This window comes from Sarcophilus harrisii, chromosome 2, assembly GCF_902635505.1.
Source record: "Sarcophilus harrisii chromosome 2, mSarHar1.11, whole genome shotgun sequence".
NCBI classification, from domain to species: Eukaryota; Metazoa; Chordata; class Mammalia; order Dasyuromorphia; family Dasyuridae; genus Sarcophilus; species Sarcophilus harrisii.
The window spans coordinates 250,392,922-250,465,010 of NC_045427.1; the positions used below are offsets into that span (position 1 = coordinate 250,392,922).

Below are 72,089 nucleotides of genomic sequence, written 5' to 3' on the forward strand. Positions count from 1 at the left end.
CTATTCTCATTCTAATCAGAATCAAGGTTCTTTTTATTCATTGTCATATCTATTCTCCCCATTTTAGTCAGAATCAGTCTGAGTGACTGATGTCTTTCTTTTAAACTTCTTAGGGAAGAGAGATCACTAAACCAAGACCATATTTATGACAGATAAAAGTCCTTAACCACTTGTTCAATTTGAAGTTACCTTGAAGGAAAACATATATATATATATATATAAAACTTCAAAGAGTTCAACCTTTAGAGTTTCACTAAAGGGAATGTTAAGTCTGAAGGCTCTTTGTAAGCCTTCCTCACAATCTCAGCAGGATATTTACTTAGTAACAAAAGACAAGTGAAGAGAAGCCATTTTATGTTTTTTTAAACTTAACTATTAAAATGTTTTAAAACTTAAGTTTTACTCATTTCTATTTGTAACTCAAGCTTTTTTGTGTAAAGCAGTTTCTTTGTAATTAATATTAAGTCAGAATTGGTAGGAAAGGGGACAGCTATATATAAAAGACAAGGCAAATTTCAAAAAAGTCTCAAGACTGAGAAGATTTCATTTTTTGAGGTAAAAGGGAAAAAAATTTTTTTTGATGGGAATAAGACAGTCATAGAGATTCATGATACTGTTGTACAAACATTGCATGTCCATAACTTTTTCTCTCTTTTGTTTATATTTTAAAATTAATTATTATTATTATTTTTTGGTGAGGCAGTTTGGGTTAAATGACTTACTCAGAATCATACCAACTAGCTAAGTATCTGAGGCTAGATATGAACTCAGGTCCTCCTGATTCAAGGACCGTGTTCTATCCACAGTACTACTTAATATTCCCTTTTTTTTTTTTTTTTTTTTTTGTCTTCTGACTTCTTCCAAGTCATGTGAAGGAATAAAGAGCTTTGAAGGGCAGGTAACTGAAAACTTTTGAGGAATTATTTTAGGAGTTAAAAGATGCCAAGATCGGCAAATATCTATTATTGTCTAAAAGCTGCAAAGGCTTTTAATTCTAAGAGCCAGAAAATGGTGTTAGCTGTGGGAAGAATGACACCAATGTTAGATGAGTAAAAGAATTAAAGATTCCTTTTTTTAAAGTCATGGGACAAAGAAGGGAAGAATTAAGATGAGTAATATTTAAGCATTAATAAGAATAGTACATAATTGTACTTAAATGTTTATATTTTTTGAAAATTGTGTTTTATATTTAAATTTTTTCTTTTTTAATTACATAATGATAGAATTATATATTTAGAACTGGAAAAAACTTGGGATTTTAAAAATCTTCATTCTCTAACATTCTCATTTTATTTTTTTAAGTATACTAATTGTATTTAGTTTATTTTTTTCTTTAAATTAATATTTTGTTATAGCTTTTTATTTACAAAATATATGCATAGGTAATTTTTTTTAGCATTGACAGTTGCAAATCCTTTTGTTCCAACTTTTTCCCTCCTTCCTCCCACCCCTTCCCACAGATGGCAGGTTGACCAATACATGTTAAATATGTTAAAGTATAAGTTAAATACAATATATGTATACATGTCCAAACAGTTAATTTGCTGTATAAAAAGAGTTGGACTTTGGAATAGTGTACAATTAGCCTGTGAAGGAAATAAAAAATGCAGGCGGACAAAAATAGAGGGATTGGGAATTCTATGTAGTGGTTCATAGTCATTTCCCAGAGTTCTTTCCCTGGGTGTAGCTGGTTCAGTTCATTACTGCTCTATTGGAACTGATTTGGTTTATCTCATTGTTGAAGAGGGCTACGCCCATCAGAATTGATCATCATATAGTATTGTTGTTGAAGTATATAATGATCTTCTGGTTCTGCTCATTTCATTCAGCATCAGTTCATGTAAGTCTCTCCAGGCCTTTCTGAAATCATCCTGCTGGTCATTTCTTACAGAACAATAATATTCCATAACATTCATATACCACAATTTATTCAGCCGTTCTCCAATTGATGGGTGTCCACTCAGTTTCCAGTTTCTGGCCACTACAAAGAGGGCTGCCACAAACATTCTTGCACATACAGGCCCCTTTCCCTTCTTTAAAATCTCTTTGGTATATAAACCCAATAGTAACACTGCTGGGTGGACACACACATACACACATTATGCATGCATGTGTATGTGTGCACATCTATATATACATATACACATATAGCTACACATATACACACAAATGTTCAGCTTTTATTACCAAATTATGAAAAACAGAAAATACTATACTTTCTTTTGGGCGGTTGAAACTTAGAATTAAAGAGTTAGAAATCTGAATAAGCTCCTGAAAAAGCAAAAGATCACAAAGTTTGTGGTATAATGTGCTATTTATTTAGATGCCTTCAAAACAATCTCAAATATATGGAGATTTCACAATAGGATTCCACAACAGTATTAAAATTGGTTATCATAAAGACCTGTATATTATTAATTATTATATGTTTTTTAATGAACACTACAATTTTTGCAGGGAATATCTTACTTTCCATTTCTACCTTACTACAAAACCTATAATATTATTTAATCTGGAAAATATAAACATAGGAAAAACAAAAGTCAATTTTGGAATCTTCATTGTTGCCTCAAATTGAAAAGGATAATTAAACCAGAACAAAATTCCAAGTGTGCTTCTCAAGGCCACAAGGCCTAACGGTCCCATTCTGCTTTTGCCCAGCTTTAATTTTTAGGAAATGAGTGTTTCCTTTTACCAGTCTAAATTTACCTCTTTGCTACTTCTTAGTTCTTCCTTCCAGAATCAAACAAGTTTAATCCCCTCTTCTTATGTTGTCCCTTCAAATGCTTGAAGATCATTGTCATATTTTCTAAATGTTTTCTTTTAGCTATATATTTCCAGCTTTTTAAATTGACCCTTTTTTGGCATGAACTCAAAGTTCTTTACCATTTTGACTCTTCTCCATCTTGTCAATGAATTTAGAAATTTGACATCCCAAACTGAACGTAATATTCCAGGGGTGGTCTGATCAAAGCAGAATATGGCAAGGTGATCATCACCTTACATCTAGGTACTCTAACTATAGCCCAAAAGCACATTAGCTTTCTAAGCTACTTTAATATACTATTGTCTCATATTCAACTTGTGGTCCATTAAATTCTCAGGTTTTTTTCAGAAAAAAACAAAACGAAAACAAAAACAAAAAAAAAGTATCACCTTTCAATGATTCTATCATCTTATTCTTAAAAATTAATTTTTTTGAATGTACGTGAGCAAATTTAATTATTATTAAATTTCCTTTCAATTGGTTTGAACCAATTCCTAACTTAATCCTAACATGTTGTTCCCTCTCTCTACCTTTTCTTCTTCCTTATACCTGTTTAAATACTATCAGTTGTTTGGGATTTAGCTCAAATCTCAACTCCTCCTAGAGGTTTTTACTGATGATTTTTGTCTTCATTAATATTCTATTTTCTTGAATTTCTATAGAACCTGATGTCTATAGTATTCTCATTGACCATGTAGTGTCATTTAACTAGTGCTTATGTTTTCTTTACATTTCTAGATGATAAATTCCTGGAAGGTAGGTAGCATATATGTATATATTTTTAATAAGAAGTATTGCTAATTCAAACATTTGATGAATATCCCAATTAAATGGATAGTATTATAGGATAGACCTTTGTTCAAAGAGCACCACCTTTGCTGACGTATTTTCCAGCTTCTTGCTAGGGAGAACACAGAAACTTTGATTTGTTCCCAGTGACTTATAGGATGATTGGCAACTTATATGACGAGAGACATGTTCCTCTTAGAAGATCTGCTTTTTTCCAGAAGTCTAGAAAAGTGTGCTGTAAAACAGTTCACCCTTTTCCCCTTTTCTTACTGTAGATAGACAGCATTGACTTTCTAGATCTGAGTATAGTTAATTGTGTGGAAAAGGAGATCTCTCTTTGTGTCTCTAGGTAATTTATTAGAGAAGCACAGGATGAACCTGGGAGACCGGTGGGGGGAGGGAGGGAATTTCTGAACCTCTGGGTCTTGGCTGTCTTCTGTTTGTTTGTTTTTCTCCTGAATATAGGTTAGAGGCAGGAATACCACAGAATGGATTTTCATGGATTTTCCATTTAAATTTGATTAATTCCAAAAAAAGAACCCAAGTTTGACTATTAGGAAACCAGCCTTCTCACAGTGTGCTTCTTGAAGAAAGAGGAGAATCCCCCACAGAAGATGACTATAGCTGAAGATCTAGAGCCATGTTATCTATAGTTGGAGAGATTTGGATCTTATCATCCTTGAAAAATTAGCTGAGTTGCTTGGATGGGTCTGTGTAGCAGCTGCTCTGAGGACAATGGGCACCATTTTTTCAGCAATCCCTTACATAGTATCTGTTTCCTTGAGGAGTCCAATGTATTATTTCATTATTTGCCCAACATGTAATTCATGATCTTTTCCCCAACTTTCTGCTCTTTCTAATTTCTCTATTATTGTTGAGAGTAATATCATCCTCAGTCACCCAGATTTTCAAACTATGTATAATACTTAGATCTCATTCTTATCCTTATATCTACTCTATTAAAATTTTCTGTTATCTACCTTTGTAATGTCTCTTTTTCTTTTTTTCTCTTTTTCTTTTTCTCCTGTGACACTGTAACCACATAAATTAGTCCTTTTGGTTAATCTTTTGGTTAGTTTCTTTGCTTAAGTCTTTTTCCACTCTGGTCCCCCCCACCTCTACTCAGCTGTCAGATTGATCTTTCTAAAGTACTGGGCTAATCATATGACATCTTCCTTTCATTCAATAAATCCCTATCATCCCCAGGATCAGATATAAAATTTTCTGTTTGGCTTTTGATATCTTTTATAACCTGGTCTCTTTCGGACTCTTAAGACTTCTTACTCCATATACCCCACTGTAACTCTTCAATCCATATGACTCTGACTTCCTTGCTAATTTCTCATACAAGAAATTCTATTTCCCAACTCTGGACATTCTTACTTGATGTCCCTCATGCCCAGATCTCTTTTCCGCCTCATCTCACCGAGTCTTATTTCGAATCCTACCTTTGTTTCTTATGAACTTTGTTTGTGATGGGAGAAATAAAAGCTTTCCGATATCTACAATACATACTCAGTGTTTGTGTGAGTCTTTGGGACCTATCATCTTAATTTCAGGAAACCTGGACATCAACTATACCTAGGAGATTTTTCCTAGAGTAAAAATTCTATTGTTGAGGAAAGAATCAAAGAGAAAAAAAAATAACCATTTGAGGTCAGCTTCCATTATTTCTTTTCTATCTTTCATGGCACTGTCCAGGATTATGCATGTAAAAAATGAATACTCAAACAAATGTTGTGAATGTATGAAATTATGTCATATTCACTTTACTCTTCTAGGTGGTTTGTTGGAATCTTTACAAATTGTTAAGTCATTAGAGTTGATAGAGACAATAATTATCTAATTTAGCATGGCTCAGTATGATTGATTTGATCTTAGGGGATGTTATGGGCCAGAACTTGAAACAAGGTACTAAGTATAACTGATAGAAACAATGCTTGTGTTCACACCTTTAGAGAGCTCATATAAGCAAGAAAGAAGTATTTAAGTACTCATTGGAGTTCACACGTTTGGGAGATTTCAAGGTTTAGTATGAGATATCTGAATTCACACCTCCCTTGAAGTTCTTAGGGCCAGAGAGCACTCTGGGAGATAACCCATAATCCCAGTCTCTCAGAGGAGGAGTTAACCTTTGGGAGATCATATATATATAGAAGAAGCTCTCAGAGCTTCAAGAGAGTTAGTTGGGAACATTCCCAGGGATTGGAGAGGAGCACTCTGGGAGGAAGCCCACAAGCCCTCTCTTCAAGGCAAAAGAGATTCATTGCATCTTCCACCTTGGTGCTGGCTGGAGTCTGAAGGACAAACTTTTGGATTTGGAGACATTCGGAAGGAGCTCTTGGAACCAAGTAGAGAGATAGGCCTCTGCGCTAACTGGGCCCAAGGAAAGAGACTTGGAAGGAGAAAATAAATGTTTGCATTTTATCAGCTGGTTGCAATTTGAGTGATTATTTACTTGTAACTGAAACTAAGGCTGCCTCCAGAAAACCTCCCCGAGAAACCTTCTCCCAGAGAGAACTATTATTATTATAAAGAAGAAAAATGCCACAGTGGTTAACCAGAAAATTAAGATAAAAAGAACATTCCATTTCAAATGGCACTTGAGTTAGTTGAAATTTGTATCATGGTACAAAAATACAAAAATGAAATACAGTTAAGAGTACTATGACCACTAGAGGGCAGAAGACTATAAGGGAAAGGAATAGTTATTTGAATATAGAGATTATATGCATCCAAGAATGCTGAAAGCAGAAGAGGATAAGAAAATTGGTGGAATGGGTAAACACAGATAGGGATACTTGCCCTTATAGTTATGGATTTTTCCTATTTTACACATGGAATTTCCACTTCAAGAAGCTGGTCACCTAGTATCCAGTAGTGAATCTAGACTGTCACAAATGTAAATTAGCAAGTTTTATTTCTGAACACATAAGTTGCTCCTTCTGGACTTTCATTCTTCACAATCCTCAGCAGTAATATCACTTACCCCTCTCTGCCCAGAAGTTTTGGCAAAAGCTTTTTAATATTGTACCAGAATAATGTTGGTAATGTTGTTGAACTGCAGTAGGGGTTACATATAGTAATGTGCTGGTAAATGTTTAGCAAGAAACTCTTCTTGGGGAAAAATGTTTTCAGGACACATTTTAAAATTAAATTCTCTTAACAGACTCTGACTCTATTGGAGGCTATGAATTTGAGCATTTGAGAATTGTATTTTATTTCAAGGATCCCCTTTTGCTTGTTCCTAGGGAAGAAGTAGCCACTGCGTTTAAACAATTGAAATGTGAATTTTTTATAACTTTTGGGTTCAGAGCATCACTATAAACTATCTCCATTTGGCCTGGTACTGGTGGCAGCTCTGGGGTACAGCTGCATGATTGTGTTTAAATATATTGTGCTTTTATTCCTTTTCATGGATGCTTTTCTTATAAATATAAGTATTTTTATATTCAAATATAAGTATCTTGTAGCATTTGTATTTTTAAAATTCTTATGCTTCAATTGTATTTGATTTTATTTTTTAAATAATAGCTTTTTACTTTCAAAATATATGTAAAGATATTTTCAATATTCACCCTTGCAAAATCTTGTGTTCCAGATTTTTCTCCCTCCTTTTCCTCCATCCCTCCTCTAGACATCAAGTAATCCAATATATATTAAACATGTGATATTTTAAATACATATTTCCATATTTATTTTGCTGCACAAGAAAAATCAGATCAAAAAGGAAAGAAAATGGAAAAAAAAAGGAAGCAAACAACAAGAAAAAGGTGAAAATAATAAGTTGTGACCCACATTTAGTCCCCACAATCCTCTTTTTGGATGCAGATGGCTCTCTCCATCACAAGTCTATAAGAATTGCCCCAAATCATCTCATTGTTGAAAAGAGCCAAGTCTATGAGAATTGATCATCACATAATCTTGTTGCCACTGTGTACAATGTTCTCTTGGTTCTACTCACTTCAGTTAGCATCAGTTCATGTAAGTTTTTTCAGGCATTTAAAAAAGCATCCTGCTGATTGTTTCTTTCTTTTTTTATTATAGCTTTTTATTTACAAGATATATGCAGAGGTAATTTTTCAGCACTGACAGTTGCAAATCCTTTTATTCCAACTTTTTCCCTCCTTCCCTCCATCCCTTCCCACAAATGGCAGGTTGACCAATACACGTTAAATATGTTAAAGTATAAGTTAAATACGATATATGTATACATGTCCAAATAGTTATTTTGCTGTGCAAAAAGTCGGACTTTGGAATAGTGTACAATTAGCTTGTGAAGGAAATAAAAAATGCAGGTGGACAAAAAATAGAGGGATTGGGAATTCTATGTAGTGGTTCATAGTCATCTCCTAGAGTTCTTTTCCTGGGTGTAGCTGGTTCAGTTCATTACTGCTCTATTGGAACTGATTTGGTTCATCTCATTCTTGAAAAGAGCCACATCGATCAGAATTGATCATCATATAGTATTGTTGTTGAAGCATATAATGATTTCCTGGTCCTGCTCATTTCACTCAGCATCAGTTCATGTAAGTCTCTCCAGGCCTTTCTGAAATCATCCTGCTGGTCGTTTCTTACAGAACAATAATATTCCATAATATTCATATACCACAATTTACCCAGCCATTCTCCAATTGATGGGCATCCACTCAGTTTCCAGTTTCTGGCCACTACAAAAAGAGCTGCCACAAACATTTTGGCACATACAGGTCCCTTTCCCTTCTTTAAAATTTCTTTGGGATATAAGCCCAATAGTAACACTGCTGGGTCAAAGGGTATGCACAGTTTGATCTGCTGATTGTTTCTTAAAGAACAATAATATTCTGTAACATTCATATACCATAATTTATTCAGCCATTCCCCAATTGATGGGCATCCACTTAACTTCCACTACAAAAAAAGGCTGCTACAAATATTTTTGCACATGTGGGTCCTTTCCCCTTTTTTATAGTCTCTTTGGGATACAGACCCAGTGGAGACATTGCTGGATCAAAGGGTATGCACAATTTGATAGCCCTTTGGGCATGATTCCAAACTGATCTCCAGATTGGTTAATTCAGTTCACAACTCCACCAACAATGTATTATTATCCTAGTTTTCCCACATCCCCTGCAACATTTATATTATCTTTTTCTGTCAATCTGACAGATATAGTGATCAAGACTCATTGAAATCCAGCAGTTCCATGGATGGAGTAGGGTTTTCCCACTAGGTATGGATTAGATAAATTCACATTGCTTAGGTATAAATGGATAATTTTCAAAGGAAGAGATCCAATCTATTTATGATCATATAAAATGCCTTAAATTACTAATAACTGGAGAAATACAAATTAAACCTTGAGGCTGTATCTTATACTTACAATGATAAAAGTGACAAAAAAGGAAAATTACAAATATTGAAGGGGCTGTGAAAAAACAGTTCCTAAATCCATTGTTGGTAGACTATGACTTAGTGCAGCCATTCTGTAAAACAATTTACATTGCATAATCTTTGATCCATATATAAATAGACTATATAAACTATATATAGAAATACTATTTTTATACCCCCAAGGAAATAAAAGGAAAAAGGATCTATATGCACATAACTATTTATGGCACTCTTTTCATGGTAGTCAAAAATTAACAACTAAAGGGGTGCCTTCCTGTTAAGAAATGGTTAAGTAAATTGTTGCCTGTGAATGTAATAGAATATTATCAGGGCCATAAGAAATGGTGAAATGAACAATTTCAAACAAAATTGTGAATAGTTCTATAAACTGATGTATAATGGAGTGAGCAGAACTGGAATAATTTTTGTGATATCATTATAGGAAAAAACAACTTTCAAAAACTTTGGAACTCTGATCAATGAAATAATAAATCATGAGTCCAAAAGAATTTTTACTTCCTGAAAAAAGAGGTGATGAACTACAGAGACATAAGTTTTGGGGCATGATTAATATGTAAATTTGTTTTGCTGGATTACATAGTAATGTACTGAGAGATTTTACTTAATGAGGTAGAATAATAAGAGAGACAATAAAAAAAATATATTTCTCAAAAGGAAAAAGACTGATTTGGAATTCTAGTTCCTTGGAAACCAAAGTGAGCTTGACACTCAAGTTTCCTCTGTTGTGTATATTGCATAAGTGTCGCTATGATCCTGGGACATTTAAGTGCTTGCCTTTATTTATCTATTTAATTTTTGGGAATGGGATCAGGTTTGATGGCTAAAACTGTATTAGAGAAAGTGGCAATTTTAGAGAAGGCAAAAGAGTTGCAGAATATGGGGGGAAGGTCATTCCATCTCCTAGTGTTTCTACATCTGTGTGCTACAGACTGTGTGCTCAATCACTTCTTTGTGCTGTTTCTTCTTTCCGATTGCTTCACTATAGTTCTTTTTTCTATAAATTATTTTTGCCCCATGTAGAAAAATTCGTAACCACAGATTATATTCATCTTATATTTCTCACAGGATTTAGTACAGTGAAGGCTACAAAGTTCAATAAATGATAAATGATAAAAATTTGGGCTCCATCACTAGTTTTGTGAACATGTTACTTCATTTTTCTAGATCTTTGTTTCTCATCTAAAAATTAATAATTTGGATGATATTCCTTTTATGTATTACATTCTATAATATTTATTAAATGGCTGATTCATTTGAGGAGTACAGAATTGCTTATTCCAGAAAAATGTGCCCTTTTATTGTTGGTTGATTTTTTTTCTTTATTTTGAAAATTATATATTCCAATAAACAACCTTTGAGGACAAATGATATCCAAATACCTTTGGATTCATGTCATACAGAAAGTGATCTATGATGTTGGAACTGTAGTAGGACAGTTGGGAGATTAAGAATATGAGAACTGTATATACGAAAGTAATAAAGATTCATAGCTATCAATCAACAAGCATTTATTAAGGCAATACATTAGTTCTCTTCTATTTCTCATGTATGTCATTCATATTTGAAGAACAATCTTGACACTGGATGTTGAAAGTCAATAAGTTGAGGTTCAATTAGATTAAGGTAGGAGAGAATTTAAATGTGAGAGAAAAGTCCTTATCTTTATTTCCTTAAAGTGAAAATTGGAGCATTATTAGAAAAAGTGACAATTCTCCTAAAGTGACTAATTAGAAGAATTGAGGTATGGAATCTTTTAGTCAAATAAAGGCAACTCATGAAAATTGTCTACTTCTCATACTACACAAGACTGCTTTTAGGGCACATTTCATGTCCTTATTGCGCAGACTATAGATTAAAGGGTTTAAGAATGGAGTCATTACTGAGTATACCAAAGTGACAATTTTTTGCATCAGAGTTGGGATACCATATGTTGGGCTCACATACATCACCATGACTGTCCCATAGAAAAGAGACACTACCATCAAATGAGATCCACACGTAGAGAAGGCTTTACACCGGCCAGCAGCTGAAGGCACCTGAAATACAGCTTTAAGCACCAGTGTATACGATGTGAAAATGTACATAATGGAGAGAAAAAGGACAAGGGAGCTCTGGGTATAGAAGATTAGTTCAGTGATAGGGTCTGGAGCACAGGAGAGGGCCATCAGTGGATCCATGTCACACAGAAAATGATCTATGATGTTGGAACTGCAGTAGGGCAGTTGGGAGATTAAGAAAATGAGAACTGGGTAGCCAAGAAAGCCAACCAACCAACAGAGAGACACTAGGGTGGCACAATGTCTCCCAGTCATGATGGTTGGGTAGTGTAGTGGGCAGCAGATAGCCAGATATCTGTCATAAGCCATCACTGCTAGGAAAAGACATTCAGTTGTACCAAGGGAAAAGAAGAAATAAAATTGCAAGAAGCATCCAGAGAATGAAATTGTTTTGGTTTTGGAGATAAAGTTGGTTAACATATTGGGAACAGTGGAAGAAACATACCAAATTTCAAGGAAGGAAAAGTTGCTTAGGAGAATGTACATGGGAGTATGAAGTCTCTGATCCCATATTACTGCACAAATGATAGCTCCATTACCAAGAAGAGTCAGGATGTAGATGACCAAAAGCAGTGAGAAGAGGGTAACTTGTGTCTCCCAGGACCCAGGAAAGCCTAGGAGGACAAACTCAGTCACAGTGGTTGTTATTGACCTGTTCATGGGTCTTAGAACTGTGGAGAAGACAAAGACAAAAATCATGATGTAAGAGTACTTTTCTTGAGATTCTGAAGCTTCTCTAGGAAAAATGAGCTTTCCTCAAAGAGTTTGAAGGAGGCAATGTGGCACAGTGGAAAGAGTACTGAATTTTAAGGACTGAACTTGGAATTAGTGAACCTAAATTTCAATCACAGCTCTACCATTTCCTACCTGTGTGAATTTGGACAAGTTGATCAATCTTTCTGTGACTCATTTTCCTCATTTGTAAAAGGAAGGAGTTGTACTAAATGTCTTCTAAAACCAATTCTGGATGATTTCCAACTCTAGATCTATGATTCATTGCTTGATGCAGGGGAAACACACATCATTCTGAGACTACTTTGGATGCCAACCTTATGTTATTCTAAATGAACTCTGGAATCCTGAGATTCAATGTGACTTGATTCATAACACTAGGTTCCTTGAATTTCCTAGAGCATTAGAATTAACCAATAAAATTTATTTATTCTTTGAAACTAGTGACAATTAAATCAATGATGCCTACAGTTTAACTTTTTTCTTGAGCTTTCAGTGGATGGATGGAAATGGAAATCACTTTCATCATTTTTGCATATTAAAGACAAATATAGGTATAGAGTTCATTTCTCTCAAATTGTCCTTTTTCTGAAATCTGATTAAAACTATAAAGATCTGCTCTGTAACTTTTATTTTATCCTTGATCAGCATTCGCTTATTTCTTTATAGAATGCCCATCAACATAATTACCCACAATATGATTTTTCTTTTGAGATATCTCCTACACGGTTGGACTGGGAAGAGAAGTAACATTAGTATTTATAGGCTCAGAATATTCTCTAGGATTTATCATTTTATGAGGTATATTATAAATAGAAACAATATATCTAGAAACCAACTTTCTTTCCATGAATTTCAATGCCATCTTAAAATGCATATAGGACTTGTTTTAGTAAGATGTATAACAGATGTGTTGTAATTTAAAGGGGTGCAGGATGCAGCTTCCATCTCTCAAATAATGACATGATTTCATCATTAATAATTTCATCATTATAGTTTTATTCCTAGGGTTTTATGCTCTTTTTCAACTTTGAGGTTGTTTTTTAAATACAAATATTTTGGAAAGTAGAGGCATTGCTTTCATTTTGAGTTATTAGTAAATATGTTAACACATTAATAAGTTCATTAAATATTTTGCCTGAAATTAGTTCATTCACTAAGCTTTAGGAGAAGAGAAAGTAGAAGAACTAGGATGGACTTAGGGAAAATGTGAACTCTGTTAACTTCACAATTTTGATTTAGTCTTATTTGATATATATATGTGGATATATTGACTCAATCACTCTTGATTGATTATTTTGAATTGTTTTACCAGCAGTGGCAACAGGTCCATGGTAACCTTATCCAATGATTTTATATTCTCTTATGCAGTCTGCTCTGTGTCCAAATGAATGTTTTTGGAGAACAGTTTTAGGAATAAAGGGTCAATTTATAACTACAGATAGAATCGAATCAACTAGCTCATATGACAATAGCATCTATATCATAACCTTGGATTCATGATGATAACATTTTATAACCTTGTAAAAAAGTTGGGCAGCTATTATTAGTTCTATTTTAGAGATGAGTAAACTGACACTCATGACTAGTAAGTGGCAAGGTTATAATTTGGGCACAGAGATTCTGACAAATCCAGTATTCAAATTTCACTACATCACAATCTCTCAAATTAACTGAGATGACCAACTCCCCACAATCAACATAGTGTTGATTCTTCTTTGAAAGTTTCATTTCAAATCCCACTCTTGTTTCTTCTGTTGAATTTCACCTTATATTTTGAAAAATAGTTGCATATTTATTCCTGTTCTAGAAAAAACAAAAACAAACATAAAATCAAGATATTTGGAGGTATGGTTTCAAGTGTCATTGGTCTGCTACTTACCAGTATTAATTTCTGTGTTGTTCACAAACCTATAGAGAGAAGCTCCTTCAGGTTCAGATTTTTCCCTACAGAAAATATACAATAAGGTTTATTTAAATATTAAAGTAGAATTAATTTAATACCCCATTTTGAACAATGAAAACAAATCTAATTTTGTCTACAACAATATTCTGTAAGAATCCATTATTTTATGACAAATTATGGACAGGGACAAATATAGCTGGAAACCTAATTTTCTTTCCTTGAATTTCTAGACCATCAAAACTTGGCTTTTGTCAATAGGTATATATTCTTTGAGAATATGAATGACTGAAAATTTGAACCATAAGGATGAAATTTATTCCTTGAAAATAAAGCTACATTAGATATTTAAATGGTTGACTGGGCTGACTGGACACTTTATACTTTCATGAAAAAAGTTAGTTAAAAAAAGTGATAGAATTCATTACAGAATCAGAGCCTATAAACTAAGGCTGGAAGGTGAAATGTATCAGATTGAGTTTTGCAAATTCACTTTGTTAATCAAGGAAGAAAAAAAAAGGAATTTGAAAAGGGAATAATGATATCTAGGAAGGAAGATGTAGACTCTTCCATGAGAACCATGTTGATGGGGATGAGGAATGTGATGAGAAATCTTAAAGAGAAAAAATTAATTTCTAAGTATCTTATATCTAAGCAATATGTAGTTTCCTAAACAAAAACTAGTTTACAGATTACAAAGTAGGTATCAATGACCCAGAGACAAGATTCTTCTTGTGATGCTTCCAGGAACAGAGACCAAGAGTCTAGTCTCAGAATTTGTCTGGAAATAACAACGCTGAAGGGTGAGCAATGAAATGCTTTTTGTTGACAAGAATATTAGTACATGAAAAATCTGATTGTCCATAGAGGCATGGAAAAAGATAAATGCATTGTACTTGAAATTTCAAATCAAAATATAAACTTCTACTGACCCCTGTGTAATATTTGTCAGTATTCAGGTTGATTGATTTAAGTTTTTCCATTATCATCTCTCTTATTTTTAAATGGAGATAAAAATGAGAAATAAACTAGACAAAAGATGTACAGCTGTAGGGGAGAAGAGCCAGGTCTAATATTCTGCAGGAATTGCTGGAATGTTGACACTTTCTGGGAATATAGTTAGGTGTTTAAGTGTAGTATTTCCTCCTCTTACACTCCCACTAACTTTGGTCATAAGAACATCTTTTCTCAAGCTCTCAGGGTCCAGAAATCACTTCTGTAAAGCAAAAAGACCATGCCCTCCACCTGTTTCTACTTTTGACTACAAGTAAATGAAAAATACACTACCCCAAGATAAACTAAGAGTGAATGTTTGAGTAGTTTATCTATCACTGTTCCTCTCCAGTTAAACCATAAACTGGATGTATGTGTTTAGCAAGTGACTTAAGAAAAAGAATTCTTGATTAGTGCCAAAAAGTGAACTGATTTCTCAGGAGAAAAGGGTATGCTATTCATAATCATAGCATGTTAGGAATAAAATAGGCTTTAGAAATCATCCAGTCTTACTTCTTGTTTTTATAGATGAGGAAAATAAGAAAGAAAATCATTTGCCAAAATAAATCTTACAAAGTTGGCAGCAAAGCTAGGATTAGAACTAGATCTTCTATCTTCTGAGCTGTCAATCTTTCCAAATCACCATAATGCTTCTCTGAGTTCTCTTCAGACAATTCATAGTGAACAATTGGAGCAGGTATGTGGAAGTAGTCATTGTATTGAAACTTAGCACCTCTCTCTTACACCTGGTAATGGTGGTACAGATTCACCTATGGAAAAGAATGAATATTTAGTGAAATCTCAGCTGCAGGGATTCTATCCTCGATGACTAAAGAAAAAGCACTGTTGGAAAAGCATTATATATACATCATTTATTTTATTCCTTCTGCACTTGGATAGCCCAAAGACTTGTTTCCTAGGAGTATCTTTAGCCTCTATAAATATTTAAAGCACCCAAACTATATTTAACTCCAGTGATCACTGTGAAATTTCAGACTTCTCCTTGGTGGGTTCAGTGTTTTTATCTTTTTCTCCTCCAGGGGCCATCTTTTCCCATGCCCATGGGTCTTCTCATAGTCTGTATAGATTGGCACCTGGAGTTGGGCTTGAATGAATGAGAAATAGAAGAAAAGCCAGAACAAATCCTAGGTAGATTTCAGGAAATCTGCCCTCTATAAAGAGATTGTATTGTTCTTAGAAGTCATCTCCAATGCACCTGATTCTTCTTTTTTTAAAATCTATATCACTATCACCATCACTGTCTATATCCCACTGTGGTTCACAGCCTCATATGGGGTCTTGTACCTGTAATATAAGAATCACAAAATTATGTTTTATTATCAGTAAATGTTCGATTTGTATATCTACTTTGTATACCTATGTACCAATGATCATGTAAAAATGTAAACATTTCTCTGGATTTAAAAGTGTTTATGAGTGAAAAAAATTTAAGAAGCCTTGGTTTACATCTACATTTCTCTCTCTCTCTCTCTCTCTCTCTCTCTCTCTCTCTCTCTCTCTCTCTCTCTCATCTTTCTAATATATAATAATTATAAAAATATCCAGCACTTATATAATACTATATGCTAGGTACTTGTGCTAAACATTTTGTAAATATTATTTCATATTTTAACTTTTGATAACACCTCTGGAAGGTAGGTTCTACTATTATCCCCATTTATAGGTAAGGAAACTGAGACAAATAGGGATGAAGTGATTGCTCAAGATTATACAGCTAGGATGCATCTGAGGCTGGATTTGAATTTAGGTATTGCTTCAATGACAACACTCTATTCATTTTTCCACTGAGCTGTCATCTATATCACCTGTACCAAGCTTTTTAAACTTTTTCTACTCATAACCTTTTTCACTTAAGAAATTTTTATATGACCCTGGATATATGTATACCAAAGAATTTATTTTAAAACAATTCTTCAGTGTACATATAATTTTATTATTTAAGACAATTGGATACTAATAAGATGGATGTGTTTGCTTTTTCATATAAAGAATTAAATTTTGGTGTAATATTTCATACCTTTTCTTGTTGCTAAATTTTTCATGAACTCCCATTCAGTTATTCAGTCCCATATGGGGTTATGAGTCACAGTTTAAGAAGCTTTGATCTAAATTTATACTTATGAAGATGTCTAGATCAATACTTACCTCTATATTAACCATATAATTTATATCTATATTTAGATCTTGACTATATCTAAACTTATTTCCAAAACTATTTTTTTCTTTCTTTTCCTCTTTCCTCACATCCTTCAATACTTCTCTCTGTCCCTTTTTCTCTTCCCCTCACCCTTGATCTGAACCTAGGATTTCATCAGAAAAGGAAACTTCCAGTTAAGGAATTTGAGGGGAGTAAAATTGTTCTACAAATAATTATTTTTATTGTTTAGTAATTTTTCAGTCATTTCTGACTCTTCCTGATCAAACTTTAAGAAAATTAAGGCAAACATGGTTACATGACTTACCTAGGGTAATAAAACTACAAAGTGTCTGAGGTCTGATTGGAATTACCAAAATGAGTCTGGCACTGTATCAATTGCACCACTTAGATGACCCAACTGATAATAATAGCTAGTATTTATATAGTCTTTTAAAAGTTTGCAAAGCACTTAACAAATATTACTTTTATCCTACCAACAACCTTGGGAGATAAATGCTGTCATCCTCAGTCCTATAGATGAGGAAACTCAGGTAGACAGAAGTTGAGTGAATTGTCCAGTCATATCATGACTGTGTCTGAGATCTGATTTCAATTCAGGTCTTCCTGTCTTCAGATTTAGCGCTCTGTCCACTGGGTCACACAGTTGTATTGTCTTTGAGAGTTGCCTGAGAGTACTGAAAGGTTAAATAATTTGCCTAAAAGACTATTTTATGAAGAACTCACATAAGGCAAGCACTTTCTGGATAGTTTTCAAACACTGGTCATCTCTACCCCAACACATAATAGGTGGTTAATAAATGCTTTTTTTCTAATTTCCTTCCGTAGTCTATCCACTATGCCAATTTGCATCCTTGGTCAATATTGCAAAGAGTAAAGTGTTTGATTGTGGTTCAGAAAATATCTAAATAACAATAACAATGAAAAATTTTTTGCAGCTTATATGAACATTCAATTTGACCAATTAATTCAGTCAAATAACCATTATGTTCATTGGATTTGAAGTCCAGTGGGAGCATAACTTGAAGTTGAGAAGATGGGGAAAGGGAAGGAAGGAAAGGGATTGTCTGGCACACACACTGTGTTAAGAGCTTCTTATATTTTTTAATATTTTTTCATTTAATTCTCATAACAATCATTCAAGGTAGGTGTTATCCCCATTTTATCAATAAAGAATCTGAGACTGCTAAGAGGAAGATATTTAGAATTTTCCTATCTAAATAATCACTCTTTTTATTGTAATCTCCTTGAGGGCTGGACTGTTTTTGCCTCTCTTAGTATTTCCAGGATTTAGCACAGTGTTATGTACTTAACTGCTATTTAATAAATGCTTGTTGATTTGTTGTTGAATAAACAAATTGATTCTTAGAAGGAAAGCTGTGGGAAATCTGCAGAGCACACTAAAATTTTGCTATGATTTTTCACAAACCTTCATGATTGACAGTATCAAAGGCCTTAATCAGGTGGATGAATGTTGTATAAAGACCTCTGTTTTTCTCCTGGGCTTTCTTATAGAATTGCTAGCCAGCAAACATCATATCAACCATTCTTCCACCTTTTCTTTTTTTTATGCTAGTTACAAATATTCAACTAATTTTTGATTGTTTTTTAAAAATAACAATAATTTTTTATTTTTCAAAATACACGCAAAGATAGTTTTCAACATTCACCCTTGAAAAACTCTGTGTTCCAATTTTTTCTTGCTTTTTCTCCAGCTTTCTCCTCCCCTTGACAGAAAATAATCCAATATAGGTTAAATGTGTTCAATTCTTCTAAACGTTTTCCCACATTTATCATATTGAACAAGAAAAATCATAACAAAAGAAAAAAAAAGAAATAATAAAACAAGCAAGCAAATAACAACAAAGACAAAAGATAAAAATACTATGTTGTGATCCACATTCAGTCTTCATAGTCCTCTTTCTGGATGAGAATGGCTCTCTCCATCACAAGACTATTGGAACTGTCCTGAATCAAGTTATCATTGAAAAGAGCCAGTCCATTACAGTTGATCATCACATAATCTTGTAGTTGCTGTGAACAATGTTCACCTGGTTCTATTCACTTCACTTAGCATCAGTTCATGTAAGTCTCTTCAGGCCTTTCTGACAGTAGTGGACTCATCATTTCTTATAGAACAATAATGTTCCTTTAAATTCATATACCATAACTTATCCAGTCATTTCCTGACTGATGGGCATCCACTCTGTTTCCAATTCCTTGTCACTACAAAAAGGGCTTCTACATTTTTTTTTGCATGTGGATCTTTTTATTTTTTTATGATCTCTTTGGGATACAGTAGAGACACTGCTGAATCAAAGGGTATAAACAGTTTTATAGCCCTTTGGGTATAGTTTCATGTTTTTCTCCATAATGGTTGGATTAGTTCACAACTCTACAATGTATTAGTGTCTCAGTTTTCCTATATCTCCTCCAACATTTAGTGTTATTTTTTCCTGGCATTTTAGCTAATCTGAGAGGTGTGAAGTCTCACCCCTTTCTGAAGCTATAATAGCTCTCAGGTAGATGATTATCTTCCAGGTGACAGATCAGGTTATTAAGGAGGACTCTGGCAAGAATCTTGCCAGCAATGATTAAAGAGAGATGCCTCTATCATTGCCACAGGACAATGTTTCCATTTCCTTTACAGGTATAGGCAATGGAGGCATCCTTGATATCTTGGGGGAGAACCTCCTCTTGCATATGTCAGTTGCTGTACAAGCAGTGGACCCCATGCCTTGTGGATCTATGCTGGGATGAAAACAGTGACAGAATCATTACTACAAAACAGGAGCCTAATGGCATTGAGTTTCTCTTATTCAGTTTGAAGTTTATTTAGGGAGGGAATGACTTTAACCTGAAGTATATGATCAATGGCTAAAGCATTGGTTGATGACTGTTGAGAACATAGTGAAAATGTTCAGCTCATTTCTCTGGGATCATGTACTTATCATTGATCATTGTGACTCCATTAGCCACATCAGCTGAGTACCAGAGGTCTTTGGCCTATAGTCTTCAGATTACTGTAAAAGCACTTGGGATTATTGCTATTGCTGTAAAACTGAATCTCATCTACCTTCTTTTTGAACTAAAATCTTGCATCACTCTAAGTTTAACTTGTACTTTTTTATTTGATATTTTATTTTTCCCAGTTACACATAAAACAAATTTTAGACATTTTTTTTAAAAGGTTGAGTTCCAGATTCTCTTCTTCCCTCCCCCACTCATTGAGAGGGCACATAAGAAGTTATTCAAAACATTTTTAATAAAAGTCACATAAAAGAAAATATAAATTCCCTCCTCTAAAAACCACAAGAAAAATGAATTTTAAAAAAGTAAGCTTCAATATGTATTCAAACATAATTAGTTCTTTTTCTGGGTATGGATAGCATTTTTCATTCTAAGTTCTTCAGAATAATCTTGGATTATTGTATTACTGAGAATAGCAAAGTCATTCACAGCTGATCATCCCAGAACACTGCTATTACTTTATACCCAGTACATTCCACTTTGCATGAGCTCATGAAAGACTTTCCAGGTTTTCCTGAGAGCATTCTGCTCATCAGTTCTCATAGAACAATTGTATATCATCATAATCACACATCACAATTTATTTAGCCATTCCCCAATTGATAGATATTCTCTCAATTTCCAACTCTTTGCACTTAGAAATGAGATGTTATAAATATTTTTGGACAAATAAGTGTTTTTCCTTTTAAAATTTTTTTGGGACACTTGCCTAGTTGTGGTACCTTGTTAGGTCAAAAGGTATTGCACTTTACTTCTGATGGAGTTAAGTAATAATCTTTTAGAAATGAATGAGTTGTCCTGATGACAAATTCTATGGAGTTTTCATTTTTCATTTAGCAGCTGCTGAATTTCCTCATTGTATTTGTCAAATTAATCCAAATGTTTATGTGTTCTGGTCCAGATGAACAAATATGGTATTATAATCTAGTCCTTGAAAGTTACTCTCTACTTTTCTGCTCCCCTGTTGCTATGTGATGACTCCTTTTTTTCTGTGGTTTTCTGTGGTTCAGCAATACATTGTTCACAGATGGAGAAGTGCTCTAATCTGTTGATGTTGAGTTTCCCCAATAGTTGTTTTGCCTTGGGGTTAACTGCCAATGGTTAGCTTGGAGAAGATAAGTCTGTGATTGGTCCAGCATATTGCCTTTATCTCTTTCACATCTTGCCTGTTCTTCTCTTTAAAATGATGTAATCTATTAAATGCTAGTGCTTGTTATGAGGGTGCATCCATGACATATTTTGGATTAAGTAAGCAGAAGACAGTGTTGGTGATGAGAAGGCCATGAGACATAAAAATCTTCAATGGTAAGTGACTATTGCTGTTGCTGTTCTTCACAAGGACAACCAACCATGTCTGATAGTCTGTGCATACATTGGCATTAAAGTCACCCACAATTACAAGCTTGTTCTCTTTCAGTACATTGATGATGAAGATCTTCAGGTCTTCATGAAATTTTTTTTTTTTTTGACTTCTTCAGGATTTGTCATGGTGGAGCATACACAATGATGATGGTGGCATGGCACTTTCCTGCAAATAGCATTTGCATTATCATGAAACTGTCATTCATTTCATTTAGGAGGCATATGAACTTGCTGGCTAAATTAGATCTGGTTTTGAAACTTGCACTAATTTCATGAACCTCCTCATTACACTAGCCACTTCAGAAAATCATATATCCAGCTTTGATGTCACTAAGTTGGCTTTCATTTGCTAGTCTTGTTTCATTCAGGGATGCTATTTGGATGCTGAGGTCTTTCTCAAAAAAAGCAGTTCATCTTTCAGGTCTGCTGGATTTAATTTTGTCCATGAGCATATGTACTCACTGTTGATGGGTCTGATCTGGAAGAAGATCCAGCAAAGGAATATGAGAAAGAGTGGTCAGACAGAGGAGAAATAACATAGAGTATTATTATTGAAATCATGAGAAAAAGGATTGATCATTAATGTCAAAACTACAAAGAGTTCAAGAGAGATGAAGATTTAGAAAAGGTTATTAGTTTTGGAAATGGAGGCATTGACGGTAGACAGTCATCTTAAGGAGTTTAGCTATAAAAAGGAAAAAAGATATGGAATGGATAAATTAAGTAAGAGATTTTTGAAGATAGGAAAGATTGGAGCATGCATGAATATAGTAAATAAGAAGCAGATAGGGAAAGGTTGAAGATAAATGAGAGACTAAGGATGACAGCATGGGCATTCTTTTGGAGAAGATGGGACAAAATGGAATTACTTGTTAGCCTTGTCAAGGAGAAGGACTACCTCATAAAGTGAGATGGGTGATAAATGAGACAGATAGTAGCAGAAGGCACATGAGTTATCTGGATTGAGAAAGAAGGTAGACAAAAGAGTGCTTCGTTAATGGTCTCAATATTTTTAGTGAAATATGAGACAAGATTTTTAGCTGAGAGAGTCAGAGGAAGGATAAGCTATGAGAGGTTTGAGAAAGGATGGAAAATTAATTGTGGATAGTAATATATATATGTATATATATAGTGGTATGAATATATTAGGAGGATCACACCCATTTTTTAAAACAAGGTTTAGTTTAAAACAAGATGCCATACCATCAGATTAGGGAATCTAAGGGATTTGCATAAGAGAATTTACATAAGAGATTGCAATGTCCTCATATAATGGAAGGTTACTTCTTTATGCATGTTTTGACATTCCAGAAGCTATCAATGTCCTCAGAGGATTCAATAAGTTAGTCATGAAGTTCTCCCCATTAGATTACAACAGTTTTGATTTGATTAGTTTCAGTCAGCTATTTTATTTTTTTTTTTAATTTTTAACAAAAATTCTTTGTGAATCATGCTGGGAGGGAAAAATCAGAGCAAAAAACAAACAAACAAACAAAAAAAAAACCATAGGAGAGATAAAAAAAAACCCCAACAAAAAAGAAGTGAACACAGCATGTGTTAATTTACATTCAGTTTCCTTAGTTCTTTTTCTGGATACAGAGGGTACTTTCTGTAAAGTCTATTGGGATTGCTTTGAATACCTGAACCACTGAGAAGAACAAGTCTTTCATAGTTAATCCTTGCATATTCTTGCTATTATTGTGTACAATATATTCTGGTTTCGCTTGTTTTACTTAGTATCAGTTCATCTAAATCTTTTTCGGCCTTTCTAAAGTCAGCTTGTTCATCATTTTTTATAGAACAATAATATTCCACATTACCTTCAAATACACAACTTGTTCAACCATTATCCAATTGATGGGCATCTACTCATTTTCTAATTCTTTGCTATCACAAAAAGAGCTGCTACAAACATTCTTGCACATGTGGGTCCTTTCCTTTCCTTTCCTTTGTCATTTCCTTGGGATACAGACCCAGTAATGGCACTGGTGGGTCAAAAAGTATGCATAGTTTATTAGTCCAAATTGCACTTCAGAATTAGCCAGTTATTTTCAATTAGTTTAAGCAGTTATTTTATGTTGAATGAATGAATAATGACAGCAACAACAAATTTGTCCAATAATTCCTATATGTCAGGACTGTGCTAAGTTCTGGGAATAAAAATACAAAAAAGCTTATCTACTGTCAAAAAACTTATATTTTAAAAAGGGAAGTTAAGATTTATAGGGGAATATTGTCTGTGGAGTATAGAAACAAAATAGTAGGAAAATTGATTGACATATCCTTCTTAAGAATAACAGTATTGATTTCATTACAAAATTAGAGATGGAAAAGGGGAGCACATAAGTCTATACTGACTGCATTTGAGACAAAGAGATAAGTGTGCAAACTAATTTCCAGTGTGTTCAATAAGCAATATAACATTAAATCTAGGAAAAATAAATGTATTGTTTCATGATGAATATTTGAATTTAATTTCAAATAATGTGATTTAGTTATTACATTTATAAATCTGGGTAAAAGAAGTGTCTTATTTTAGGGAATCATTCGCAAGACATCCAATACAAAGAGAATTTCTAAGTATCAGAAGTCTCAATGATTTTAATGAGATATGAATTTTTTTGAATGATGAAAGGAAAATTATGCTAAAACCAGAAGATTTAATTAAATTCCCTAAAATAGCACTTCAAAAATAAAAAAATGCTAATTTAGAACTAAATAACACAAATCCTTAAAAAAATGCAGGAATACTACTATCTATATTCCCAAAACATCAAAAAAAAAAAAAAAAAAAAAAAAAAAAAGGAAAAGGACTTACTCATACAAGAATATTTATAGCAGCCCATAAATTGGGGAATGGCTAAACAATCTATGGTATATGATTATGATAGAATATTATTATAGTATAAGAAATGACAAGCAGGATGATTTCAGAAAAACCTGGAAAGATGAACGATACAAAGTGAAGCGGGCAAACTAGGAGAATGAACACGTAATATTAACAGTGTAGAGTGATCAACTGTGAATAACAGCTATCAGCTATACAATGATCCAAGACAATCCCATAGGACTAATATCCTTGAGAGAGAGAACTTATATTGTCTGAATATAAACTGAAGCATGCTGCTTTCCTGCTTCCCTTTCTCTCTCCTTCCCTCCCTCCTTCCCTTTCAGTTCCTTCCTTTCTCCCTCCCTTCTTCCTTCTTTCTTTCCTCCCTCCCTCCCTTCCTGCCTCCCTCCCTCCCTCCCTCCTCCCTTCCCTCCTTCCTTCCTTCCTTCCTTCTCTCCTTCCCTCCTTCTCTCCTTTCCTCCTTCCTTCCTTCTCTTTTTCCCTTCCTCCCTTCCTTTCCTCCCTTCCTCCCCTCCTCTCCTCCTTCCCTTCCTCCTTTCCTCCACTGCTCTCCTCCTTCCCTTCCTCCTTTCCTCCACTGCTCTCCTCCTTCCCTTCCTTTCTCCCTCCTTCCCTCCCTTCTTCCTTCCTTTCTCCCTCCTTCCCTCCCTTCTTCCTTCCTTTCTTCTTCCCTCCCTTCTTCCCTTCTTCCTCCATTCCTTCCCTCCCTTCTTCCTTCCCTTTCTTCTTCCCTCCCTTCTTCCCGTCTTCCCTCCATTCCTTCCTCTCTTCCTCCCTTCCCTCCTTTCTTCTCTCCTCCCTCCCTTCTCTCTGTCTCTCCTGTTATAGGCCAGAACTATGAACTTGAAAAAAGGATTCTTCCAAGGTGCTAATTCAGTGGAATTGATGATACAATGGTTATCTAGTTTAGCATGGTGATGAATAGTTCTCTAAGTTCAGTATGATTGATTTAATCTTACAACAAATAATGGTTTCCTAGTGATATAATGATTGGTTTCTACTCAGTGTAGAGCATATAAACTGGGAGCCTCAGCCAGATTCAGAGCTAGAGAAGACAAAAGGATTCGAGTCAGGAGCTCAAGCTCTCGGAGCCAAGGAGAGAGATTCATTTCCATCTTCATCAGCACTGTGGTGGCAGGCCTGTCCTTCTTAGATTCTCCACTGAAATCAAGACTCTGGAAGGCCTCTAAGAAAGCTAGCTGAAGTCCCAGGCAAGGAGACAAAACTTTGAAGGAGATAATAAAAGGATTTGGATTTTAACACCTGGCTATTCTTGTGGTGATTAATCTGCCGAAAAGAAGGCTGCCCCAAAGATCACCAGAAAATTCAATAAGAACATTACACCCTCCCTCTCTCCTCCTTCCTTCTTTCCTTCCTTCCTTCCCTTCTTCCTTCCTTCCTTCCTTCCTTCCTTCCTTCCTTCCTTCCTTCCCTCCTTCCTTCCCTCCTTCCTTCCTTCCTTCCTTCCTTCCTTCCTTCCTTCCTTCCTTCCCTCCTTCCTTCCCTCCTTCCTTCCTTCCTTCCTTCCTTCCTCCTTCCTTCCCTCCTTCCTTCCTTCCTTCCTTCCCTCCTTCCTTCCCTCCTTCCTTCCTTCCTTTCTTCCCTCCTTCCTTCTTTTCTTCCCTCTTTCCTCCCTTCCTTCCCTCTTTCCTCCCTCCCTCCTTCCTTCCTTCCTTCCTTCCTTCCTTCCTTCCTTCCTTCCTTCCTTCCTTCCTTCCTTCTTTCCTTCTTTCCTTTCTTCCTTTTTCATCTTTTCTTCCTTTCTTTTTCTTTCATTCATTTTTAGAAATTTGAGTCTTCTTGTACTAATGACTAAGATGGAAATGTTTTACATGATTCCACATGTATAAACTATATTGGATTAATTATTATCTCAGGGAGGAAGTGAGGGATGGAATGAAGAATGAACTTTGGAACTAAAAACCTAAAAAAATCCAAGTGTTAAAAATTTGTTTTAACATGTTATTGAAAAAATATAAATAAAATGATGGAACAATCATAAATAAATAAAATAAATAGATAAAGTAATAGATAAAAAATCCAAAGTGGGTCAAAACCTTATCTATCAAGAGAATCTAGTTGTTGAGTTGGGTATAACAAAGAAACAAATGGGTCAAGGACTTTTTTCAGTTAAGGCAAAGAAAAAACTGAAAGAATTATTTTAAATATTTCCTATTTGGACTATAAATTCCTTGAGAACAAGAATCATCCCTTATATAAATTTTGTATTTCCTCCAATGCCTAGCACAATACTCTGTACTCAAGTAGGAGGATAGTTATTAGACCTATGATTTCACTGGCTTAGGGAGCTTGAGGGTAAGGCAAACCCCTTTAACTAATACAGTTCCCATAGAGAAGATTTTATTTGCAATTTATGTTCTGAGTTATTGAGAGCATTGAAATATTAATTCTTTTGCTCAATGTCACACAACCATGTTACATTAGTAGAAGCAATACTTGAACTCAGGTCATATTAGCTTCAAGGTTGGCTTTCTGTCCCCTGTTACATTGCCTCTGCACAGAAGTAAATGTTTTAGTAAATGGGGGTGGTGGTACAACGGGGGAAGAGAACAAGCATGTTTTAATCACCTACTATGTAACAAGCCCTGTTCTAAGCCCTTTATGAATATTATCTCAGATTTTAATAAACCCATGAGATAGGTGCTTCTGTTGTTCAAGAATTCAGTCATATCCAGCTCTTTGTGAACCTGTGAACCAGTAAGTTCATAGGATTTTCTTGGCAAAGACACTGTAGTAGTTTTCTCTCTTCTTCTTTTGTGGATTAAGAGAAAAAAGGTCAAGTGACTTGTCCAGGATCACACAGCTAGTTAAATGAGGCCAAATTTGAACTCAGATTTTCTTGACTTTAGGTCTAGCACTCTATCTTCTGTGCCAACAGCTGCCCTTGTTGAATAAAAGAAAGGGAGAACAAAAGGAAAAAAGCAAAAAACAAAAGCAAGCAAGTTAGAAAGAATAAGTCAACTAGTGTGGTACTAAGAAATGAAGATCTTTGGTTCATTGTCACTACTGGTTGTCAGTGTAATGAAGAATCATGAAAAGAAAAATAGTTTCTAAGCATCTCAGACCCAAATGTTATTGTTCATCTTTCTAAGCAATAATTCTTTTGTACTTTTTAATCTAGAAAACAGTCAGGGGTGCTTAGCTCAATCTGAGGGCTGCCAATTAAGAAGCAGAAATAAAAACCAAAGTCCAGGTTCACAGACCTTGATTTGGAATCAGAATCCAGAAGCCTGGCATCATTTCTCTCTTTTCTTTTGGATAATGTACCACATCTAGTTGATGTGATTAACAGTTTTTAGGGAATAATTATCCTTTGGATTAAGAGCTAAAGATAAAATGAAATCTGTTATTTCTCTTTGTAAACCTTAAAAAACTATTTAAATGTAAACTATTGTAATGAACGTATTAATAAAAAGATAGCTATAAGGTGATTGCTTGGAGGGAGGAAGAGAGATGACTCTTGGAAATTCACTTGCTAGATATCAGTTTTGAAGGATGAAGGATGTGCTTCACAACATTCTGTAGGAAACCATGGCATCTTTCTGGCACCTCTCATTCATTATTTAGCAGAAGAAGAATCTACATTGTTGTGCTGAATGCACCTGAGTATTCTCAGAGAGCTAATATATAGTCCTGAGCCCTCACAGTGTGTTATCAGTTCCCAAATAGATAAGAACCCCAATCATGCTTTAGTTATCTCTAAAGGGGTAAATAATAAATAGCTTTACAGAAGAACAGGCACCTTTGAAGGTCTGGCTCACAGCAGTTGCACAGAAATAGTAATTATACTGGCTTGCATGAGTTGCCTGTTCTCTCCTGCATCACCCTTCCCCACTTCCTCATATTTCCCTTTCCACTCATATTATGATGATATTCCTTGACTGAGCCTGGAGACAAGGTCATGTGGCAAATGTAAGCTACAAGATTCTCTCCTCTCCTAGATCTTGATAGGAATGTGCTATTTTACATGGGATCCAATTTATGTGTCATATTAGTGAATACTATTAATTCTTAGATTCTCTTCAATAAGCTTAGTGGCTATGCTGCATTTCCCTTGGGACTGTATCCTTTCTTTCTTTTTTCAAATTTATTATTCATTTAAAATAGTTTTTTCTTCTTAAACTTTTGAGTTTCACATTCTCTCTCTCCTTCCCATTTCTTCCCCCACTTAGTGAAAAGGCAAGAAATATGATATTAACTATATGTGTAAAATCAAACAACACATTTCCATATTAGCCATATTACAAAAAAGTAAGAGAAATAAAATGAGAAATTATAGTTCAATTTTCACTGAGAATTATCAATTCTCTCTCTGGAGATGGATAGCATTTTTCCTCTATCATGACCCCTTTGGAACAGTCTTGAATCATTGTATTGAACAGAGTAGCAAAATCTTTTACAATTGATAATCAGCACAAACACTGCTCTTATGACACAATGATCTACTGGTTTTTTTTCACATCATTTTGCTTCAGTTCATATAGTTCTTATCATGGTTTTCTAAAACTACTCTCCTTATCTTTTCAATTTTTCTTTCAATTAACTGTGAGATCATGGGATGCAATATGACATGCTTGGTAGCAAGACACATTTTTACATTTAATTTTTATTTTTCTCAATTACATGTAAACAAAACATTTTTGTAACATTAAAAAAAGTTTGAATTATGTATTCTTTCTCTCCCCCCTCCTTAAGAAAGCAAGCAATTTGATATGTATGTGCAATAATGCAAAACTTTTCCATATCAGCTATGTTGCAAAATAAAATGCAGTGCCCAACCCCCCCCCCAAATAATAAATAAATAAAAAGAATATGCTTTAATGTGTTTTCAGATTCCATCAGTTCTTTCTCTGGAGATGAATAGCATTTTTTATCTTAAGTCTTTTGGAATTGACTTGGATCATTGTATTGCAGAGAAGAGCTAAGTCATGCACAGTTGATCTTGGTACAATATTGTTATTACTGTATACAATGTTCTCCTGGTTCTGCTCATTTCACTTTATGAACACATGAACTAATGTTCATGTAATCCTTTTCTGGTTTTTATGAAAGAATCCTGCTCATCATTTCTTTTAGCATAATAGTATTCCATCCTAATCATATGCCACTTGTTCAGTCATCCCTACCTAATGAGTATCCCCTTGATTTCCAATTTTTTCCCTCCACAAAAAGAGCTATTATAAATATTATAAACAAATAAATATTATAAACACATAGGAATTTTTCCTTTTTTAAAGTCTCTATTGAGACTGTGGAAACATGAAATTTAAAAAAAAATTACATAGGATGAAAAGACATGGGTGGATTGTGATCTGCAATAGTAGATGAATTATGAGATTTTAGTTCCTTCAAAGTATTGAAGCAGAGTCAAAGAGTAATATAATAGTCATCTTACCTTTCAAATAACTCTCATGAAATCTGGTTAATTTTCAATTTTTCTAGGACTTTCCTCAGGGCATTTTTCATGTCTTTGTTGCGTAGACTGTAGATTAGAGGGTTTAAGAGTGGAGTTATTACTGAGTACACCAGCGTGACAATCTTCTGCATTCCAGCTGGATTTCCAGATGTTGGGCTTACATACATTACCATGAGGGTGCCATAGAACAGAGACACGACCACCAGATGGGATCCACATGTGGAGAAGGCTTTACGTCGTCCAGCACCAGAGGGAACACGTAGCACAGCTCGGAGAACTAGGGTGTAGGATCCAAGGATGGAGAGGAAGGGTCCAAAAATAATCATGGAGTTAAAAGTATAGCAGATGAGCTTAATAGCAGGAGCAGGGACACAGGTGAGTGCAAATAATGGGCCTGGGTCACAGACAAAGTGATCGATGATGTTAGGGCCACAGAAAGGCAGTTGAGATATAAGAATAATGGGAACTGGATAACAAAGAAATCCACTCACCCAACAGGCAGCTATCAGGGTGACACAGAACTTCCCTGTCATGATGGTGGGGTAGTGTAGTGGTCTGCAGATGGCTAGGTACCGATCATATGCCATGACTGATAGAAAGAAACACTCAGTAGTACCCAGGGAGAAAAAGAAGTAGAACTGGAAGAAGCATCCAGAGAAAGAGATGGTCTTGGTCTCAGATAGAAAGTTGGCCAACATGTTGGGAACAGTAGAAGAAACATACCATATTTCAAGGAAAGCAAAGTTCCCCAAGAGGATGTACATGGGTGTGTGGAGTTGCTTGTCCCATTTCACTGCGGAGACAATGGCTCCATTTCCCAACAAAGTCAGAATGTAAATCACTAAGATCAAGGAGAAGAGGAGATTCTGCATTTCCCTGTGACCAGAAAAACCCAGGAGGACAAACTCAGTCACAGTGTGTGTGATTGACCTGTTAGGTTCCAAAACTGTAGAAAAGACAGACAAAAATGACACAAACTATCTTGTTGCCAAGTAAGAAATCTAAGAAAGTTTAAATTTCATGGGAAAGCACAATGGTCCATTCTGAAACTAGATGTCCTGTGCTTAGCAGTTATAGGACATACCCTAGTGGAGGGAATAGCATCAGAATTAAATAGGTTTCTGCTTAATCTGAAGGCAAACAGGTATCAATCCAGATTTATTCCCAAATAGTGCCACTTGTACCTGAATTCTGGGGGGACACATACAATACTCACCTCTTGGCTGTCTTTACACAATTTTGTTAGGTGCACTAGCAGAACACATTTCGTGTGCATATAGGACATATACACAGGAATCTAAGACCATCAGAGTTCATAGTATCATAGATTTAAAGCTATAAGGGACCTTTGAAGTCATCTTGTGCAATGATCTCATTTTTCAACTAAGGAAACTGGGGAATGACGTAGGGGTTTAAGTGACTTGTCCAAGGATAGATGAGTAATAGGTTGCTTAGCAGGTATTCAAATCTAGGTCTTTTGATTCCCCCATCCAGGACTCTTTTCATGGTCATGCTCCCTCAAGAGTCTTAGCTGTTTATTTTGCATGGAAATAATCTATACTCACATCTTGGTAAGAGTTACTCTCAGTAACACTAGGCCTTTTATTACTGTTTCTGCTGCTTAAATATTCTGACTGAATGAAGCTTCAGTGCAGAAGAAAATACTTGTGCCTTCATCTAATGAAACAGTTCTATCTGCTCACTTTCCATCTCTGAAAACTTGCTTCAGTGCTTAGTATACTGTGGGGGCATTATTTTGAAACAAAGACTATTTCATTCTTTATGACTCCTGTTTCTTTAAATTTTAATAGATTTGTTCTTTAGTGTCAATATTCCTTATAAATGGATAATAATGTATCAAATTTCTTTTAGTTTGAAACAAGACAGATCTTGAAGTTGAAATCACAATGACGTTTGTTTTTCCTGATATTTGTAGCCAGTATTACCTACAGAGATTCCTTCCACTATCACCACATTTGAATATGAAGGAAGAACATCAATGTTAGCACCTTCAGATGAATCTATATATGATATTTTGTTAAAACTAGAGATAACCATACTGCAACTCCTGTTTCAGCCATTAAAACTAATCACGTCTTTTCATTTTTCTTAAGACATTCATTCCTATTTTGTTGTTAGTCCTTCATTTTTAAAGATCAAAAGAATGATGTCTAAGTTGAGTGTGAATTGGATTTAAGCAAGGCAGAGTTTTGCTAAGTTATATGTCTTGCTTTCTCTTCCAGAATTATTAAAGTCCAATGTTAGGACAAAGGTCAGAATTCTAGATCATGGCCTAGAATGCAGTGGATGATCTTGGTGTATTTGGACCAAACTAAGCATTTCACAGTACCTGCTTTAGCTGACTTCATGGCTGTTGGAATAGATTGTTTGCATCCCAATGCTTGGGGAAAACATCCATTTAATTATTGACAGGTTTAAGGCCTGTCAGTTACACTCAGCATGGTTTAGGCCATCTGTTGAAATAATTTACTGGGCATAGCCTCTGTGCCTGCTAGTTTCTTGGTGCTATAGGTGAGAAGTGAGTGAAGGTGGGCATTCTTAAAAGGGCTTGGCAAGCTCTCACACCAGAGGTGCTAATCTCTCTGAACATCCCATATACTGCCACTCTTATTTTACTTGAATAATGAAAAAGGAGAAATAAGTTTTTTTTTTTTTTTTAGAATAAACTCAAAAAAGTAGGTTACATTTGTCTATGTTAGAAACATGGACATTCCAAAGTCTATATGAATATACTTACCATTCATTTATCAAACATTTATTAAGAACCTACAGTGTGTAAAGCACTATAGCATTGAGGAATATATATATATTTATATACCCCCTCCATCCCCTCCCACCCATTCTCTCCCCCGCCCCAAACACAACTTAGCTAAGACTTGGTCCCAGTCTCCATGAAGGTTACAAAAATAGAAATGACCAGATCTGGAAAGGTGAGAAGTACAATATAAAAATATCTGAGAAAATTTTCATTAAATAATGGAAAGACAGAAATCAGAACCTATGGGACAAAATACATATCAATAACAAACATGTAAAATATGGGTTTACAATACTGAATGTTATCACAGAATCACAAAATTGAGAGTTGGAAGAGACTTCAGTATGCAACTAGTAAAATCCATGCAAAAAAGGAATCTCTACTATAACCTACCTAGCAACTAATCAGTCAGAATCTGCTTGAAGACCTCTAAGAAAGGGAAAAGAAAAATTGTTTGGATATCAGAGGCAATGGCGGCTACGTTATTTCAGACATTTTATATGTTCAAACTTAATTTATTCCAGTATAATCATAAAAGCAAATTTAGTTGTTTGTAGTATTTAATATTGTTTACAACAAAGCAATAAAACATATTGTTTAATCTTACATTAATCCTCAGACAAAATAACAGAATGTTTTGTGTAACATGCTCACTTACCAAAATTCATCCTTTTGTCTTCCATAAAATCTGTAGAGATGAAGAGTGGTGCTATTTTGTACTTGTTTCAATCTGGAGCAAACATAGAAGAATAGTATTTTCAAGATGAGTATACTTTTGAAATTATGTTAAATATTAGTTTTTTTTTCAATGAGAAGAGTACATGGCTCAGTTGATATGATTTTTCATAATAGTGGAAAAATTTTCAAATAGATTTAATTCAAATCTGTATAACATGCAAAAAAAATACTGTGTTTAAATAGGTAGTATTATGTTAGTGGAATGGGCTTTGGACTTAAAGTTGAATGATGTGGGTTTAAGTCAGTTTTCTCTTTTGCAAAATGAAAATAAAAATAGCTATGCTTCATTACTTCATAGGATTGTGAGAAAAATAAATTATAAAGCATATGTAAATATGAAGTTTTATTTAAATAATGGGGCTTTACTAACAAATTCTAAATTCCAAAAAAGTCATTCAATTATCTTAGAAATTAGACATGCATTTAACCTAGTACAGTATTAAAATGTAGAAAAAGAACTTTTCATACTTTTCAAGATAAGATTCAGGTAAGAAAGAACACTATGCTTTCATGATTAAATCTCAGTTAGAAAAGTAAATAGTTTTTGTGACTCTGAGTTATTTTTTATCTCTGAGTTATTTTCCTTAACTATCTAATGGGGATAAAAATATCTGTTTTGCTTCTCTTGCAAGGTCCTTCAGAGAACAAGATGTATAAGCATATAGTTAAGAAATTTCACTTTTCTATCCCTTACCTTTCCCACTTTGTTTATTCAGGGAACTGAGACAGTTCTTTAAATCTACAATTAGATCCCAGGAGTTGTTATTTTCCCCAGTTATGCCAGTTTGAATGTGAACAAGTTCTTTTTCCAATTAGATAAATTAACCCAGGGTAGGAAGTTTTCAAAATGAACTTTGTTGGGAAACCAGTAAAACATAAGCTACTCTAGTAGGGTGTAAGCTTTATTAGAATAGGAACAATGAAATTTTTATCATTTCTGGTGGAGTTCAAAGTCAATAAGCATTTATCAAATACCCATTATATGGGAATTTTGCTAAGAGATGGAGGGACACAAAGAAATGGAAAAAAATACAATAGTCCTTTCTCTCAAGAACTCATAATCTAACAGGAAATACAAAATACAAATAACTATGTGCAAATTATATATATATATATATATATATATATATATATGGACAATTAGAAGTAATCTCAGAGGGAAAGTATTAAGATTAAGGAAGACTGGGAAAGGTTTCTTGAAGAAAGTAGTTTAAGCTGAGACTTGAAGTCAGGGAAGCCAAGAAGTAGAGATGAATTGGCTCCTTCTTAAGAATGGAGTACCAGAACTCTGCTGGGGCAGTCGTTGAAGATCAGTTCAGTCTCTGTTATGCTTTTATAGGCAAGGCCATGCATATAGTTGGCACTTCATAGCATTCATTATTGAATATAATTATTTAAGCATGGAAACATATGAGTTTACAGAACAAAGATATCAGCTTGCTGGCTCATCTTATGGGACCCCCAGCTTGTTTCCTTGTCTGGAGACATTGCATCAAACATCTTTCTTTTCTTTTCTTTTTTTTTTTTTTTTGCTTTTCTTAGCTAGCTTTATTTTTTAATGGTATTTTATTTTTTTCCAAATACATGTAACGATAGTTTTCAACATTCATTTCGTAAAATTTTGTGTTCTAAAATTTTCTCCCTTCCTCCCTTCCCTCCCCCCTCCTCAAGACAGTAAGCAATTTGATAAAGGTTTAAATATTTACAATTCTTTTAAACATATTATCATGTTGAGCAAGAAAAATCAGGCCAAAAGAAAAAAATACCATGAGAAACAAACAAACAGACAAAAAGGTGAAAATATTACAAACATCCCTTTTAATTCTTTGGTGCTTAACCTCTCTGACTCTCTCCTTTGGCTGTTCTATATTCTAAGGAAGGACTGGGAATGAGAGGCCCAGTAAACAGAGAATTTTTTTAAACAAAATTTTATTAATGCATTTTTCTATAACATTTCATTTCTTCATCTACCTCTTTATCCCTCCCAAAGGCAAATAATAAAAAAGAAAAATAACCCATTTGGCAACACTACCAATATATTAAACAAGAGTGACATACTATATGATTTTGCTACCCTCAGTCCTCCATCTTTCAAAGGTATGTGTATGTTTGTGCGCTCTCTCTCTCTCTGTATGAGACACACACACACACACACACACACACACACAGATAGAGAGAGACATAGAGACAGATACAGAGACAGAGAGAAAGAGAGAATTAATGGGCTAATAGAACATTTCCAGGTGAAGAAAGAAACCTTTTCTAGGACTGTTTTAGTATAACATTATATTCAAAATGTATTGGGGTACCTGCCTCCTCAATTGGTGAAGGGTCATCATAGGACTGTCATCCCTGGAACCAGGAAGAGAAACAGCTTTCTTGCCCCCAAATTGGAGCTTGTAAGTCTGAGTATCTTGTTTTCTGACATTATTATGAGAGAATCACAGAAAATTGGAGCTGGGAGGGAAACTTAGATAAGTGAACTAAATGAATATTGATAGTTTCAATCCTAAAATTTAACTGTATGTGAATTTCATTCACAAGCAAATTTAATTATATTTGGCCCACTTATGGTGAAGATAAAAATAAGTAGAGGGGAGTAGAAACAATGAACTGAGCAAATTCATCTTCTGAATTCTAGTAGTTGGTTCCAAACTATTTGATAGGAATGATCAACAGACTCCAACTTTTCCTGTCTCCTTGATGGGAATAGTTAAGTACTTAGAGAGAACTACTTGTTGAATCCATGGAGGTGAATCTTTGAGATCCAATGTATAACATTCAGTCATTAACACCTAGCCACTAGGAATGTTTTTTCTTCAGCACTCAGGCACAGTAAAAGCAGATTCAAATCCTCCTAAGGTATTTCCATTCCTAGACAGAGGAGAACCCCTGGGTTCCTTTGGTTCTCTCTAGAAGAACAAAGAGTGAGCAACTGTAACAAGAAGAAACATCCTTCTTTTACAATAGCAGAACATACATAAAAGGAGTGATTTGTTCTGGTTATAATACAAACCTTCTTTTAATAGGTATGTCAATAATAATAGATAGAATTTATGTGATGCTTTAAGGTTTTTCTCTTTATCCTCACAACAAACATGGAAGGTAGATGCTATTATTTATCCTCCCCAGTTATAGAAGAGGGTAAATGGGAAAAGAAAGGGAAGTTAAATGACTTCCCTTCAGATCACAATACTGAGGCTAAATTAGAACACAGAGAGTTTCTTATTTCAAGTTCAAAATTCTATCTGTTGCACTATTAATTTGCTGGCTCACCCAAGTGATTATAGGATCATAGATTTAAAATAGAAAGAGATCTCAGAGGCCATCTAGTTCAATTCCAGTATCATATAAATAAAGAACTGAGGCCCAAAGAAGTTATGTGAGTTGTTTTGAGGTTATAGAGATAGTAAGTGCCAGAGCCAGGAGGGCAAGGAGGAATCAGTTACAAGGAGCTCTTTCTCAAGCATTCTAATCTGGAAATGGTTTGGTGAATATAAAGGAAAGGAGGGGAATAAAACCCCCTCAATTATTTGTATTTCATTTGACTTTTCCCCTACCTGACAATTCTGGGAACCTATTCTCTTGTAATGATTTGAACTGTGTATGTCTGATTCAATTTATGTTTTCTATCAGCAATTATCATTAATAGCCAGGTTCCTATGATACACAGCTTTCCCATTTCTGTTATTCAGTCTCCTCTCCTTGCATTTCACAAGATTTTGGCTAGGTTCTCTCTGGGGTCTGACTAATGAGACGCAGGATCAACGTAGCTACCTGGGAAATCTCAGAAAGTTTCCTTTGTGTGAAGATAATTTTTTACTGAGGAAATTTCTCTTCTCTGCTGGGAAATGAGTATATGATCTTCATTTGTTGTATATACACTTCTTCCTTCCTAAGAAGGCTGATTTTACATAACTGCAATCATTCAATTGACATTTTTGATTTGATTTTTTTTCAATCATTCAATTGGCATTTTTGATTTGATTTTTCAAAGTGTAATGAATACCAGCTATTTAGTTTATTTCATTCAGTTTTAATTTTGATGAATACTTATTCTTCCTAATTACTAGTACATAGTAGTTAGAGTACTTGACTTGAGCCAAGAAGATCTATTTTTTGAATCCTGTCTCTGACTTTTGGGAAAGTCTCTAAAATCAATCAGTAAGCACTTACTAAGCATCCACCATGTGCTGAGCATAATGGGAATTAGGCAATGGGAATCCATTTTCAGAGGATGCTTGGGTACTGTGCTCTGCCTAATGCCAAATCTATCTTTGGAATGACAAGATTATATATAATAAAAAGTCTCTTTTCCCCAATTCAAAGAAGGTTCTCAGACCATTTTCTGTGTGCCTTTTGATTGGCTACTAAAACAACACAAATAATGCATACCAAAGACCCTTCAGGGGTCATTGAGGTCCCCCTTATCTCTTTTTCTGTTAACTGGTCAGGAGGAAAAAACTGTTATTGAGCTCATATTGGGAGATCTGGAGTCAGAATGAAACCCTCAGGTTGATGAAAGAGGTATGACCAGTGCTATCAGCCTCTCTGATCTCATTCAGGAACTATACAAAGTCCTGGGTATGCAAAAAGGCAAAAAAAATATAGCCAAGCTTCCATTCAATGGGTTGACATTATCTATCTATCTATCTATCTATTGATCATATGCTAAGTATTACAATAAAACTAACATTGTCCAGGGAAAATTGGGGTTATTCCCCTTTCCCTTTACTACCCAAGGGGCTCTCTTTCTGCTCTGCCTTAGCACTTTGGCCCTTAATTAGTGACTCAAAGAAAAAGAAAATCAAGTTTCTTTGAGAAGAAAAACCTGGACCTTAAAGAAATATTAGAGCATATAGATTTCAGACTTTTAGTTCTCTGAATCAGCACGGAGTTGGGGAAGTTTGGGTGAGTATACTGAGTAGATTGTCTGATACTTTGGGTTTACCCACTCTAGTAACCTTCCCCTAAATTATATATGCCTGGGCAGAATCAATGTCAACATCTTGTAGTAAAGGAATATGGGGAAGGGCAGGGGCAGAGTTCTGAGACTGAAGGAGTGGGTTGCAAAGCACATAACTCTGGGTCTATTTGTATATGTTGGCAGAGTGTGTAAATTAGTGGGAGATGGGTGCTGAGTGATTATATTGAGGATTAGCATTCTCAAATGTCAATTCATAAAGTTGTAATCTTATTGGGCTTCTTACTTTTTGATCCTATGCAATTAGCTGTAATTGCTCTACCCCTGGTTCATAATTCTTCTCAAGCTTTTTTTTGAAGAGTTGGTAAGGACTGGAGAAAATGTATATATAGTCTTCCATCTTGTTGGTCATGTGATTGGATACTGATTTCATTATTGTTTTCCAGAGGTGATAATGGAAATGGGGTGTGGCCAGAAGCATGACATGAGGATGGTTGGAGAGCAGCAGGCAGTTTAATGTTGTCTGAGTTGGGATAGTTATAGAGAGTTCTCACAAAGTTCTAGGACAGAAACTGGGTGACTGGCAAGATAATTGGGCATGAAGGTAACTGGAGAATAGCAATTGTGGTCCCCAGTCTGCTAGAAAAGGAGAGAAGTTCTCATCTTTTCTCTAGATCCAAGGTCAATAATGAAATGTTCATTTTATTTTAATGTTTTTTAGTTTCCATTATTGTAACCACTATTTTGTATGTTACTAAAATCTTACAAAGTGAACTTATTAAATATTGAAGACTAGAGAGGAAGGCCTTCAATATGTACCATGGATTCATTAAAGAAGATTCATGGTTTGATATGGATAAGAATGAGAGGACATAGATAAGTTACTGGGAGTTAGTGGCAGTTAGTGAAGACAGAATGAAACCACTAGAATGGAACATTTGTACAAGTTAAGTGCTTCATCTCTGGAATTCCTTTTCACATTTGCCCCTTGGAAGTCATAATATAATCGTTTAAGGCACGATTCAGATGCCACCTTTTATACAGAAGTTTTTTTATTTCCCAGGGTGCTAATGTTCTCTCCTTCATAAGATTATGCTATATTATTTTATTTGTAATTTATATTTATCTATTTATATTTGTTCTTCCAGATGAATGTAAGCACAATGAAGTCAAAGACAATTAAAATTTTTCTTTGTATGCACATAGTGGGCATTTAATAAACATTTTTTGAGTTAATTGAATGGAAATTTATTCAGATCACTAATAAAAATGTAGAATAGCACAGGGAAAAAGTCATATTCCAGGTGTACTCCAACAGAGTTTTCTTTGAGACTTTATGACTAGTTTCTGATTATTCAAACATTTCTAAATACATCTAATTAGACATATATTTCATAGTTTTGTACAGAAAGGTATGATGAAAGACAATGCCAGATGCTTTATTGGGATCCAGGCATTCTTAAGTCTAAATCATTTCTCTGTATTAGAATAGAAATCTCAACCAATACAAGTTTCCACCCCACCAAACATCCCATTCCAATCCCCTCATATCTTAGCAAATCAAGGACAGAACAAAGGAATTATTATGCACTATTTGTTTGCTCTTAATATTAGAACCAGTGGAATAGAGTCATGAAGAGTAGGGCATGAATAGACAACAAACATTATTTGTGAATGGAATATTTTTGTTGCATTCTTTTTTACAATTTTTGTATTACCTTCTAACCTCTCCTTTCCATTTCTATCACCATCATTGAAGTTCAGGCTTCATTACTTCTTATTTGGACTAGTATAATTGATTTTCAATTTGTATTTTTATCTTTAGCCTTTCCCAGCAACAACCAGTCCTACAGAAACTGTGTGACTCTATCACGGGTGCCTAAAGATCTGCTAATTTTATTGAATAAAATCCAACTGACTTGATCTTCAAGGTCTTTTTCACCTCTTATATGTTATGCTTCAAAATACAAGGATCTATTTTTAATGTGATTCAATTCAATTTTCTGAGAAAAAATTATGTGATGTATAGATATGAAAGAAAAACGAGTTGATCCACCATGGTCTCCTCATCAAATAGTCATGCAGAATGCTGAGAAGAGAAACCTTGAATTTGGACTTCCCCATTCAAACTATATATATTTTCATATGAAATCTAGCTGAGGAGTTTACTCTTTTTACCCAACAAAATACAAAGCTCTATACTGTCAATAGTATTAACTGTGGAACTTTTCTTTTTTTCCCCCTTTAGCTCTGGAAGAGTACAGAAGGAATTGTACAGGATCAGAGTATTCTGGATTATTTGTAGTGGTTAGTGCACAGAGGAAACCTGAACAGTGATGATGACCATCTGTGATGTTTCCTTTACTTGGAGGTTGATATATCTAGGATGAATTGAAGAAGACGTCTCAGAAAAACCTAAGTCATCTTCCTAGTGTCACTTTCCTTAATGGGTTGAATAGATAAAGTTATTAGATGCATGGTATATGACATTTCTAGTCATCATTCAATAGCTGGAAACTCTTGAAGTTTGATCCCTGATGAAGGGACTTTGAAAGGGATAGGGAGATGACAAAGGGATTTAGATTGCCATATTTTAGAATATGTTTTTCACATAAATGATTTCTCCAATGAGCCAAGTGTGTTTGCAACAATCTTTGGTTGCTGGTTTAAGTGTTTCATCTAAATTAATGCCTTCTCGTTCATAGTAGATTGGCTCCTGGGCATAAACTAGTTACCTTGAAGTAAAAAATGTTTGGGAATGTGTCTAGATACATCTCAGGAGAATACCCATTAGTTTAAAAGGGTAGAGAGTAGTTTATTGAGAAATGATATTCTCTGGGAATGAGGAAAAGTTTTATTATTGATAGGTCTTTCTACCCCCTGTTGAAATATTTGCCTCCCATACATCTTCCTTCTAATGAGCTATCTCTGTGAAAGAATCCTTTTATTTAGCTTATCTTCTGCAAATTTATATCATTAAATTAAAAAAAAAATGTTTGATTGGAAAAAGAAGGTTCACTATTTGGTGAGAATCATATATAAGAGAAAGTTGTATTCAGTTTTTGGAGATGATGTTTGAGATTTTGTTTAATATTCTTAAAGAATTTCAGAATTATTTGGAAACATAACTATGTAATAACTTAACTATGAATTTCCATATCTTTTATTTTTCCATCACAGTCATTTCCCAAGATCCTGTTCCCTCTCAATCCAATGAGAATTCATTTATCACAAAGAAGAGATGTATAATCTATTAATACAATAAATTTTAACATTTTCCATTTCCTATAGTTCCTAATCTTTCCAAGAAAAGGAACAAGGTACATTTTTGTTATCTCTTCCTCAGGTCTGGTTTCATCTTTGTTGGAGTGTGATTTTAGTTTTTGTTACTGTAGTTATAATACTGAGATTCAATATTATATTACTTACTGAATACTTTTCATACTGAAACTTTTCAAAATAAATCCATTCAGAATTCAAAGACTGAGAGGAAGGTCATGCTAGCATGTTCCGTAGCTTATTTATGATAGATGTATAAGCTGACATTGATAAGAACTACATAAAATGAGAGGACTTGGAATGTTCTCTCCATGTTGATGGGATTGCTGATACACAAAAATAAAGTCATTTCTTGGTTCCCAAAACAATTAAAGGATATCTTTTATTTCCTCAGCTTACTGTTGCTTGCATTAGAAGAATTCAAACATAAGAACTCGTAATTGCTATCCAAAAGCTCTCTGAAGAAAAATTTATTTATGATACACTCAAATTTAATTTGTATGATTTAAATTTTTACCATCTCCTTCTAAAAACTAGAAATTAATAGAACAATAAACACATCCTTGTATTTATTTGTCAATATTCTAAGTTATAAATGCTCAAGCAGAATGCTTAACAACTTCAAGCATGCCTTGGTGGTTACCCAGTGAAAAAGAGAGACAGTATCCTTCATGAAAATCTCTTGTACCAGATGTGCAGAAAGGGGCCATCAAGACTTACTGCATAAATGTTCTTTTCACATCTAGGAAATACTGCATCTTCAATTCTGTCTCCGGAATGTCATAATTTGAAATTATTTTGTATAGTTTGATGTATTCTTTTGTATTTCATTATCTGATTACATGTGTGTTGCCTCAGTAAAATATTGAGTGCTTAATAGCACAGATTATTTTGTTTTAAATTTGATTTCACAGCTTAGTGCCACAGAGGAGTGAAGTCTGAATCTGAAGTTGGGAAGACTTTAGGACTTAGTAGTTATATGACCTTGGGCAAGTCACTTAACTCAGTTTGCTGATCTGTAAAATGAGATGGAGAAGGAAATGACAAACCACTCCATAATCTTTTCCAAGAAACTCCCAAATGGAGTCATGAAAGAATGGGACATGACTGAAATGACTCAACAATAACTGTTTTTTGGATTCAAATGAATGGTATGTATGTGAAAATTTCTTTTTTGTCTCTAAGCTGAATCTTGGTCATTGATGGTCACTTAACAAAAAGTAAACCATTAAATTGTTCTCTAAAGAAATTCATGGTTTCTTAAAAAAAGTCTTTTTATTCTTTGCACACTAAAATGTTCTCTTGTTGATGATGAAGTTGATATTCACTAAGACAATTTATAAGAACAGTTCTAAACAAATCAGTCAAAGGAGTAAATTTGTAGTTCTATTAGATCAAAGCCTAGGTTTATATTTTTTCTAGTTAATTTTTTATTTTATCTTTATATTGCCTCTGTGGATTCTATCAAAATGAATCTACTTCCAGCACTCAATAGCAAAACAGAATGGGATGATCCCAAATAGTACAAAATTAGCAATAACATTTTGAAATTTACATAATCACCAGTATTTTTGGGTAATTGCTTTTTTTTTTTTATTACTTACTGCCACTGAGGTTCAGCTATTCTAGGATAGTGAAGGAAAGGCATGAAAAGATAAGGCATCTTTCTGAGAAGATGTTTCTTCTCAGCTCCCAGCTTTCAGCAGTAATAGAAGTAGTAGAAGAATATACTTACTCAATGTTCCTTTATTCATCTCTATGTTTCTTCCATTGTTTTGCTGAATTAGTTTGTTGAATTGAATTGCTTGCCATTAGAGCACAGAACCACATATAAAATTCATGTACACAGCTTTTTTTATTCTGAAGCAATTCCCATGACTTTTCTCAGGGCAGCCTTCATCTCCTTATTTCGGAGACTATAGATCAGAGGATTTAAGCATGGTGTCACCACTAAATACAATAAGCTTATGATCTTTTGTCCTTCTCCTGAATTTTCAGATTTCGGGGTCACATACATGATCATAAGGCTTCCAAAAAAGAGGCAGACTATGGCCAGATGGGATCCACATGTGGAGAAGGCTTTACGCCGGCCAGCAGCTGAAGGTACTTGTAGCACAGTTCTTAGCAGGAGGATGTAAGAGCCAAGGATATAGAGTATGGGGAAAAAGATCATGAGGGAACTTAGGATATAGAACATAATTTCAGTGGCAGGAGCAGGGACACATGATAGATTCATTAGTGCATCCCTGTCACAAATAATATGGTCAATGATATTGGAACCACAGAATGATAGCTGAGAGAGCTGGATAGTAGAGAGAAAAAAGCCTGTGAAGCCCAGTACCCAACACACAGACATCAAGATGCAACAGTGCTTTAGGGTCATGATGGTTGGATAGTGTAGTGGGCGACAGATGGCAAGATAACGATCATAAGCCATGATACACAGGAAATAGATTTCAGTTGTACCTAGGGAGGAGAAGAAGTAGAACTGGAGGAAGCAGCCAGCAAAAGAGATGGTTTTGGTTTCTGAGAGAAGGTTTTCTAATATGCTGGGCACAGTGGTGTTTATATACCAGAATTCCAGAAAGGCGAAGTTCCCTAAGAGGATATACATGGGTGTGTGGAGCCTCTGGTCCCATCTTACTGCACACATGATAGCCCCATTCCCCATCATGGTCAGGATATAAATTATGAGAAAAAGAGAAAAGAGTAAGATTCGTATTTCCCAGCTACCAGAGAAACCCAAGATGACAAATTCAGTCACAGTGTGTGCTCCTGACTTGTTCATTGAGCTCTAAGCTGTGGAAAAGACAGAAAAGGTCAACACATCAATGGTCTTGCATTTTAGCCATTACTAGGACAAGGATTTTAATGAGGATTTGATAGGATTTGTAAAATAAATATCTAGTCATATGCAAATCAGGTTATAATAATCCTTTCCTGTTCTTAGCCCACAATCTTTCCATTTTCCCCTCAAATTCAGGTCTCAACTTTTTTGGTGCCCCCTTCAAGATGGAGGAGAAAGGAATAAGTATTAAATGACTACTTTGGGACAGGTCTGTACTAAGCAAATGTCATTTGATCCTCCAATTCAGACTTTGTGTCCATCACTTGTTTTTTAGTTTGGTACCTAAGACTCAGGTATCTGCAGAAAAAAAGTCTTCAGGATTTCCTTTTCACTCATTCAATAAAGTCATAGCAACTTCTCAGGTATTTAAAAGATTTATCATTTGAGGAAGACTTTTTAATGAATGTGGAGTTCAAGAACAGAAAGGTTAAAAGCCCATTTTTTTTCAGAGTTTCTTACTTGTAGTTCTTTGTATATTATGAAACATTTTCTTTCTTTCATTAACTCTGTTGCAGCAACATTAAGTCCTCTTTTCTGAAACATCAATAAGTAATATTTTGACAGTATTTTGGTCTGCACTGGTTGGTCTAATCTGAATGAAAAGACAAAACTAATTCTTGATCTTAAGAAATTTATATTTTATCAGGATCTTCATTTAGCTTTATAACAATAGCTGAATTATACATAATATTTTAAGTATATCTCATTTGATATGTGCAATAGTGCTTATACTTAGGTGTCATAGATAATATTATCCTGAATTTGCAGATGAGTAAACTGAGACTCTGAGCGGTAAATTTACTTGTTCATGTTATAGAGCTAGTAGTATATTATTAGTATAATTATAATTAATAATATAAATATTATTAGTATAATTATTAATAATAATATATAGAAACTTATTTAATATGTTTATAGTTGAAACTATAAAATAGGACAGGAAGTCATAAGGGAGGGAATGTTACTGCAACATAAGTTGAATCATAGAATCCTGTAAAGCCAATTATTGGGTATTGTAAATCAATCTCTTTCAGTCTCTCATTGTTAAGTTCTGTATTAATAAGTTTCTACACATTTTCTTTATACATCATGAAGTATGCCTTATGACCATGCAGAAAGAATAGGGGATTCAAATGTCAAGGATCACTCATAGACTTTTGAATGAATACTTCATATTAGCAACATCTTGTTGGAACTCAATTTTAGGAGTATTGAGAATGTCAATTTCCAAATTGAGTAAAAACCTAGTCTAATAGCCCATATTTACATAAATGTATTCTGTATAGTGTTGCTCGATACATAAAAACTGTAGTTCTCAAGCACGCCAGCTTTTCAGAGATTGATTGTAGGTAGAACTCAAATTTTCCTAGGAAGAAGTGTGTAATGTACAGTTATGGAACGAGAAGATTTGTAGTCTCCTTATCAGTCATTACTAAAGCTAAGAAGAGATACACTATGTTTGGGCTTTTTCTTCAAACAATTCATTCACTCACCTGGAACTGAGCACTCTGGATTTTGCACTTTGTATGTCTTCTTTTTGACCTTTGATCCACACTTAATTGTCAGTCAACATGTTGGAAAGCTTAGTACTAACTATGGCATTAACTTTGGAATTTTTCTTAGCTCTGATACAGTGCAAAATGCATTGTAAAGGTCCAGTATATTCTGGGGTCTTTCCAGTAATTAGTGAATAAAAGAAAAACAAAAAAAGAATGATTAGAAGATCACCAACTTAATTGGTCTTTATTTAATATGGTCTCTTTACTTGGCAAACTACTTAATAGTTGTCAATTCTAGTCTGGAGTAAAGAAGAAGAATCTTCTGGAAATACTGAATCACTCCCCTGGACTGCTTCTCTCATTGGCTAAATAGAAGATATTGAGTGAGTGGTATATGGTGTTTACTTTTATTCAATTAATAGCTGTAAACTCTTGGAATCTGGTGCTTGAATTGTGTAGAGATGGTAGTAGTCTCCCACAAGACATAATTTATGCTTCATGTAAGTTATTTCTTTGAAGTCCCAGGTTTCTACTACAGCATCATTAGTTGCTGCCTTAAGTGTCCCTCCTTATCCCCTTCTCTCTCATCAATTTGAACAAATCATTCTTGAGTAAAACTAGATCTAATGAAATAGGTAAAAGTTTGGAGAGCTATATTGGTGGCTCTCAGGAGAACTTCCATTATTTTAAAAAGGAAGACAGTCTCCTGAGGAAACATCATTTCTTGTGAATGAGGAAAAGTTAATGAACACAGGTATCCTCACTGCCTGATGAAATGTTGTCTCAACTACTTCTGCCTTCAATTGCCTAAATTTGTGTCAGAATTCTTTTGTGGTTGCTTATGAAGTACAAATTTACATCATTAACTGTATCCTGTAAAATTGAAATTATAAACTATGTATATCTTTACTTTTTAATGTATTTCTATGATGATATCATGATGAGCATATCATTCAAAAACACCTTTTCACAAAATTGAATTAATTTTTTAAAAGTGATAATTGAATTAATATTAATTTATATCATGGTCATTCTCCTAATTATAGAGGATTGGTTATGTGGTGAGAGTGGATAAATTGGTCAATTATGGCTAGCTATTTAATATTTCTGCTGATCACAGCTCAAATCCTAGAAGAGATGCCTGGACATTCTCCTGATCCTGAGGCTATCCTAGGAAGGATTCTTTCTTTTAAAATTTTTTAAATTCATTTTCTTCTAAACATATGAAATAAAAAAAGCAGTTTTATAACAGAATAAAATAGAAAAAACATAATTATACATGAAACTGCAAATCTATTTTGTAGAACTTTCTTTTCCTTTTAAATATATAATAAAGTTGTCATGTAACTTTCTTTTTTTCTTCTTCCTTTTCCCCAAGAAGACTACCATTAGACATAAATATATATTTGTATATGTATATGTGTGTATGTGTGTGTATGTTTGTGCATGTAAAATTGTCCTATACATACTTCTGTTTATCAGGTCTTTATCTGGTTGTAGATAGTATCATCTACACAGGTCCTTTGTGTTTAATGTGGGTATTTACAATAGTGAAAATGACTTAATCCTTCAAATTTATTCTCAAGACAACAATGCTATTGCTGAATAAAGATTCTCTTGATTCTGCTCTGATTTTGCTCTTTGTTATTTTGTGCACATCTATTCATTAAAATCATTAAACTCATCATTTCTTATAGAACAGTAGGTTAGGGTTCTGCTTGCATGAAGCATAGGTCATTTACCTTTTCATTTTTCTAGTTTTTAAAAATTTTTTTGTAGTTCTTTTTTATTGAAATTTTTTATTTTCTAAACATATGCAAGGACAATTTTTTTCAACATTGACTCTTGAAAAACCTTGTGTTTTAATTTTCTCCCCTTCCCTTTACCCCCTCCACTCGATGGCATGTAATCCATTATATGTTTAACATGTTTAACAGAAAACATGGTAAAAATACATATTAAATTTAATATAGGCATACATATTTATACAATTATCTTGTTGCACAAAAAAGTAAGATCAAAAAGTAAAAAAAAATTAGAAAGAAAATAAAATTCAAGGAAACTACGACAAAAAAGAGTGAAAATGTTATGTTGTAATCCACCCTCAGTTCCCACAGAACTCTCTCTGAGTGTAGATGGCTCTGATCATCACAAGATCATTGGAACAGGCCTGAATCATCACATGCCCAACACAATTGAACATTGTATAATCTTGTTGCTGTAGCACCAGTTTTCTACTATTCTCATATATATATATAACTTATTCTATAGTTGTATTGATTACCACCTTTCTTTAAATAAGATATATAGTTATCCATTTTAGGTCCTTGAAGCCTGCTACTTTTTTCTCTTCATGTAGTCTTTCACTTCCATTCTTGCTGATGAAGTTCTCTTCTTTCTCATTATTTTATAAATAGTGATATAAAATGTAGTTTTTCAATTGGGTACTCAGAGTTAAGCACATTTTTTCCACATACACATATAACATATGATTTCTCATAGTATAATGAAATGGGATGCCTAGATTCTGTTTCTGGAAAGTGATAAGATTTAGGATTAGTTCAATTTGGGTTCAAGGCAGGAGACAAAGAATACCACCACAAGTAACAAGTTGGTGTGCAGAAATAATGATAAGAGAAGAAGACCATCTGTACTTGAAACCATAGAATAGAATAGAAAGTCATAATGGAGGATTTTTTTTGTCAAAAAATAAAGACATAATAGAATCCTGCGTAGTTTATTATAGAATATTGCATTATACATAATTCTATAGTGATAAACTCAGTACAGTAAATTTCTCCATGCCATGTTTCACTATCATGAGGCACACCTTCTAACTTCATGCAGGAAGAATAGTGGACTCTGAAGTGAAGGGTCATTTATGGACTTTGGGAATGAGTAGAAATATTAGCAGTTTTTTGTTGAAGCTCAGCGTTGTGAGGAATTGTATTCAGAATACCAATTTTTAATCAGAATAAAACCCCACTCTAATAGGGGAAAAGAGAGAAAGGAAAGCATTTATACAGTACCTAGTCTTTGCAAAGCTCTGTGTTAAGAATTTTATGCTATTTTCTTTGATCACACTTATTATTATGTATATTATTATTATTATGTATATTAATGTGTATTGTGAATTTTTGTTCCCTAAAACAAAAAATAAATGTATTCCTCAAAGCATGTTAGAAAAAGGTATGTATTTTAAGTGTGACTCATTTCAACTTTCTGAGGAAGAATTGTGTGGTGTATAGGTATGTAAAGAGAAGTTATCCCACCCACTGTGGTTTCTTCATCAAATAGTCATGGGGAAAACTGAGAAATTGAATTTAGACTTTCTCATTCAAACTACATATACTTTCATCTGGAATCTGGGCTGGGAAGGCTGCTTTGATTTCTGATCAACATTCATTGTTACCATACATCTTACCAAACTCTGGCACAGTATGGAATGGATTGTACAGGAACAGAGTGTTCTAGATTACTTGTAGTTGTTAGTGCAGAACAATGATGATCACCATCTGTGGTGCTGTCTTTCCTTGGAGGTGGGTATAGCTAGCCTGAGTTAAAGAGGGAGCCTTAGGAAAACCTGAGTCACCTTCCTGGATTACTCTCCTTAGTAGTTGAACAGATAATGTAATTATTAGGTGCATGATATATGAGATTTCTCTACTTCAATCACTAGCTGGGAACTCCTAGAGCATGATCCCTGATGAAAGGACTTTGAAATGGATTCGGAGATTGCAAAGTGAGTTAGATTGCTGTGCGATAAATTTTTTTCCCCACATAAATAACTTTCCGAAGGTTCCAGGTATCTTTGCAACAATCCTTGATGGTTTCCTTAAGTATTCCATCTATGGTAGCCAACTTCTCCCTCATTCATAGTAGATTGGCTCCTAGGTACAATGAGGTAAATAAATTCTTAGGGATATATCTAAATGGATCTCAGGAGAACACCCATTAACTCAAAATGGGATGGAGTAGTCACCTGAGAAATCATCTCTTGGGAACAAGAAAGTTTCATGATTCATAGATCTTTTTACCCCCAATGAAATATTTGCCTTATATACATCTTTCTTTTTTAAAACAATTATTCTTTAGTTTTTGACATTTACTTTTATATGATTTTGATTTTCATTTTCCCCTCACTACCCTCATCTCTCTGCAAGATGTCAATCAATCTGATATGTGCCTTTTATGTACAATTTTATTTAATTTATTTCATATTAGTCATGTTTTGAAAGCAGAATCAGAACAAAAGGGAAAAACCTCGAGTAAGAAAAAAGAAAAAAAAACCATGAAAATAATATGTTTCAATTTGCATTCAGACTTTACAGTTGTTTCTTTTGATGTTTCTCTGGATGTGGATGGCATTTTCCATCATGCATCTTTTAGAATTGTCTTAGATCATTGTATTGTTGAGAAGAGCATGCTCACAATGTTGCTAATGTGTACAGAACTCTTTTGGTTCTGTTCACTTCACTCAGTATCAGTCAACACATCTTCCTTTTAATGATCTTGTCTGTGATTGAATCCAGTTATTTGGCTTATCTCCTGTAAATTTATATCACTAAATTCACACTATAAAATTTTGTTCATTTTTAAAATTTTTAACTCTATTTTTTTGTGTTTTTCTTCATTCTGTTCAACCATCATGAACATATAATTTATTAAACATGCTTTCACATATATTGACATAACTGTATTCTGTCATGATCATTCCTTTAGTGATATAGCTAAATATTTTCTAAAGTACACTCATCAGTACTATTCTTACTCCAACCATTCCCCCCTCTCTCTTTCTTTCTCTCTCATTTCTTTCTCTTTCCACCTCTCTCTTTCTTTCTTTTTGTTTTAGTGTTTTTTAAAAAACTTTTCTGTAGATGTTATTAGAAGTACACAACTCATTGAAAGAGAGGAAGAATGATTAGGTACCACTTTGGAAAAAGTTCCACAAGTTTCAGAGTTTGCAAAAATTCTGTATGACTCATCCCTGAGATTCAGCAGAGAAAAAAGGTAATATGATCTTGAGCAGCATTAGGAGAGACAAAGCTTCCAGGAATGAAGAAATAATAGTCATGCTATGTGATGCCCTGGTCATTTGTGTTGTGAATGTTTTTGAGATCATGTTAGATGATAAGACATTGGAGATGTTTTACTTGGAAAATATTAGACTTACTGGCTGTCTTCAAATGCTTTAAAGAGCTCACATGCAAGCCCCTGGAATTTCAAGAAAAGTTTTATTTATTCTGAGTTGTTGGTGAGTCACATGTCTTATTGGGAAGTAAGATAATTCACATGATTCATAATACCATCAAATGACTGGTTCATATTTGTTCCTCATATCATCATGATTCTATGTCCTGTTGTTTCTTAACTTTAAGTTCTCCAGTTGTTCTGAAGATTCCTTTTTGTTATTCTGTTATTCTGTTGTTGATTTTGCTTACCCATCTGACAGGAACCCATTTTCTCCAGGAGTCAGGCAACATTAGCATTAGCCTTCCTACACATTCATGTGAAGTTGGGTATTTCTCTCTAGTTTTGAAAATTCCCATGTATTTCTCTTTTTCTGGCCTGCAAAATTCTTTTCAGGTTAAAGCAATTGTGTAGGTCCATTAGGAACACCCTGTTTATGAAAGGGGAGGAGTTTACTTAATTCTCTTTTGGTCCATGTCTCCTACATTACCCAAAATGTTGGCAGAGCTAGCTGTTAACTCATAAAGCATATTTTCTTATTTATATAAATTATGACTATATATTAAATGTGTCTTGAAGCCAAATTTGATGAAAATGTCAGAAAAGAATGATGAAACATTTGAAAATGATTTTTTTTTTGTCACAATGATCACATTTTCTGTCATAAAATAGATAAAATTGTGGAGAAAAAAACAGTGAAGGTACCAAAGTTTTTTTTGGCACTCTCATGGAGTATTCCTTTGCAGACCTTTGGAGAGAAATGGATATTAGATCCTCTGTGGATTATGAAGTCTTCCAGAAGTTGCTTTTTGCAAATAATATTGTGCTCCTTGTATCAGAGGTTTATAATATTGGAGATTCATGACCTCTTACAAAGAATAGAGGTAGTAGTTCACAATATCTAAAACAGGTGAATTTAGAATATGTATTTCTTAGATTACGCTGTGAGTTTAAAATGTAGTTAGATTGTCACTGTCACTCTGTTTCTGTCTTCTTTATCTCTGTTTCCTACTCTCCTCAACTCCTCTCTTCCTCTCATTTCCTCTCTCTGTCTTTGTCTCTCTAAGTACTGATGATGGGCAATCAAAGAAACATATTCCATAGCTTGTTTATGGAAGATATATAGTATGACATTGGTAAGAAGAATATAGAATGAGAAGACTTGGAATGTTCCTCTTTATGTGTTGGTGGGGTTGCTGACACATAAAAATAAAAATCATTTCTTTGCTCCTAAAGCAGTAAAGGGATATCTTTTATTTTCTTAGCTTACTGTTGTTTATATTGTATGAATCCAAGAAGTAAAAAAAAAAGATAGCAATTGCTTTGTTAGCAGGGGTGTGCTGGTATTATTTATGATTTCTTTTAAATTTAATTTGATTGATTCACACTTTCTTCATCTGTTTCTAAAGTCTAGAAATCAATAAGATGATGAATCAATCCCTGAATTTATTTGTCAATTTTCTAGGGTATAAATGCTCATACTGAAAATTTAACAATCTTAACCATATCCCTGATGGGAGAATTAGCATCCTCCATCAAAATCTCTTGTGCCAGATATACAGAGAGGGGCTATCAGGACTCAGTGAACAAGAGTTCTTTTACATCTGGGAAGTACTATATCCTCATTTTCAATTCCTGAACGTCCTAGCTTCAAGACAAATCTCCTCACCCCTAGTTAACTCTTTTTATCTCTTGAAATTACTTTGTATAGTTTTGTGGATCTTTGTATTTAATTATAAAATGTAAGGTCCTTGATGTCAGGGGCCAATTTGTTTTTAATTTGTTTTCACAGCTAAGTGACACGGTGGCTAAAAGTCTGGCTCTAAATTCAGGTAGACTTCCTGAGTTCAAATGTGGCCTCAGACACTTACCACCTGTGTGATTCTGGGCAAGTCCCTCAACTCTATTAGTATCACTTTGTTGATTTGTAAAACAAGCTGGAGAAAGAAATGGCAAACTACTTCAGGGCCAAGAAAATCCCAAATGGGGTCATGAAAGAATGAGACATAACTGAAATGACCCAACTCAAATGGTATTTTGGATTCAAATGAATGGCATTTATGTGAAAATTTCTTTTTGTCACTAAGCTGAGTCATTTGAGAATCTCTTAAAAATCATACTAAATTGTTTCCTAAAGATATTCATGCTTTCTTAAGGAAAAACTTTTTGTCCCTTGCACTCTGAAATGTTCTCTTCTTAATAAATGTTCTCTTGTATTCACTAAGACAGATTATAATGACAATTCTAATTAAATCAGAAAAAAGAGTCAATTTCTAGTTCTGTTAGATCAAAACCTTGATGTATATTTTTTCCAGTTAATTTTTTATTTTAGTGTCATATTATTTTTGTGAATAGATTCAGTCAAAAATGGAGTATTATATAAAAATGAGTTTATTTCCACCTGATAGCAAAACAGAATGGGATGCTTCAAATAGGAAAGAATTAACAAAGTCATTTTAAAACCTAAATGATCATCAGTGTTTTCTGGTAATAGTTTTATTGGATTTTTATTACTAGCTGAGGTTCAGCTGAACCAGGACAGCCAAGGCGAGGCATAAAAAAATGAGAGATCTTTCTGAAAAGATGTCTTTTTTCAGCTTTCAGCTTTCAGCAATAGTAGAAGAATATGTCTTTCTCAATGTTCCTTTATTTATATTTATGGTTTTTCCAGTGCTTTGCTGAAGGCAAGTACTTAATTATTTTTTGTTGAATTGAACTGTCTCTCATTAGAACTTAGAACTACATGTAAAATCATGTATGCAGGTTTTTTTTTTTTTTTTTTTATTCTGAAGCCATCCCCATGACTTTTCTCAGGGCAGCTTTCATTTCTTTGTTTCGGAGACTATAGATCAGAGAGTTTAAACATGGTATCACCACTAAATACAATAAGCTTATGATCTTTTGTACTTCAGAATTCTCAGATGTTGGACTCACATACATGATCATAAGGCTCCCAAAGAAGAGGCAAACTTTGGCCAGATGAGATCCACATGTGGAAAAGGCTTTATCCTGGCCAGCAGCTGAAGGAACTTGTAGCGCAGTTCTTAGTAGGAGGATGTAAGAGCCAAGGATATAGAGTATGGGGGAAAAGATCATGAGGGAACTTAGGATATAGAACATAATTTCAGTGGCAGGAGCAGGGACACATGATAGATTCATTAGTGCATCCGTGTCGCAGTTAATGTGGTCAATGAAATTTTCATTTGATACTAATAAACCAAAAGACAATGAATCATAGTAAAATTGTATACACTTTCCAAATCACTAAATATATATGAAACACAATACTTGGTCAGAGTTTTCTCCTGGTAACTAAATCCATCCATTACTGTGTTTTGATGATTGATAAAATGTACAATAGTTTGCAGAACAATTTTTTTTCTTAAAATTTATGTATGAGGCAGATGTCACTGAATCATAGGCTCCCAGAGTTGAAAAAAATTATAAGGCCCTTCTAATAGGATCTAGTCCAGAGTTGTGAAAGAAATAGTTCATAGGCTGAATGAGATTTATAACCCTCCTGAATTTGGTGGGAACCAGGTTAAAATGTAATTGGAAAATATATAACAAAGGAAAAAATACAATAGAACAGATGTTAATTTATGTCTTTTTTTCCAGTAAATATGCAACCACAGGGATCCTTCTATATGATTCAGTGGCCACATTTTTATTTGAATTTGAAACCAATGGTTTAACTCACATGTGAACATGAATGCCCTCTACAATGTACCTCTCATATGGTCATTAACAATCTTGCTTGAAGACCTGCAACAAAGGGATCCTGTTCTCTCCTGAAGCTGTCCAATCTATTTTGTGGACAATTCCAATATTAAATTACTAATGAATATTAAGCTTAAGTTAATTAAGTTAAGGAATGTTTCTTAGGGATTTTGTCCCTGCTTCTTATTTTATCCTCTGCATCCAAATAGAATAAGTTCAATCTTTTTTTTAACCTGTGATAGCCCTTCAAATGATTTCTTCCTCTGACTTAGCATTCTTAGTTCAAATCTTCACAAGATATTTAACTCTGGGCTATTATATTAAGGTCCTTCACCATCATGGTCATTATCCTTTCTCTGGTTGCTCTGCAGGTTATTTTCTAATATGCAACACCAAGAGCTAATAATACTATTATTTCAGAGATGATCTGACTAGAAGAGGATCTCATTTTTAGACAATTATTTCTGTTCACCATACTTCTTTTGATATAATACCTTACTGAATGAGTAATTTTTAATCATCATACTATCAGTCCATTGAGGTTGCAGTTCACTAAAACTCCAAGATATTTTTGGATGAAATATGTATGTATCATACCTCTTTCCCCCTTACCTTTAGAGACAGCTAATGAAGCATTGAATAGAGTACTAGGCCTAGAGTGAGGAAGACTTGAGTTCAAATTTGGCCTGAGGCACTTGTTAATTATGTGATGTGGGTAACTTATTATATGAATATGTGAATATGTGAACTTATATGTGAATATGTGGAACTTAGCACTCTGAATTCTGCACTCTGTAGTTTTCCTTTTGACCTCTGATTCACACTTAATTGTGACTCAACATCTTAGAAACCTCTACCAATTATGGCATTAACTTGGAAATTTCCTTCTTCTTAACTCTGATGGAGTACAGAATAGATTGCACAGGAACAAAGTAAAAGAATGATCAGATGATCACCAGTTTAGATGGTGTCTTTACTTGGTAGTTGTCATTTCTAGTCTGGATTGAAGAAGAACCCCCTCAAATAACTAAGTCACACTTTTGGACCACCTTCTCATTGATCAAGGTGAGTAGTATATGATTTTTGAAAACATCTATTAATTGCTAGACACTCTTGGAATCTGATCCCCAATGAAAGGAATTTAAAATGGAGGATAGAAATGGTAGAAGGTGAGTTTCCAAGACATAATTCATGATTCATGTAAATTATTTCTTTGAAATCCCAGGATTCTTCTTAGGCCTTAGTTTCTTCCTTAAGTGTCCCTTCTGCATTATCACTCCTCCCTCCTCAATTTGTGTGTACAATGGATCCTTAGGTATTACTAGATACAATGAAGTAGGTAAAAGTTTGGACACCTATCTTGGCAAATCCCAGGAGAACTTTTATTCTTTCTTTCTTGTTTTTAAAGGGGACCAGTCTACTGAGAACAAATCATCTCTTGGGAATGAGGAAAAGCTTAATGATCCCCAAGTATCCTCACTGCTTGATGAAATGTTTACCTCACCCACTTCTGTCTTTTAATGACCTAAATTTGTGTCAGAATTCTTTTGTGGCTGCTTTTGAAGTTCAAATTTACATCATTAATTGTATCTTACAAACTTAAAGTTACAAACTGCAAAAATAAATGCTTACATCTTATTCTGTTTTTATGACTTTTCTTCATTTCTGCCAAACCCATGTTGAGCACATAATTAAAAAAAAAAACAGCTTTTACACAAAATTGAGTTAATCCTAACCTTTATAACGGTCTTTCTTCCAATTAAGTAGCTAATATCAATTTATAGAGGGTCAACTAGATGGTGCAATGGAAAAAGAGCTGGGCCTGCAGTCAGAAAACTCATCTTTCTGAATTCAAATTTGGCCTTGAGCAAGTCACTTAAATCTACGTGCTTCAGTTTTCCCATCTGCAAAATGAGATAGAGTATTAAATGACAAACCGTTCTAGTATCTTTGCCATGAAAACCCAAAATGGGGTCAGGAAGAGTAGGATATGTGTGGAGAACAACAAAAACAATCAGATCATTTGTGGATGAATATTTGTGTAGCATTCTTTTGTTTTTCTTATAACTTCTATCCTCTCTTTTCCATTTCTACCACAACATTAGTCATTCAGGCCTTCATTATATTTTGCTTGAATTCACGTAATTCCTTCTTAACTCATCTTTCTACCTCCAGTCTTTTGCAGGAAAAAAAATGAGTTCTATGGCGGCCGTGTGACCCTATTGCACAGAGATCTTTAATGCCTAAATATCTGTTAATTTATTAAATAAAGTCTAAAAGACTCTAAGTTCCTTTCTAGTTCTTACTTGCAATCCTTTTAAGTTCCTTATCCTTGTTGGTATTTAAAACCCAATCTACTTTTCTGTGTGAAACTTTAAATAGCACACCTAAATGTACTTTTGAAACTTCAGTAGAGCCTGAAGCAAGTACTATTTGAAAATAACTACATAGAATATTAACTGTGTTCAGATCAGCACATTTTGACCAAAAGGTCATAGATTCAGGAAATACTTAGGGAAATACACAGTCTAAGCTATCCTGGACATCTTCCATTATAGGTTGGGAATCATGCTGGCAGGATATGCCAGAAGAGAATAATTTTGAAGCTGTAAATCTATTATGTATAAATTGTTATTCCTTTTAAATATATAAAGAAAGTTATTGTGTAACTTCCCCTGGCATGGCTACCTTTTGATACAAATATGTATTTATATGTATATATATATTATATATGTATATGTAAAGTGATACTATACATACTTCTATTTATCAGGTCTTTCTTGGGGTACAAATAGAATCTTCCTTCATAGATCCATTGTAGTTAATTTGGGTATTTATAGTTGTCAAAATGACTTATTACTACAAAGTTGTTCTTAAAACAAGTATTATTACTGTATACAAGGTTCTTTTGATTCTGTTTATTTCACTATTATTTCATATAACTCCACTCATGTTTTGTTTTGAAATGATTAAGCTTATCATAATAAGTTGGGTTTCTGCTTACCTGCAGCTCAGGGGGGTTATCTTTTCATTTTTCTGGCACCAATTTTATCTCCTGCTTTTTTCTTATATGTAACATTCTATAGTTGCATTGATTACCACCTTTCCATAAATATAATGTATACTTATCTATCTTGGTGTCTTAAATCTTATTCTTTCCTTTCTTTCACATAGTCTTTCTCTCTAAATCTTACTGGTAAAGTTCTATTATTTCTCATTATTTTCTAAATAGCAATATAAAATGTAGTTTCCCAATTGGGTACTCATACTTAGTCATGTTCTCTTCACATACCCATATAAGACATGATTTCTCATAGGACAATAAAATGGGCTGCCTAGACTCGCTTCTGGAAATTGATAGGATTTAGGATTAGTTCAATTTGGGTTGAAGACAGGAAGAAACATACAATCCTAGCAGAAGTAATAAGTTGGCATGCAGAAGTGAATATATAAAGTAGAACATGTTTACTTGAAGTCATAAAATAGAACAGAAAGTCATAATGGAGGATATGCTATTGAAACATAAAGACAGACAAGAATCCTCCATAGTTTATTTAGGGATATTGCATATAGACCCAATTCCATAGTATTTAAGTTAGTATAGTAAATTTCTGTTTGTCAAGTTTCATTATCATGAAGCATACTTTATGACTCCATGCAGGAAGATTATTGGTGTTCTAAAGATAGGGATCAGGAGGCAGGTAGGTACAGTGGATACAACACCAACCCTGAAGTCAGGAAGACCTGAGTTCAAATCTGGCCTCAGATACTTAATACTTCCTGGCTATGTGATCCTGGGCAAGTCACTTAACCCCAATTGCCCAGCCAAAAAAAAAATAAAGTTAAGGATCACTCACTGGCAAATATCAGCAGTTTTTTGTTGAAGCTCAGTGTTGGGAGGAGTTGTATTAAGAAAGCCAATTTTTAATTGCAAAAAAATTCTAACAAAGGAAAAAAGAGAGAAGGGAATATATTTATATATCACCTACTCTAAGTCAATCATTTTACATGTTAGTTTGATCACACAACTTATTATTATGTGGATTAATATGTATTGTGAAATATTGTTCCCTAAAACACAAAAATTATATTCCTCAAAGCATGTCAGAATAAAAGGAATCCATTGTAACTATGATTCAATTCAGTTTTCATCCATCATGGTTTCCTCATCAAATAGTGATGAAGAAAAGTGAGAAGAGAAAACTTGAATTTGGACTTCTCCATTCAAATTACATATACTTTCATCTAGAATTTGGACTGGGGCGTCTTTGCTTTGATCTCTGATCCACATTTAATTTTAAATCAAGATGTTATAAATCTATGTAACAACAACAGCATCAACCCTGGAACTTTCTTTTTTCCCCTCTTTCATTAGCTCTGGCAGAGTCTAAAATGGATTGTATGAGAACATATTATTCTGGATTACTTGTAGTAGTGAACAGAAGAGAGCAGAACAGTAATGATCACCATCTGTAGTGGTATCTTTACTTTACTTGGAGATTGGTATATATAGCCTGAAGAGAAGAAGTCACTTTAGGAAAATCCGATTCACCTTGCTGCCTGAAGTATCCCATTTATACTAGCACCTTCACCCTCATTTATGGTAGATTGACTCTTAGGTAAGTACAGTGAAGTACTTTAGGGTTATATCTAAGTGCATTTTATTCTTTAGTTTTTGACATTTACTTTTATATGATTTTCATTTTCATTTTCATTTTCCCCCTTTACTCCACTTATTCCTTTGCAAGAAATCAATAAATATGATATAGGTTATATATACACAATTTTATTTAACTTATTTCCATATTAGTCATGTTGTGAAAGAAGAATTAGAACAAAAGGGAAAAACTTCAAGAAGGAAAAAAAGAAAAAACACCTGTGAAAATAGTATGCTTCAATTTGCATTCAGATTTTATAGTTCTTTCTTGGGATGTGGATAGCATTTTCTACTATGTGTCTTTTAGAATTGTCTTAGATCATTGTAATGTCAATAAGAGCAAATTCTATTAAAGATGATCATCTCATAATGTTGCTGTTATTGTGTACAGTATTTTTTTGGTTTTGCTTACTTCACTCAGCATCAGTCAACATATTTTCCTCTTAATGAGCTTATCTGTGACTGAATGCAATTATTTGGCTTGTTGATTACAAATTTATATAGGTAAAATCAAGCTACAAAGATTTTATTAATTTTATTCATTTTAACTCTATTTTTAGTTTTTCTCTTCATTTCTGTTCAGCCATGATGACCATAGAATTTATTAAACATCTTTTCACATATATTGGCATAACCCAGGTTTTTGGCATGGTCATTCCTCCAATGATATAGCTAGTATCTATTAAAATACACTCACTTCTATTTTTACTCCAGCCACCTCTTTCTTGTCTTTTATTCCTTCCTTTCTTCCTTCCTTCCTTCTTTCCTTCCTTCCTTCCTTCCTTCCTTCCTTCCTTCCTTCCTTCCTTCCTTCCTTCCTTCCTTCCTTCCTTCTTTCCTTCCTTCCTTTCTTCCTCCTCATTGGGCAGTGGCCTCACAGGTCTCTTTCTTTCTTTTTTCTTTGTTTCTCTCTTTCTCTTTTCTTTCTTTCTCTTTCTCTTCCTTCATTCCTTCCTTCTTTTCTTCCCTTTTCTGTTTTTAAAACATTATTATTTGGCATTTTTTCTATTACATTTTTTGAAATTATTTATTATTAGGCATATATTGCTCATTGAAAGAGAGGAAGAATAAGTTATCAATTTGTCTGGAAAAAAGTTCCACACGGTGCAGAAGTCTGTAAAAATTATTTTTAAATCAGAGCTGAGATTCTGCAGAAAAAGAAGGTAACAGAATCTTGAGCAGTATTAGGAGAGGCAAAGCTTTGGGGAATGAAGAAGCAATAATCATGTTATATGATGCCATGGCCATTAGGGTTGTGAACCCATTAGGGTTGAGACCAAGTTAGATGATGATGAAGAAATTGGGGATGTTTCATCTGAAAAACAGTAGCCTCAATATCTTTAAATGTTTAAATGTAGCTCACACGTGAGTCCTTGGAATCTCAAGAAAAGTTTACTTCATTTTGAGTTACTTGTGAGTCACTTGTCCTACCTAGAATCTATATAATCCACATGATTCATAGTACAGTCAAATGACTGGTCCGTGTTCACTACTCATATCATGGGTTTATGTCTTCTTGTTTCTTGGCTTTGTGTTTTTCATTTATTCTGAAAAGTCTCTTCTACTATTCTGTTATTCTGTTGTTGATTTTGTTTGCTCATCTGGCAGTGACCCCTTTCTTTCATGGGACAGACAAAATTAGCATTGGCCTTCCTCTACATTTATGTGAGGTAGGTATTTCTCTCTAGTTGTGACAGTTCTCATACATTTCCTCTTTTCTGGCCTGCATAATTCTTTTCATATTAAAGCAATTGTATAGGTACCTTAGCACCCCATTTGTGAAAGGGGAGGACTTTATCTAATTCTTTTTTTGGTGAATGCCTGCTATAATTCTGAAAATGGTAAGAGTTGTTAGCTCATATGAATATTTTCTTATCTATAAAAATAATGACAGTATTGTGTGTATTGAGGGTAACTGATGAAAATGTAAGAAAAGAAACAGTGCAGTATTTGAAAGTGATTTTTCCTCCACAGAGACCACATTTTAAGTTACAAAATAGATGAAGATAGTGGAGAGAATACAATGAAGGTACTGTCTTGTGTGGACTATTATGTTATGTTTTTAAAGCTGCTCCCTGACACAAATACCTATCATTTCAACACCAATAGTCTTCAAGAGGTGAATGATATTTGTCTGAACATTAGAATCTACAATGAATCATGATTGGGTGTTACCCAACAGCAATCGAGAGAGTTGGTAATTGTAACTAGGCTGAAGTATGTGACAAATTACCTATAGAAGTGTCATAAAATACACTATCAAGAAAATGTTTGATTGGAAAAGAAAGGTTGACCATTCAGTGAGAATAAGGTAAGAATGAGTTACACTCAGTTTTTGAGCATGATGTTTGAATTTTTATTTATTACTCTTAAAGTATGTCAGGGTTCTTTGAAAAATATAACTATATGCTCAATAATTTCAATCTGAATTTATTGTATTTTTAATCTTTTAAAAATTAATGTATTTTGACTTTTTTCCATCACCATCATTTCTCAAATGGCTATTCTAAAGAAATCCAATGAGTATTCATTTATTCCAAAGAAGAGATAAATATAATCTATTAAACCAGCAACTATTTAACATGTCCCACCTCTCTAAGGAATGGAAGATGATACAGATTCTCATCTATTCTGCAGGTCTGGTTTCATTTTTTTAAAAGTGTGATTTTAGTTTATACTATTGTGGCTATAGTGTTGAATACTTCATTTTACTGAAACCTTTCAAAATGCCTATATTCAGAATTAAAAAACTGAGGGAAAGGTCCCTAGCATGTTCCATAGTTTGTTTGTGAAGGATGTATGGGATGATATGGATAAAAACTTCATTGAATGAAATGACTTGGGGTGTCCCTCTCTATGTGTTGATGGGATTGCTGCTACATAAAAATAAAAAAGCCATTTCTTGGTTCCTCAGCTTACTGTTGCTTATATTCTGTGAATCTAAGAATAAGAAAAGAGAACAGCTCTTTTATTAACAGAAGTGTGCTGGTAAATGTTCTCCAAAGATGCTATGAAGGAAAAAAAAACATTTATAATACACTTAAGTTTAATTTGCAGGATTACATTTTCTTCCTCTCTTTCTAAAGTCTAGAATGAACAAAATGATGAATTAATCCCTGAATTTGTCAATTTTCTAGAGTATAAATATCCATACTGAAAATTTAAAAACTTCATGACACCATTGGTGATTCCCCAAAGAAAAAGAGAGACTTACCATTCTCCATTACAATCTTTCATGCATACATACAGAGAAGGGTCACAAGGACTCAGTGTAGAAGTGTTCTTTCACATCTGAGAAACACTACATTTTCATCCATGTTTCCTGAAAGTCTTAGATCCAAGACAAAGTTCTAGTAACTTTTCTGATCCTTCAGTTAAAGCTTCCTCTCTCTTGCAATTACTTTGTATAGCTTTATGGATTCTTTGTATTTAATTATCTGTTTACATATTTGTTGCTTCAGTAAAATGTAAGGTCCTTGATGGCAGAGGCCATTTTGTTTTTAATTTGTTTTCATAGCTAGGTAGCATAATGTCTAAAAGTCTGGCTCTAACTTCCTGAATTCAAACGTGGACTCAGACATTTTCTAGCTGTGTGATCCTGGGCAAGTCACTTAACTCTATAATTTTCAATTTGCTGGTCTGTGAAACAAGCTGGAGAAGGAAATGGCAAATTACTTCAGTATATTTGCTAAGAAAATTCCAAATAGCATAATGAAAAAGTGGGACACAACTGAAATGACTCAACTAGAACTGTATTTTGGATCTAAATAAATGTTATATTTGTGAAAATTTCCTTTCGTTCTTAAGCTGAATCATGGTCACCGAGAGTCAGTATTTTTAAAAAAGTAAAACATTAAATTGTCCCCTAAAGAAATTCATGGTTTCTTAAAATAATTTCTTTTTGTTCTTTGCACTCTGAATGTTTTCTTATTGATGTTGAAATTTGTATTCACTAAGACAATTTATAATAACAGTTCTAGGCAAAGGAGTCAGTTTGTAGTTCTCTTAAATTAAATTCTTGATTTATATTTTTTTGCCAGTCAATTTTCTATTTTAGCTTCTAAAATCCTATCACCTCCATGAATGGTTTAATGACAAGTAGAGTGAGTAAATTAAATAAAAAATGTCTATTTTCAGCAGCCATAGCAATAGAATCCAAATAGCCCAGAAAAAGCAACATAATTTTGAAATCTAAATGATCACCACTTTTTAGGTAATGATTTTATTTGATTCTGTCAGCTGAGATTCATTTGAACCAGGAGACAGTCAAAGCAGGGCATAAAAACATAAGGGTTCTTTCTGAGATGTTTCATTTCAGTTCTTAACCCTCAGGAATAGTAGAAGAATATTCCTTTTGTAATGTTCCTTTATTCATTTTTATGTTTCTTCCATTGTTTTGCTGAAGGCAAGCACTTAATCTTGTTTATTGGGCTGAAGTGTCTCTCCTTAGAACAGAGAACCACATGTAAAATTCATGTACACAGCTTTTTTTATTCTGAAACAATTCCTATGACTTTTCTCAGGGCAGCCTTCATCTCCTTGTTTCGGAGACTATAGATCAGAGGATTTAAGCATGGTGTCACCACTAAATACAATAAGCTTATGATCTTTTGTACTTCTCCTGAGTTCTCAGATGTTGGGCTCACGTACATGATCATAAGGCTCCCAAAGAAGAGGCAAACTATGGCCAGATGGGATCCACATGTGGAGAAGGTTTTACGCCGTCCAGCAGCTGAAGGTACTTGTAGCACAGCTCTTAGTAAGAGGATATAAGAGCCAAGGATGTAGAGTATGGGGAGAAAGAGAATGAGGGAGCTTAGGATATAGAACAGAATTTCAGTAGCAGGAGCAGAGACACATGATAGAGCCATCAGTGGATCCATGTCACAAATAATGTGATCAATGATGTTGGAGTCACAGAATGATAGCTGAGAGAGCTGGATAGTAGATGGAAAATAACTTAAGAAGCCTAGCATCCAGCACACAGACATTAAGGTGCAACAGTGCTTTAGGGTCATGATGGTTGGGTAGTGTAGTGGGTGACAGATGGCAAGATAACGATCATAAGCCATGATACACAGGAAATAGATTTCAATTGTTCCTAAAGAGGAGAAGAAATAGAACTGGAGAAAGCAGCCAGCAAAAGAGATGGTTTTGGTTTCTGAGAGAAGGTTTCCTAAAATGTTGGGCATAGTAGAGTTTATATACCAGAATTCCAGAAAGGCAAAGTTCCCTAAGAGGATATACATGGGTGTGTGGAGCCTCTGGTCCCACCTCACTGCACACATGATGGCCCCATTTCCTGCCATGGTCAGGATATAGATTATGAAGAAAAGAGAAAAGAGTAAGATTCGTGTCTCCCAGCTACCAGTGAAACCCAAGATGACAAATTCAGTCACAGTGTGTGCTCTTGACTTGTTCATTTAACTGAGAACTGTGGAAAAAACAGAAAAGTTCATCCCATCAGTGGCCTCAAATTATAGCCATTAGTAGGTCAAGAATTTTAATGAGGATTTTGTAGGATTTGTTAAAAAAATTGTCATATACAAATCAGTTTATAATAATTCTGTCCTACTCTCATCCCATAATCTCTCTATTTTTCCAAATTCGTCAGACTTCAGCTTTTTTGGTGCCCTTTTCAAGGTAAAGAAGACAGGAATAAGTATTTATTAAATGGCTACTTTAAAGCAGGCTTAGGCTAATCATGTCATTTGATCTTCAAGTTATCATTTCTTGTTTAGCATGGTACCCAAAACTCAGGTACTTGCTAAGAAAATACTACAAGATTTTCTTTTCACTCATCCAATTAAATTATAGCAACGTTTCAGTTATTTAAGAAAGATTTATTATATAAAGGAAACTGTTAAGTGACTGCAGGGTTCAACAACCTAAAGATTAAGAGCTGAGTTTTCAGAGTTTTTTCTAGGTTAGTTGTGGTTCTTTTGTATACTATGAAACATTTTCTTTCATTAGCTCTGTGACTGCAACATTAAGGCTTCTTTTCTGAAACATCAATAAGTAACATTTTTGACAGTATTTTAGTTTATAGTATTTGGTCTAATGTGAATGAAAAGATAGACATAAACTGATTCGTGACTAAAAGGACTTTACATTTTGTTAGGATCTTTAATTTAATAACAATAGTTGAATCATATATAGCACTTTAAATATATCTTATTTATAGGTGTGCTATAGCTATTATTATTCTGAATTTGCAGTACAGTGAACTGAGGCTCTGAGTTGTAAATTTACTTTTCTTTGTTATAGAGCTAGTAATATTAGTGACAGGATTTGGATTTGGGTCTTACTCTGAATTCAGCATTCTTTCCAAAAGTCGTGCTGCCTTATGTAGCTAATGCATATTAAGGACACAGCAAATTAATACATTTTCTTTATAGTGAAACAAGGCTTTATCATGTCTTCACTTGTGTGCTTTTGTTAAGAAATCTATCAGAGGTTTTTGATACTAATAAATCAAAAGATGATGTTTCATACTACAATGTGTATACACTTTCCATATCATTGAAGCAGATATGAAACAATGCCTACACTTGAGCTTTCTTCTGATGATTAAATCTATTCTTTACTGTCCTGATGATTGATAAAGGGTATGATACTTAGATATTTTCTATGAAGTAAATGTCATCAAATCACAGGTTCTCAGATTTGGAAGAGACCATAGGGACTCACTAATAGGTTCAAATCCAGATGTGTCAAATTCACAAGTTATGGATTTCATGAGGCTGAAAATCTTTCTGAATGTGGTAGGAACCAGAATAAAATATAATTGGGAAACATTTAACAAAGAAATAGAAAATAGATATTAATTTTTGTTTTGTTCCCAGAGTCAATATGTAACCACAGAGATCCTTTTGTATGATTTAGTGGTCCCATTTCTATTCATAATTTTGACACTAGTGGTCTAACCCACATGTGAACATGAATTCCCATCACAATGTACCTGACAAGTGGTCCTCTGCACTTTGCTTGAAGACCTACAGCAAAGGGGGATCCTGTTTTTGACTGAGGCTGTCTAACCTTCTCTATGGATACTACCAATAGTCGATTCCTAACGAATGTCAAGCTTAAGTTTGCTTCTTAGGAGCTTTGCCCATGCTTCTTATTCCCACCTCTGCATCCAAGTAGAATAAGTATCCCTTTTACCTGTGAAAACATATTAAATGCCTTTCTACTGGCTTAGCATTCTTGGTTCCATTAAACAGTCCTTGGCAAGATGTTTAACCGTAGAATGTTATCATGGCCAATATTCTTTCTCTGAGTGCTCTGCAGGTTATTTTATAATATGAAGCATTAAGAACTAACCATGAGATGATGATCTGACCAAGTAAGGCTTTCACTTTAAAATAATAATTTCTGTATCCTATACTTCTCTTGATGCAGCACCATATTGAATGATAACTTTTAATTATCATACTATCAACTCATTGGGGTTTTGGTTCACTAAAACTTCCAGATCATTTTTGGATGGAATATCTATGTAACAAATACTCCTTTCCCCCTCCTTATAAGTTCTATCTGTCCCTCTCTATTTCTATCACCATGTGAATAATACAGGTCTTCATTACCTCTTGCTTATACTATAATTGTTTCTTAACTTCCCTACTAGCCTATTGTGTCTCTTAGCTCCAATCAATCTTACAGAGATTGAAGCATGCTACCATCAAAAATCTTTAATAATTTCATGTTCCTTATTGAATAAAATCCAAGTAATTTGAATATGAAAGTCCTTTGTAGTTCTTACATGCTATACTTCTGAATTCCTTATCCTTGTTGAGATTCAAAGTCCAGTCTACACATGACTGTAAAAATGGTCTAAGAATTTCCATGTCAGGTTTCTGTAGAACCTGAGGTCACAGCTATTGAAAGAGAACTATCTATTATGTTAACTGTGTCCAAATCAGCAGAGTTTAACAAAAAAGCCATAATTCAGGAAACAATTTAAAGACCACACAACATATTCTCTTCTGGATATTTTACCTTCAGAGACAGGTGATGATGCAGTGAATAGAATGTTATGGCTAGAGTGAGGAAGACCCAAATTTGGTCTGGGGCATTTACTTGCTATGTGATTGTGGGCAAATCACTTAATGGTTTTCTGCCTTGACTTTAGGACCCCAAAGAGAGATATATTGTTTCATCTCAACACAAGTCTGAAATCCTTACCTCTCTCTTTTATATAGAAATATAAAAGGTATCTTTCCAATTGGGTGCCTCAGAGTGAAGTATATTTTCTCTACAAATGCATATTTCATATGATTTCTTATAGGAACACTGAATGGGCTTCCTAAATTGTCTTTTTGGAGTTTATATAATTTAGGAACAATTTAATCATAGCTAAAGGCAATAGGAAATTTAAATCCTGAAGAAAGGCAATAAATCGGTATAGAAAAGTAAATGAACAAAGAGGAAGATTATTTATATTTAAATTACAAAGATAGGAAGTCATAATGGAGGGAATATTACTGATAGATAAGTTGAAGGCTTCATTGAATCCTGCAAAGACAATTACTGGGTAATGCAAATCAACACAGTCTTTTCATGTTAAGTTCTGTACTAATAAGTTTCTACACATTAAAAAAAATATATCATGAAGTTTGTCTTATGATTTCATGCAGGAAGAATAGGGGCTTCAAAAAATGTTGAAGATCACTTATGGACTTCTGAATGAATATTCCATATTAACATTTTAGGAGCTTAATTTAGTATTGAGAATATCAACTTCCAAACAGAGTAAAAACTGAATCTAACAGTCTATAGTTACATAAATGTATCCTGTATAATGTTGCTTAATACAAAAAATTGTAGTTCTCAAACATGCCAGCTTTTCAGTGATTCAATGAAGGTATAACTCATATTTTCTTAAGAAGAAGTATGTAATATATAGGTATGGAATAAGAAAATAACTACCCACTGTTGTCTCCATCAAATAGTCATGACTAGACCTAAGAAGAGAAACACTAAGTTTGGGCTTTCCTTTCAAACAATTCATTCACTCACCTGGAACTGAGCCCTCTGGATTCTGCACTCTGTTCGTCTTCCTTTTGACCTCTGATCCACATTTAATTGTCAGCCAACATCAACATGTACTAACTGTGATATTAACTTTGGAACTTTGTTTTTCTTAGCTCTGATGGAGCGCAGAATACATTGTAAAGGAACATTATTTTGGGATCTTTTCAGTAATCAGTGCATAGAAAAAAAGCACTGAAAAATGACCAGATGAAGACTAGTTTATATGGTATTTTTACTTGGTAATTGTTGTTTCTAGTCTGTGTTGAAGAAGAAATCTCTGGAATAACTGAGTCATACTCCTGGACTACTTCTCTCATTGGTAAAATAGATGATGTTGTTAGGTGATTATTAATCAATTAAACAGTATTACTCAATTAATAGTATAAACTCTTGGAATCTGACACCTGATTAAGGGAATTTAAAAGAGTGTGGAGATAACAGTCATTCTCCACAAGACTTAATTTCTTCTTTATGTAAATTATTTCTTTCAAGTCCTAGATTTCTTCTTAGGCATCATTAGTTGTTACCTTAAGTATCTCTTCTTAGCTCCTCCTCCTTCATAAATTTGGTTAAACAACTGATTCTTGGGTATAACTATATATATATATATATATGTAAATAAAAGTTTAGGGAGCTGTCTTGGTGACTCTCAGGAGAACTTATATTTTTTTAAAATGGGGGACAGTCTACTGAGAAAACATCATCTCTTGGGAATAAGAAAAAGGTTAATGATCCACAGGTCTCTTCACTGCCTGATGAAATGTTTGCCTCACACACTTCTGCCTTCAACGACCTAAATTTGTGTCAGAATTCTCTTGTGCTTGCTTTTGAAGTGAAATTTTATATCATTAACTGTATCCTGCAAAATTCAAGTTATAAGCCCCATATAAAACATCTTTATTTTTTCTATGATTTTCTTCATTTTTGTGAAATCATGATGAGCATATCATTTTAAAAACACCTTTTCATAAAAATTGAATCAATCTTTTTAAAAAACAATAATTGAATTAATTCTAACACATCATGGTCATTCCACTAATTAAATAACTAGTATCACTTTATAGAGGGTCAGCTGTATGGTGAGAGTGGACAAAATGCTTGGTCTGGAGTCAGGAAACTTATCTTTGTGAACTCAAATCTGGTCTCAGATGCTTACTAGCTATGTGACCCTAGTCAAGTCACTTAACTCTTCTTGCTTCAGTTCTTCTATCTGCAAAATAAGATAGAGAAAGAAATGGCCAACTACTCCAGTATCTTTGCCATGAAAGTCACAAATCATGAAAAAACAGGGCATGAATGGATCATAACCACAACAAAAAAATCAGATCATTTGTGGATGAAATATTTGTGTAACATTTTCCTTTTTTTCCCTTATAACTTCTATTCTCTCTTTTTTATTTCCATCACCACCCATAGTCATTCAGACTTTCATTGCCTCTTGCTTGGACTCCTATAATTCCTTCTTAACTTATCTTGCTACCTTTAGTCTTTTGCAGAAAACAATCTGTTCTGTAGAGGCTGTGTGACTCAACTGTACAAAGATCTTCAATGCCTAAAGATCTGTTAACTTTACTGAATAAAGTTGATGATCACTAAAGTTCTTTCTAGTTCTTACATGCTTTTAATTTGTTATCCTTGTGGCTTTTCAAAGCCCAATCTGCTTTTCTGGATGGCACATTAATTGACACACATAAATGGAAAGTCCTCAGAATGTGATTTTGAGGCTACAGTGGAGCCTGAAGCCAAGACTATTGAAAGATAACTATCTAAAATACTGTGTCCAGATCAGTGCATTTTGACCAAAAGGTCATAGATTCAGGAAACACTTAGGGAAATACATATACAAATGACACATAATTTCATATAGGATAACAAAACAGACTGCCTAGATTTTGCTTCTGGAAACTAGTAGAATTTAGGAATAGTTTAATTTGGATTGAGGGCAGAAGGAGATATTTTGTTTGATCACACAACTTATTATTATGTATATTAATATGTATAGTGAATTGTTCTTCAATAAAACAAAAAAAAATTCCTTTAAGCATGCCAGAGAAAAAAGGATGATATTTTAAGTGTGATTCAATGCAATTTTCTGAGGAAGAATTGTGTAGTGTATAGGCATGGAAAGAGAAGCTAGCTCATCCAACATGGTCTCCTTATCAAACGGTCTTAGAGAAAGCTGAGAAGAGAAACCTTGAATTTGGACTTCCCCATTCCAACTGTATATATTTTCATTTGAAATCTGGGCAGGGAAGTCTTTGCTCTAATCTCTGATCCACATGTAATTGTTACTCAACATCTTACAAAGCTCCATGCCATTATAGCCTTAACTATGGAACTTTCCATTTCCCCTCCTTTAGCTCTGGTAGAGTACAGAATAGATTGTACAGGAACAGAGTTTTTGGATTATTTGTTGTAGTTAGTACATAGAGGAAAGCAGAATGGTGATATTCATTATCTGTGAAGCTGTCTTTACTTGTAGGTTGATATATCTAGCCTGGATTGAAGACGACTCAGGAAACCCTGAGTCACCTTCCTGCTTCACTTTCCTTAAGTAGATAAGGTTATTAAGAACATGGTATGTGAGATTTCTATTCTTCATGTAGCTGAAATACTCTTAGAGTCTGATCTCTGATGAAGGGACTTTGAAAGGAATTGGGAGATGACTCAAGGGAGTTAGATTGCCATAGGGCAGAATTTGTTTTTCTCATAAATGATTTCCTTGATGTCCCAGGTATGTTTGCAATGATCCTTGGTTGGTGCCTTAAGTGAACCATTTATATAAGCACCTTCTCTCTCATCATAATAGATTGGCCTCTAGGTCTAAATGTTTAGGATTACATTTAGATGGATCTCAGGAGAATGCCCATTAGTTTAAAAGGAGAGGGAGTAGTCTCCTGAGAAATAATCTTATCTTGGAAATGAGGAAAAGTTTCTTGATTCGTAGATCTTTCTACCCCTTGATGAAATATTTGCCTCACAGACATCTTTTTCAAAATTGTTTTTTAGTTTTTGACCCTTACTTTTATATGATTTTGATTTCCTTTATCCCCTACCTCCCCACTCTCTTTAAACCTTAGTATGATGTCAATCTGGTATAGGTCATAGATGTATAATCATATTAAACTTATTTCCACATTAATTATATTGTGGGAGAAGAATAAGAACAAAAGAGAAAACCCATGAGACAGAAAAGAGAATGAAAAAGGTGAAAATGGTGCACTTCAATCTATAGTTAGACTTCACAGTTCTTTCTCTCTACATGTGGATAACATTTTCCATCATGAGTCTTTTATTATTGTCTTAGATCATTATTTTGCTGAGAAGTGCAAAATCTACCAAAGCCGATTATCCTCACAATGTTGTTGTTACTATGTACAGTGTTCTTTTGGTATTACCCATTTCACTCTGTATCAGTTCAATACATCTTCCTTTTAATAAGCCTTATTTGTGCCTGAATCCAATTATTTGGCTTATCTACCACAAGTTAATATCATTAAATTTAAGCAACAAACATTTTGTTCTTTTTAATTTTACTTTTTACTCTATTTTTATGATTTTCTTCATTTCTGTTCAACCATGAAAAGCATTTTATTTATTTAGTTATTCCTAGTTAATTTATTTTTAAATACACATTGCTTTATGAATCATGTTGGGACAGAAAAATCAGAGCAAGAGGGAAAAACTATTGGAGCGATAAAAAACAGAAAAAAATGAACATAGCATGTTGATTTACATTGCTTCCTTTGTTCTTTTTCTTGATGCAGATCTGTCCAGAGCCTATTGGGATTGCTTTGGATCACTGACCCATTAAGAATAACCAATCCTTTCATGGTTGATCATAGTCCATTCTTGCTATTATTGTATACAATGTATTCCTGGTTCAGCTTGTTTCGTTCAGCATCAGTTTACGTAAATTTTTCCAGGCTTT

At 34.1% G+C, this 72,089-nt stretch overlaps 4 protein-coding genes across 4 annotated transcripts; all 4 read right to left on the reverse strand.

The window, feature by feature from the left end:
* Positions 1-10,722: 10,722 nt before the first annotated feature.
* LOC100913455 (olfactory receptor 11H4-like) lies at positions 10,723-11,697 on the reverse strand. Its single transcript, XM_003755794.3, has one exon. The coding sequence runs from the start codon at positions 11,665-11,667 to the stop codon at positions 10,723-10,725; it is 945 nt and encodes a 314-aa protein (XP_003755842.2). The 5' UTR covers positions 11,668-11,697.
* A 17,787-nt stretch (positions 11,698-29,484) lies between these two features.
* LOC100913195 (olfactory receptor 11H6-like) lies at positions 29,485-32,953 on the reverse strand. Its single transcript, XM_012544172.1, has 2 exons — positions 32,929-32,953; positions 29,485-30,437 (listed from the first exon to the last, which is right to left on the reverse strand). Exons 1-2 carry the CDS (start codon positions 32,951-32,953, stop codon positions 29,485-29,487), a joined length of 978 nt encoding a protein of 325 aa, XP_012399626.1.
* Positions 32,954-43,066: 10,113 nt separating this feature from the next.
* Positions 43,067-44,029, reverse strand: LOC100935169 (olfactory receptor 11H4-like). Its single transcript, XM_003755792.2, has one exon. It carries the CDS (start codon positions 43,997-43,999, stop codon positions 43,067-43,069), a length of 933 nt encoding a protein of 310 aa, XP_003755840.1. The 5' UTR covers positions 44,000-44,029.
* Positions 44,030-62,658: 18,629 nt separating this feature from the next.
* LOC100934911 (olfactory receptor 11H4-like) lies at positions 62,659-64,584 on the reverse strand. The gene is given in 2 exon segments (XM_003755791.3): positions 62,659-62,709; positions 63,628-64,584. Coding segments are annotated over 2 exon segments (1,008 nt in total).
* Positions 64,585-72,089: the final 7,505 nt, after the last annotated feature.

Bases quoted from the DNA above. Each gene is read 5' to 3' on its own strand.
- LOC100935169 (XM_003755792.2), bottom strand. From the start codon at position 43,999: ATGAACAAGTCAGGAGCACACACTGTGACTGAATTTGTCATCTTGGGT.
- LOC100913195 (XM_012544172.1), bottom strand. From the start codon at position 32,953: ATGGAAGACAAAAGGATGAATTTTG. The intron at 30,438-32,928 runs GTAAGTGAGCAT...TCTTTTCTACAG, and splicing joins AGACAAAAGGATGAATTTTG to TTTTGGAACCTAACAGGTCA.
- LOC100913455 (XM_003755794.3), bottom strand. From the start codon at position 11,667: ATGAACAGGTCAATAACAACCACTGTGACTGAGTTTGTCCTCCTAGGC.